At 40.0% G+C, this 72,089-nt stretch overlaps 2 protein-coding genes across 2 annotated transcripts; both read right to left on the bottom strand.

The window, feature by feature from the left end:
* Positions 1 to 27,654: 27,654 nt before the first annotated feature.
* LOC139447402 (uncharacterized oxidoreductase MexAM1_META1p0182-like) lies at positions 27,655 to 67,295 on the bottom strand. The gene is made up of 9 exons (XM_071228731.1): positions 67,080 to 67,295; positions 37,457 to 37,587; positions 37,066 to 37,161; positions 33,123 to 33,261; positions 32,747 to 32,787; positions 32,100 to 32,169; positions 31,431 to 31,467; positions 29,851 to 29,902; positions 27,655 to 28,884 (listed from the first exon to the last, which is right to left on the bottom strand). Exons 1-9 carry the CDS (start codon positions 67,111 to 67,113, stop codon positions 28,717 to 28,719), a joined length of 768 nt encoding a protein of 255 aa, XP_071084832.1. The 5' UTR covers positions 67,114 to 67,295; the 3' UTR covers positions 27,655 to 28,716.
* On the bottom strand, positions 57,514 to 58,914 carry LOC139448388 (uncharacterized). Its single transcript, XM_071229931.1, has 2 exons — positions 58,707 to 58,914; positions 57,514 to 57,917 (listed from the first exon to the last, which is right to left on the bottom strand). The coding sequence occupies exons 1-2, from the start codon at positions 58,912 to 58,914 to the stop codon at positions 57,547 to 57,549; spliced, it is 579 nt and encodes a 192-aa protein (XP_071086032.1). The 3' UTR covers positions 57,514 to 57,546.
* Positions 67,296 to 72,089: the final 4,794 nt, after the last annotated feature.

The raw sequence follows: 72,089 nt of genomic DNA, 5'->3' as shown, positions 1-72,089 counted from the left end.
CTGCAGTAAAACGATTTACCAGAAAGACACAGGATGGTAAGATTATCAACACACAAACTTATCTTTTCACTTTTGCAATGTCAACTCTTCCTAAATCAATTAAAGCTGGTTACTCTAACATCGGAGTGGAGGTTTATGTCCCAAATCCACTCCGATGTTATAAGTGTCAAAAGTTCGGCCACGGAGCTAAATTTTGCACTGCTAAGACAAGATGCTTCCGTTGTAGTGGAACTCATGAGAGTTCAGACTGCACAAGTGACATCAAATGTGCAAACTGCGACGGAAAGCACTTGTCCTCGTCTAAATCCTGTCCTATATTTGAACATGAAGCCAAAATATTAAAAATCACAAACAACCTTTCTTACACTGAGGCCAAAAAGTTACTTCCATTGCAAACCCCGTCAACCAAGACGTATTCAGCTGCTGTGTCCTCTCCAACTCAAGTAGTGAAAGTATCGACAATCTCTACACAAACCGATATCTCTTCGGTTCAGGATGAACAGATTACCATCGATGAAACCAAGACATCTCCCATAGTTCCGTCAAAAGTAACATCTGCTTCCCAAACAGAGACCTTGCTTGCAACACCTAAAAATACTGAACTGATGGAACCAGAAACATCCACTAAAATGCAAACAGTTTCAGGTGAAGCCCACTTGTCAAAGCAGACTAAAAAGCAATTGAAGAAGAAAGGCAGGGCACTCCAGCACTTGGAGGCGCCTTCTCCTATAACTACACCTATAGAGGTTCATAATCCTTTTGAGCCGCTGGAGATGGAGGTTAGTCCCTCAGTCCCAGTCCATAGGAATGGACCTCCCTCCCGCTCAAGATCTCCAGTTGAGCCACCATGAGTAGCTCTTCTCACATTGTACAATGGAATTGCAGAGGACGTAGGCACAATCTTAACGAACTGCAATTATTAACAACGGATATTTGTCCATCAGCAATTTCTTTACAAGAGTGAGTGAGTGAGTGAGTTAAAGCTTAACGTCACATCGGCAATATTTCAGCCATATCGTGACGAAACAAAATTGACATTAACAATATATATTAAGTAGTACAAAATTCTGCCGACGAAGGGCATTATAAAAACTAGCATATCACAGACTGTCTTAAAACTAGTTTTAATATGTTAAAAGAAATAACTAACAGAATCATTTGACAATACATTATAAAAACGGGCTATAGATCGCCACCAACTGAAGGTTGATCACCGCGCTGGGGACCATGGGGACTTACAGTACTTTTGCTACCTGCATGGACCCCAGTCGGATTTACATCATCCCTCCAGTTGTTAGCGACGACTGACAAAATTTAGCCAAACATTAAAAGAACATATATGCTACGATTAAAAAGTGGAAGATATAAATATACTTTGAAAGACGTGGTCTTACATACCCTCTCCAGGGGACAATAATTTTACACTACGTTAACCCCCTTTGAGGATATAGCCACTAACAATCTCAGATATTGATTTAATCAACCGATCATAAAAGGTATATTTATTTACACAACAAAGCATTCAAAATTTATGAATTAACTCAATTTCTTTTAAAAAAGCAAGAATTAAATGAGAACTTATCTGATAAAAAAGATCCTTGAGTGATGGAACTTTGAAATATTCATCCCTTGCGATGGAAAAATCAATGCAGTCAAGCAGGACATGCTTGACTGTGATTCTTTCATCACAAGGGATGCAAAACGGAGGATCCTCACCATTTAAAAGATACTCATGTGTATATCTTGAATGGCCAATACGACATCGTCGCATAATGACCTCTTCAAATCTGGACTGACAGCCCAAGTAGGTGTAACCGATATTTGGTTTAATTTCATGTAATTTATTGATACCTACTTGGGCGTCCCACTTCTGTTGCATAAGATCTCGGATGTAAGATCGAATCATGGGTTTAAAATCAGTGTATGGGATCAGAAGTGGTGTCACAGATTTGTTGAGTGCTGCTTTTGCAGCAGCATCAGCCATTGTGTTACCAATGATACCAACATGGCTTGGTAACCAACAGAAGACGATGTCATATTGGCCAGTAGCAAGATCATTAAATAATTCGAGAATTTCGATTAAAAGTGGATGTTTAGGTGACATATTTTTAATCGCCTGAAGGCATGAAAGAGAATCTGAAAACAGTATGAATTGTTTATGTTTAGCTTGATTACTGATATATTTAAGTGCTGTAAAAATGGCGTTTGCTTTTGAATATTAGAAGCTGATATTGCAGATTTTATTCTGATTCCGAGTGGTGGAGTAAGTGTTGATTTCTTATTGTAAAGATCTTCGTAGAGAGGATTAAAGACGCAATTAAAAGCTGGATTGGACTGATTAGAATATAATTTAGTGATGTATTGTAAAGATAATTTTAAACGGCGTTGTTTAAGAGAAGGCTCATCTGCTTCTATATAGAGACTGTGAATGGGAGACGTTCTAAAAGCTCCAAGGCAAAGCCTCAGGCCTTGATGATGGATGGTATCGAGTTTTTGTAAATTACTTTTGCAGGCTCCACCATAGATGATGGAGCCATAATCAAGTTTGGAACGAATTAGTGACCTGTATAAGTGTAAGAGGGTTGTTTGATCCCCTCCCCACTTGGAATTAGAAACTACTTTCAATAAGTCGAGTGCCTTCAGGCATTTAGCTTTTAGGTATTTAATATGTGGAAGGAAAGTTAAGTGGTTATCAAAAATTAGTCCCAAGAACTTGGCCTCCTTAACAACTTTGATAGGAGTGCCATTCAGAAATAGTTCAGGGTCCTTATGTGGCTTATATTTTCTGCAGAAATGTATACAATTAGTTTTTGATTTGGAAAATTTAAACCCGTTTTCTAAACACCACTTGTTAATTTTATTAAGACATAATTGTAATTGCCTTTCTATTGTGTGCATATTTTTACCCCGACAAGATAGATTAAAATCATCCACAAAAAGTGATCCATCAACTGAATCATTTAAAACTTTTGAGAGACTATTTATTTTAATACTAAACAAAGTGACAGACAAAATACTGCCTTGTGGGACACCCTGATCCTGATTATAATGGTCAGACAGGGTTGTACCCACTCGGACTTGAAATTGCCTGTCCGTTAAAAACTGTGATATAAAATGAGGCAAACGGCCTCTTAATCCAAAATCATGAAGATCTTTTAAAATACCATGTTTCCATGTTGTATCGTAAGCTTTTTCTAAATCGAAAAAGATCGATACAGCATGTTGTCTATTTACAATGGAATTTTTAACGAATGATTCTAAACGCACTAAGTGATCGATAGTACTTCTGTTCTTCCGGAAACCACATTGTATATTGGTAAGAAGATTATTCGTTTCCAAGTACCACACTAATCGATTATTTACCATGCGTTCCATAGTTTTACAAACGCAGCTAGTGAGAGATATAGGTCGGTAATTTGATGGATCAGAATGATCCCGCCCAGGTTTGGGAATGGGGATAACAATGGCATTATGCCATGAAGCTGGAAACATCCCAGATGTCCAAATATCATCAAATATATTTAACATAGTTTCAAGGCATGATTCGGGCAAGTGTTTCAGCAGCTGATAATGAATATTATCAGCGCCTGCTGCTGTATCATGAGCTTGCCCTAAAGCAGTATATAGCTCATGTAGTGAAAATACCTCATTGTAATCTTCACCATTATCAGATGTAAAATTAACTTTTTTCTTTTCCTGTTGGAGCTGATATTTTTGAAATTCAGGAGCGTAATTAGATGAAGAAGAATGATGAGATAAAGTTTCACCAATGCTATTGGCAATAGCAGATTTATCAGTTAACAAAGTATCGCCATCCTTCAGATGGTTAACTGTAGAATTTGATCCCTTGCCTTTGATCTTTTTGATCATGTTCCATACCTTGGACATAGGGGTACGAGAGTTAATTTTTGAGACATAAGTCTGCCAGGATTGACGTTTATTTTGCCTAAATAGACGTCTTGCCTTGGCATTAGAAATTTTAACAGTATTTAAATTATGGACAGTGGGATGTTTACGGAAGTACTTCTCCGCCTTCTTACGACATTTCCTAGCTTGTTTGCAATTAGCATCAAACCATGGTTTACGAACACGTGGGTTGACAGAGGACTTAGGTATTGATTCATTAGCAATTTCATTCAGTTGATCTGAAAACAACTGAATCGGGTCAGTAACATTCTGAAAAGACGTAGGTTTTAATTTATCTTCGCATAAAGATTGAAATAAAGGCCAATCAGCCTTCAAAAAATTCCATCGAGGTGAAGGTGGATCATCAGCGAGATTAATGGGCTTAAGCACCGTGGGGAAATGGTCACTCCCACATAGGTCATCATGGACGCACCATGAGAATTCATTTAACAAAACTGAATCCGTCAAGGACAGATCTAAAGATGAATAGGTACCAGTAGCAGGGTGTAAGTAAGTGTCGGAGTCGTCATTAAAAATGCAAAGATCGTTGTCGGAAACAAAATCCTCGATCACTTTTCCCTTTTGATTAATGGTTGAACTTCCCCATAGAGGATTATGCCCGTTTAGATCACCCATGATGACACAGGGCTTTGGGAGCTGGTCGTATAGTTTTTGTTGATCATTACGCTGAAGATTTGAAGAAGGAGGAATGTATAAGGAGCAAAGTGTGAAGGCAATATGCAGTGTAAGTCTAACTGCAACTGCTTGCTGAGTCGAGTCAAGCGGAACAGGACTGTGAACAACGCCCCGCCGCACTAGAATAGAAGCACCTCCAGTAGCTTTATCTCCTGGAGGAGAGAAGGAATGATATGAACTATATTGCTTTAAATCAAACTTATCTGTATTTTTAAGGTACGTCTCTTGTAAACAAATTGCTGATGTATTTAAATCACTTGTTAATAACTGCAGTTCATGAAAATTATGCCTCAGTCCTCTGCAATTCCATTGCATTATATTAGACAATTGAGTCATGGTGGCTCAATTGGAGATCGCTCGCGTGAATGTGAGGAGGAACTATTCCCCCGCCTGTCCTGTGAGGACAGAGTAACCTCCATGTCCAGAGGCCCAAAGGAGTTCTGTAAAGGAACCTCTGAAGGTGAAGGGACGATTGGCAGTTGTTTTTTCTTCAATTTCTTTTTTTCTTTATTCGACAAATGAACAACGACTGGTTGTTTGACTGACGTATGTGATGGTTTCTGACACTGAATCTCAGTCTGAGAACCTGAACTGGAAAGACTGATGGTAGGTATATCCTGAATGATTGGAACAGTATCAACTGGTTGATCTGACGTGACCCATGTCAAGTCAGTCTGACACGAAATAGTAGATGTTGTAACAAGAAATAGTTGAGGGGGTAGTGGTCTGAATTTTGAATAGTTTTTTGGCATCCAGGTAGGATATGTTTTTTTCAGATTTTATTTTCATTATTTTGGATTCCATTTGCCACACAGGGCAAGATTTGGATGAAGCAACATGTGGGCCTGAACAATTTGCACACTTCAGATCATGATCACAGTCAATGCTCTCATGGTTGTCACCACAACAATGACATACCACAGAGTTATGACAGGATTTTGAGCCATGACCGAAATGTTGGCACTTGTAGCATCGGAGCGGATTAGGGACATACACATCCACTCCGATGTTCATATAACCTGCTTTTATGGACTGTGGAAGGGAAGTTTGGGCAAACGTCATGAGATAAGTATTGGTGTTCGTGATGACACCGTCTTTCTTGATCGTGAAACGTTTAACAGCGGTTACAGCCTGGTCTTCCAATTCAGTAGCAATTTCATCCTCAGACATGTCGGACAGACATTGAGCCCTGTCACGAACAATGCCTCGACAAGAGTTTAAAGTTCTGTGCACAGACACAGCAACCTCAATATTGGCAAATGTAGATATAGACAACAGATTGAGAGATTGCTGTCTCCGTGCACACTCCACCAGAAGCAAACCACTACGGAGACGGGTGACGTTCTTGACCTCACCACAAATCCCGGACACAGCCTTAGAAATGGCAAAAGGATTTAATTTGATAGGCAGCTTATCAGCAGCCTCAATAACCAGGAATCTAGCCCAGGTATCAATATTTTGAGAAATACTTCCAGACGAAATTTCAATGTCTTCTAATCGTCTCTTTTTTTTCATTGCGAGATGAACCAGATTGCTGTTGAGCCATGATGAAAGAATATGATTCAGCACCCCTGTTCCCCACCCGCCATCGAGTGTCAACAAGGACAGTGTTATATCGCACCGGACATCCAGGATGCAAACACCAGGGATACAGGGATGCTATACTCCAGCAAATATGACTTGAATAGCTATATTTATCTACCAGATTTAGTGCCAGGAAGGTTCAGTCCATGACAAGAAACTGGAGACATACAGAATACAGAGGTCAACATCACCAGATTGGCCCATGAGCCACCGCCTTCTGGCGTAAGACTCTAGGCAATTTATTCCATCAAAAATTGGTAATTCATACCAAGTATGCATGGCCAAGTCCAAAATACACATTATAATACAACACAGGAGTGCATATACAATATTACGCACAGGGCCTGGCATGACCAGCCGATTGATAAGACTGGGCCCATCTTACCACCCGTCTAGGCGAAGTAAGGGTCGAAATAGTGTGTTAGGCAAAGGAACACAGTTCCAGGAACCAGTGCCCTCAACTACCAGAATCCCGTCCTCCGCCGACACAGGAACGCAACCCACGGCAAACAGGTTGCCCATTTTAGTCGCCTCATACGACCAGCAATGGGGGGCTGTGGAAATATTCTGCCCCGGTTCCACACGGGGGAAGAGCTATTAGCGTTACCCAGCACTCACCACGAGGAGGTTGCTCTTCACGAGTGCCTTCTTTACAAGAGACGTACCTTAAAAATACCGATAAATTTGATTTACGGCAGTATAGTTCGTATCATTCCTTCCCTCCCCCGGGAGATAAAGCTACTGGAGGAGCTTCTATTTTGATGCGGCGGGACGTTGTTCACAGTCCTGTTCCGCTTGACACGATCTACATTACCCTTCGGAACTACACGATGTTCATCCCTCCCTACCCGTCGGGGTAGAAAGGAGAAAAACCTTCTGGATCCAAACTTTTCTTGACGTTAAAGGACACAACAAACTATGTCATCCACTATGAAACAGTTTTAACTACATTTAGGTCTCAAACCCACAAAAATTCATAAAGTTATGAAATTTTCACATGAAATATGGATGGCATCTTATATCGATTTTAACACTCAAAAACATAGAGAGGCCACGAACGATTTTTCGACAGATTTATTTAAACTTCTCTCATATGCAGTCTATGAACACAATTACAAAATGTTAGAAATTATCAAGAAGTTGAACTGATCACGGACGAAAAGAGACAGATACAGTTCAAAAACAAATTTCAAAAACGTTAAAATATTTTCAGAACATTTAGTGTCAGTGATTATGGATAAAGTATCCGTGACATTTGATCAGCCAGTGTCTGTTGGCCTTGTCATTTTAGAACACGCCTAACAAATTCTCTTGTCATTTCACTATGATGTTATGGTGAAACAATATGGCGATCAACTAAAGTTACTGATGACGGACACGGACAGCATATTTTACCAGCAGACATCTCCAGTAGGGACATTTCTCCGAGACACCTTCGAGTTCATGCAAGCTCACCTGGAGCTCTTTGACACGTCCAATTATCCCATAGACCACCCCCTTCATTCTACCATCCGACATAAGGCCATAGGTGTCACGAAGGATGAGGCAGGTGGAAAGTGATTAGGGAGTTTGTGGGACTTCGTGTCAAGAATTATTCATTCATCTTTGACAAATCACCAGGTGTCGCTGAAAAGCATACAGCAAAGTGTATTCAGAACAACTTTATTCAAAAAGATATGCGTCATCAAATGTTCAAAGACTGTTTATTTAACCATTCTCAAATGATGGCTACCTTCAGTCAAATAAGAAGTTTTAACAATGAATTATTCACCATCAAAACTACCAAAATGGCTCTCATCCCACTAGATGATCAGCGATATTTGTTTAATGACAGCATCAGTTCGGTACAATACGGTTACAACCCAGGTCTATAATTTTGAGAGAGAGAGAGAAAGTTTTTTTCGCCGTTGTATGCTGTTCCCCTCCCTCTGTCCCCATGTATTGAAAAAAAATGATAAGCTATGTTCCATTGTTTCTGTATTTAGCATTTATTTATCTGTGATATTAAAAAACAAAAAAAACAAAAACAAAGATACCACACAAGTCAAGTCACCAATCAAGATACTTACGCCAGAAAAAGTTACATACTCCAATGATGATAATGATGATGATACTTACACCTGCAACCTTGTGCAAGTCAACCAGGAACAAACTTGAGGGTTATATCTGCGTAAGAATCATACCCATGCTCGTGGGATTCACCAAAGTGACAAACGTCTAAGATTTGCATCACTTTGGGGTTTTCTCCCACATTAAGTTGACATGCCGTGATATATTTACCTTGATGACACAAAGAAAAAGACCAAATGCCGTCTCTGTGGCATATGTATCAGCTACGCGGGTAGTTCGACGAGTTACATGAAAAAGCATCTAAGTTTTAAACACAAGAGCATTTCTCTTACCGGCGGTGACAGAAAGAAAGCCAAGAAACAATAAAATTTAACGCAAGGGGCGTTGGGGATTGTAAAATCTTAAGCCGATGAATCGAAATTCTTATGATTTCTCACTAAAAAGGAAACACTAATGTGTGTGAACGACTTGCTGCTACTAAACCTCGTAAAAGGCAGAAATGTTTGTCATATCATGAACCCAAATTATGTTTTTCCTCACCCTAATACGTTACACAAATACCTGATGAAAGAATATGATGACTGCAAATCTCTGTTGATTGAATATTTAAAGAAATGTTCAGCAGTCGCATTTACCACGGACATGTGGACGAGTTGCGCCACACATGGCTTTATTACAGAAACTGGTCATTTTCTTACCGATGACTGGAACTTGCACTCTTGCATCCTGGCAACACGTCTAGTAGAGGAGCGTCACACAGGGGAGATCATAGCCGGCGTTCTGGTACAAATTCAACATGAATTCGCGATCCAGAAAGTTTGTGGATTGACCACAGATAATGCCAGCAACATGTCAGTTGCAACCAGGGTGACAGGGTACTCTCACATCAAATGTTTTGCCCACACGCTGCAACTAGCGGTCAACGATGGTCTCAAACTGGAAGCTATCGACATTTTGATCATCCATGCCAGGAAACTAGTGATCTTTTTCACAAAATCATTGGTGGCCACTCAAGAGCTGGAAGATGTTCAAAAGAAGCTGGGCAAAGACATCAGACATCTCATTACTGATGTGCCAACTAGATGGAATTCGATCTATTACATGTTTGAACGTCTCATCTTTCTGCTTACTAACGTAGTAACCGTTCTTCATGATGAGAAGTTTAAAAAGCACAGATGTCTTAACTTGAAAGACAGGCACTGGGCACTTATGGAACATCTTGTGCCAGCTCTGAAGCCACTTGTGTCTTAGACAGAAGTGCTCTGTGGAGAAGATTTCCCGACGTCTGCAGGAGTTTATACGTTGGTCTTTGCCCTCATCCGCAAGCACCTTGTACCTGGAGAACTGGACACCAAGATAGTGTCTGACTTGAAACTAAGGATCAAACAGGGCCTTCAGTCACGACTTCAAGGCACAGATTTTCACTTGACAGCTGCAATGCTAGCTACTGCTGTTGATCCGTGTTTTAAGCACTTGCGGTTCCTGGATGAAGATCAAAGTTTAGCTGTCAGAAAACACCAAGTTGATCAGATGAAGGAGCGAACCAGCTCTGCACATGAGCCTGAGCCTGAGCCTGAGGAGGTCACTGAGCAGTTGGAACATGCCGTGGATTCAGCAGACACTGCAGCAAACGTTGTAGTTGTGAAAAAGGAAGGAGACCTGCCACCTCCCAGAAAAAAGCCGACGTTCGGTGAGAACCAAAGAGCCATGAATTTTCTCTTGGGTGATATCATTGACATTGATGATGATACTGATACATGTAAGAGCGAAGAGCAAGAATATAATAGTTTCCTTGCCGCGTCAAGCAAGCTTTAGAAGCCACAAACAGGAAAGTCCTTTTCTCTCAGCTGGTGTAGAGAAAACGATCATGCATTCCCCAGGATCGCAAAGCTAGCCAAGTGGTATCTGTCAATACCTGGCACAAGTGTTCCGACAAAGAGAGCCTTTTCTACGGCTGGTCTATTACACATAATCGTGCTAAACTTCTCCCCTAAACTGCAGATGTAATTACTTTCCTGAACAAAAACCTGAGGAAAGTTTTGAAAAAGCCAACCATTTCTAATGCCTCTCCCTCTACGTCGGCTTCAGCTGCGGACGTCAGCGTTTGTAATGATGCTCCATCAATTAAGACTGAACCCGGAACAGAGTCAACAGACACATAACATACAGACACTCCTATGTTGCCGGCCCTCCCATTGCTGGGCAGTCCAGGCAGTGATGATGAGATTTAGTTATAACACGTCCCATTTTAATTCTGGAAACCCAAAAGTCCAGAAACTCTACGCTCTTTGCCCAGTCTCGGTTAAAGGTATTTACAAAATTAAACATGCCGTTTTCATGGGAACATACCATGGAAGAAAAAATGAAAAAAAAATTGTTTAAAAACTCAATATTTAGACTATGTCGCCCATGGGCCTGCCCATGGGCGAAGTTTGGCCCATGGGCCTGCCCATGGGCGAAGTCTGACCCATGGGAAGGCCGAGAAAAAGGTTTGGCCCATGGGCGAGAATATGTTCCTTTACTTAAAACTCATGTTTTTGTTTCGCAAATACATTTAATGTATTCATTCAAGTACCATGACACAAAATTTAACTCATTTTAACTTAATTCAACGATTTTATAGCGATATTGAAATATTTCGCCCATGGGCGAGAAAAAGGTTTGGCCCATGGGCAAGAATATGTTCCTTTACTTAAAACTCATGTTTTTGTTTCGCAAATACATTAAATGTATTTATTCAAGTATCATGACACAAAATTTAACTAATTTTTACTTAATTCAACTATTTTACGGCGTTATTAAAATATTTCGCCCATGTTTTCGTCAGTCCCTTTCAAGCATCAACTAACTGTTTGCAAAGTATATTGTATCATGTGAAATATACTTTATATTATATCATTACATTATTATTTAAAAAGGGCATTTGGTTGGATGTTTCCTTTAGTTCTACAAATTTCACCTGTTTTACATATTGTAGCGATCTTTAATGAACCCGGCCTTACCTCTCAAAACGTTTTGACAGTTTATCATACGAATTCATGTGCGTGTACTCCAATTCATTGGAGTTATTTTACACAACATTAAATTTTAGTTAGTTTCTATTTTCCCATTTTATGTCCCGTTGATACATCACACTGGGCAATTACGTGACACTAGGTATGCAATATACAGGTACGCGTGCGCGTATTTTAATGAAAAAAACTATTCGTCTTTTATTGCATAACGTTTGGCTGAATATCTTACATTCTAACGAAATCTCGAAATAATTATTTAATTACATGCGGTTTCGAACTGACCAGTGGGAATTATGTTTCAATGCGATTGAGGAAAACGTGAGTGAATATTGTGACATTAAAGCAACTTTTAACTGCATTGTCACTTTTGGTATGAAAATGGTAACAGTTCAGAAAAAACAACAGCCTTCTTATGATAATTCTCATTAGTACGTTGTATCTAATTACAGTGTCGGCCTTATTTACAGGTGATTCTACAATACCTGCTCTCGGTCAATTACGATCTACCACACCACGCGTGAATAAACAGTTATGCAGGTGTTGCTGTGGGCAAATACCTAGCCTGAAAATGTTTATTTTTTTTAGGATACATGTTTTACAAATGTTCGTTGATATGTTGATATATTAAGCACAAAGACAAAAAAATGTTTATGAAAGATGAATTAGTGCCTTGATATATTCATCGAGATGTGTATCATCGTTTAATGGGGTCATTCAATAAACGTATGTTTGAAGGAGATATCAAAGGAGCCGCCCAATATACACAGTGTCGTCCGGTGAACTACCACCCCACCCTGTCCATTAGAGTTATGTAATCGGTACACAAATATATTTGATGCGGTGTCAGTGCGGAAGGAGTTTGAATTACGTCCGCCACTTGCCACAGAAATCCTCAAAGTATAGAAACAATAAACAAGGTCAATCCGTACTAATTACCTAGTGACGCACGTAACAACGACTGTCAATAGGGAAAATGGTGAAAACAAATTGAAATAGATTTTAATAAAACATTATTGTACTAAATAACTCGCAAAAGCGGTGCCTAAAATTGTTTGACCGTGTTATGTGTGTTGTAAACTGACGAGTAGCAAGTAATTGTCATGCTGTACGCATGGTTCCATATACAAATTCAGTTATACAACCGGTATGCAACTGAGAACTGAGATACCAAGTACAACCTGCATTCACACACGGAAGCAATATACTTGTGTGTATGCCCTCTCCTCTAAAAAATGTATCACTAAAGTATTTGCATTGTAATAAATATAGTAATGATAAAACTTGGTAATTTGGTAGGTCTCCGACAGATATGATTTTCAGTTTTTTTACACCTTTGATTGATACGGATTACGTACCTGTAGTCTAGTCACTGTCTCTAATGTATCTGCTTGTAAGAAATTTCAAATGTCTTGTTATAGCACTGTTCCTAAAATACGACGTTTCTGCTGGTCGTAAGTTCATTGTTTGACTGAGCACACTCGTGTCGGGGTTGCGATATTTTCTTCTCTTTGTTGGCAGCCTGCCACCGGTCTGAATTTTGAGAAAGGTCTCAGCATGGGACTGTTAATTACTTCTTAATGATGTCTACAAGCTTACAAACTTGTAGATGTTGGGTGCGGTTAGGACCAAACCTTTTCAGCTCAGAGTGTTAGTGGTCCTGGAACCCATAGTGTCAAACAGGTTCTGCACAAAACGTCCATCAGATTCTACTGTTCAGCAACATTGTCACTGAATTTCAGAACTCTGGCATGATATAATAATCAAGGATTTCGAAGGTGAACGAGGGGAAAGGCAGACGCACGTGGATTTACCCTCAGGTTATTATTGTCTGGAGTTCACATTTTGGGGCATTTCATATACTAATTGAAAAGAGTTCACCTGCACATGTCCACTTTAGTGATACAGACTGTAACCAAAAATGCAATGAGCCGTAGCTCTTAATCCCTTATAACAACGGTAACAACAACCAGGGTGAGGACACAGTAAGGTTAAACCGTGTCCAACAGACAATCTGAGGTGGCTATCTCCCATCAAGTCAGCTCTGTTTTTAAGCGCATAGTTATGTTTTTACATATTGAAATAAAAGGAATTTAAAAAATTATATTTAACAAACCTACACATTACCAAATACAAAACTTTATAACCCTTTCTAGACTTCGTTCCAATTAACCTGGATCATTCAACTCGCTCGCGAAGGTCGTATGCGACTTTAAAGTGAATACGTCTACAGTGTACAAGTAACTTTTAACTGTATCATATATACTCATGATAAGCAATTATTTTCGTTCCTAATTCGAATGAGCACATTCTGAGGCTAAATCTGCAAAAGGACAGATAAAATATTTCTTTGTAGAATGCAAACGATACAAACGTAGCGGCTGATAATAGAGACAATGATCAAGTGTTCTCGTTCAATCTGTAGTACATATTGAAGTGATTGTAAAGTTTCAAGGGGTACTAAAATGTTGTGGTATTATGAATGTATTTAGAATATGAATAGCGAAAAACAGTCACCATATCGGATGTACATGTATAACTTGTCTTCCAACACCACGCTTGTGCCGAGGCCCATGGTCATAAAACTAATCGGTCCCATAAAAGGAGCAAATAGTTTCGCAGATACTTCTTGCTATGGTTCACTCCCAATTGTCAGACGACCTAATCATCAGTCAGACCAGTCAAGTGTGACCAGCGTACCTGCCTGGTTTTGGCTCCTAATTACTGAACTGCCCAATACTGTCATACTGTGGGCAGAGTAAGCGGCCTCGTTGAGTGATACAGACTAACCAGATTATGATTGTGTTTGTAAGTTGCGTTTAATCTGTGTCGGGTTGCAGTTGTTTTATTAGTCAAGACTAGGGGTAGTTTTTTCAATGAAACCTTTTAGCCGTTGAGTTTGTTTTGCATTCATTTCATTAAATACATTGTTAGGTAGAATAATAACACGTTATATGGATTAAACATCTCCCTAATCTGAGTATAATCTCACATGTACTCTAAGTTCCGCACTATAGTACTTTGCGGAGACACTGAGTATAATTTTTTAGCTGGCATTGTATGCTGTCTGATGACTTTACACAAATCCCTGCATTCAATAGACCCGTGAAGATCTTCAACAAACCATTCTTGGCGTAAAAGGGCGACAGCGCTTGTCGTAAGAAGCGACTACCGGGGTCGGGTGGTCAGGCTCGCTGACTTGGTTGATGCATGTCATCGTATCCAAATTGCGTGGATCGATGCACATGATGTCAATCACTGGATTGTCTGGTCCAGACTCGATTATTTACAGACCGCCGTCATACAGCTGAAATATTGCTAAGTGTGGCGTTATACAACTAACAAACAAACAAAACACAAAAAGAGAAAGTGTATGAGTACTAAAACTTGCAATAGATATGCGTACCCTACGTACACACATGAGTCCCATTCGACAGTCTACAACACACGAATAACTGTCAAACAAGTTTGGGTACCCCTTCTGTTCAGGCAAGTTATTTAGTTCGATAATTTTGTATTAAAATCCTTTTCAATTCGTTTTCATCCTTTTTCCCTATTCCATGCATGTTTATGTTGCTACATCTTATTGCTCATGTTTCCAAGTATTGTAAAACACTTTAATGTTTCTCCTTCTTAATCTAACGTTATAACATTTCCGGTCATTGCCATCATCTAATACACAAGAGATGATACCAAGACATATTTTATTCGGTTTTATGGTCTATGCGGTCTTACAATTGATTTTATTAGTCTTAGTAATTATTTTCACAAACAGGGCTGTTAACTGATATAAGGAATGTGACATCCAGTTGAGGACTGAATACGACGTACGTTAGTCTGGTAACGACATTTCTACAATAATTTTTTGAATAAACCGTTAATACGCCAGTTGTGACAGGGATGATGGTATGGTAGATTTAGCAGACATATTGACAGCCGTTGTTACGCGAGTCACTAGGTTATTAGTACGGCATTGGCCTTGTTGATTGGTACTATACTTTCTCTGGCCACTGGCGGACGTAATTCAAACTCCTTCCACACTGACATCGCACCAAATATATTTGTGTACCGATTACATAACTCTTACTGACAGGGTGGTTTGGTAGTTCACGCGAAACGGACGACACTGTGTATATTGAGCGGCTCCTTTGATATCGCCTCACAACATACTTTTAATTAATGACCAATTAAACGATGATACACATCAGGATCGCGGAGAAAATACAATCTTCGTTCGTGTTGAATATATTTATATCAAGGCACAAATTCATCTTTCATAAACTTTTTGTGTCTTTGTGCTTAATATATCAACATATCAACGAAAATATGTAATACATGTATCCACAAAAATATACATATACAGGCTAGGTATTTGCCCACAGCAACACCTGCATAACTGTTTATTCACGCGTGGTGTGGCAGATTGTAATTGACCGACAACAAGTATTGTAGAATCACCTGTAAATAAGGCCGACGCTGTAATTAGACACAACGTACTAATGAGAATATGAAAATTATTATAAGAAGGCTGTTACGTTTTTCTTAACTATTACCATTTTCATACCAAAAGTGACAATGCAGTTAAAAGTTGCTTTAGTGTCACAATATTCACTCACGTTTTCCTCAATCGCATTGAAACATAATTCCTACTGGTCAGTTCGACACTGCTTGTAATTAAATAATTATTTCGAGATTTCGTTAGAATGTAAGATATTCAGCCAAACGTTATACAACAAAAGACGAATAGTTTCTTTCCATTAAAATACGCGCACGCGTACCTGTCACGTAATTGCACAGTGGGATGTATCAACTAAAATTTAATGTTGTACACGCACATGAATTCGTATGATAAACTGCCAAAACGTTTTGAGAGATAAGGCCGGGTTCATTAAAGATGTTGGGTGCGGTTAGGACCAAACTTTTTCAGCTCAGAGTGTTAGTGGTCCTGGAACCCATAGTGTCAAACAGGTTCTGCACAATACGTCCATCAGATTCTACTGTTCAGCAACATTGTCACTGTATTTCAGAACTCTGGCATGATATAATAATCAAGGATTTCGAAGGCAAAACCTTTTCTCGCCCATGGGCGAAATATTTCAATAAATCTGTAAAATAGCTGAATTGAGTAAAATTGAGTTACATTATGTGCCATGAAAATAGTAAGAACACCTGCATGTATTTGCGAAACAAAAACATAAGTTTTAAGTAAAGGAAAATATGCTCGCCCATGGGCCAAACCCTTTTCTCGCCCATGGGCGAAATATTTCAATATCGCTATAAAATCGTTGAATTAAGTTAAAATGAGTTAAATTTTGTGTCATGATACTTAAATAAATACATTTAATGTATTTGCGAAACAAAAACATGAGTTTTGAGTAAAGGAACATATTCTCGCCCATGGGCCTACCCATGGGCCAGGCGACATAGTCTAAATATTGAGTTTTTGAACATTTTTTTTTTATTTTTTCATTAAATTTTGTGTCATGATACTTCAATGAATACATTTAATGTATTTGCGAAACAAAATCATGAGTTTTAAGTACAGGAACATATTCTCGCCCATGGGCCAAACCTTTTTCTCGCCCATGGGCGAAATATTTCAATATCGCTATAAAATCGTTGAATTAAGTTAAAATGAGTTAAATTTTGTGTCATGATACTTGAATAAATACATTTAATGTATTTGCGAAACAAAAACATGAGTTTTGAGTAAAGGAACATATTCTCGCCCATGGGCCTACCCATGGGCCAGGCGACATAGTCTAAATATTGAGTTTTTGAACATTTTTTTTTTATTTTTTCATTAAATTTTGTGTCATGATACTTCAATGAATACATTTAATGTATTTGCGAAACAAAATCATGAGTTTTAAGTACAGGAACATATTCTCGCCCATGGGCCAAACCTTTTTCTCGCCCATGGGCGAAATATTTCAATATCGCTATAAAATCGTTGAATTAAGTTAAAATGAGTTAAATTTTGTGTCATGATACTTGAATAAATACATTAAATGTATTTGCGAAACAAAAACATGAGTTTTAAGTAAAGGAACATATTCTCGCCCATGGGCCTGCCCATGGGCCTTCCCATGGGCCAGACTTCGCCCATGGGCAGGCCCATGGGCCAAACTTCGCCCATGGGCAGGCCCATGGGCGACATAGTCTAAATATTGAGTTTTTAAACAATTTTTTTTTCATTTTTTCTTCCTTGGTATATTCCCATGAAAACGGCATGTTTAATTTTGTAAATACCTTTAACCGAGACTGAGCAAAGAGCGTAGAGTTTCTGGACTTTTGGGTTTCCAGAATTAAAATGGGACGTGTTTTATGCAATCATCATTAATTAAGTCCGTTCTCACTGGTCTAGATCTTATACTTACCAGATCTGATTTATTTTGAGACAGACGTACAATGAGAAAGTCCATGTTGTGGTGATAAGAAATCACAAATGACATTCCACAAGTGTTATTTAAAATTCGTTTGATAACTTTTCATGATCACTGATTTTTTAAATTTTTGTTCGGTTAAAAAACAAATTAGGTTGTTCAAAGTTGCAAGTTTGTCTTTATGCTTCAGCACGATAAAAAACAGAAAAGTTGTTCTGTTGGACTATTTTAACATAAAACTAAACAGTTTTCAATAATTTGGTGATCTGTTCAATAAAAATGTGAAATCTAATGTTACTTGTGTTTGTCATTATTGTCAAAATTATTTTACGAAATACTGAAATAGTGCAATGTTACAAATTACAATACAAGCCTAGATCACTCAGACACATATCGATTTATTACCCGTGTCACGTGTCAGGCAGTCATGTGATCTTGCCGTTTCCCGCTCTCGCCTGTTTTGGTGACAGTGCTCAATGACTGTCGCCAGATTACTTTGATATTCTGCGTCACTTGTGGTTTTAGGTAAGCCACGCAGGCATTTAATAAAAAAATAATACCTTAGAACAGATCAATCAATGTTTGATGACCTTTTAGTCGCAAAAGCATTACAAACAAGTGGGCCAACATTGAACTACGGGTACTCGAGTTCGGTTCGGGTATTGTCTGCCGGGTACTCGAGTTCAGTTTTCATACCCGGTCGCAACCCTACGTTAAAACTCACTCCCTCGCTCACTTACTTTAGATTTTTATTATCATTTCTATTCTTGTATCAGTGTTTTATTAAAGTTCGTGAAGTATATTGTCAACATGCATATAAAACAAAAACAAAAAATTTGTTTTGTTTTGGCACTAAACGACATCACAGCAATGAAGAGGGGAGCACGATACTGATGAACCACCTTTGTATAACACCGATGACAACCCTTAAATGACTGCAGCGGCAACCACTACTTCTTATAATGTGAACCCGTGTGGATAGCAATGTGAAGCCACGTGGATAGTAACGTGAACTCTGTGATAAACAAAAACAATACAAATAATGCATATCGTTTGTAAAAGAAAAACATGTAGTGACTATAGTTACGTGTTCTAATGTTCTAACACACTCTCATGTAGACGCTGCTGTGTGCAAAAATACTCAAACCTGTGATCTGTTGCAAGAAGGACTGCATCATCAAATGCAGCATAACAACATCAACAACGAGAGAACGTGTGAATGTGAACTGTAGTTTTATTCCCATCTCTATTAACATTTACGATTAAAATAATGGACAATCGTTCACGATGAAAACTTTCCCAGTGATTTCATTTTCTTCAATGTTTTATGTAGAGGCACACCGTGTGTAACCTTATGTTTTACATACATATCTATATTATTTCTTGTTTGTGTTCCTTTTCGCGATTTTCCTTCTATATGTTGGAACGTGATACTGTTTCATTAACTGCAGAAAACCACAGGTTGAGTAAGGGTGGGTATCGTTGATGGTGACGATATTGTATAGCGAAGGAATTTGCTAGACTCGTCCTTGGTATCACGCGTCCCCCTCTCGTAGTGATGTTATCCATCTCATTCCATTTAACGTCATTTTGTTTTCAAACGTTCCACAAAGCTAGCATGCGTCTACCAAAATGAGCATCGGTTACATCCTGTACAATATCTCTTATGATGTTTAATTCGATGTCTCTCGGACACGCTGATCAGTCATCAAAAGTTGATGTATTAATATTATTGCGAGTTACTTGTTTATAGTGTGTAAGGCTCGGCTGTGTTAAAGGTGGGGTTGGCTTCTCCAATTCGTTGTCACCCTTCCCATTCAAAAATCGATCTCGAAAACAGAAAATAATACGGTCCGTCCCAACAGTCTGGTAGGTCAACCCCACGTTTGACAACACGATTCAACGATTCGATACACTCCGATTTCGTCTTATACCACTGTGGACTCTGCGACAAAATCGTCTCTGATTCACCGGGTGGGAAGGATACACTGCACCACGAATAGACTTTGCCCATGCCAGTGATGTAGTAAAATGACAATCTCTCAGAATCATCTGGACTTTTTATAGTACTTCAGTCTTTTGGTAAATCGAGGTACATATTTCATTGGGAAAAATGCCCGTACGCAGTCGCTCGTACTGAGGGTCGTTGTTTGGTCTAGCGTCTATCACGAGGTAGCCGTAATAGTGCAATTTATTTTTGTCCATCTTATTTAATTATTTGGGGATTTGGTCTTGTTTACTATGATTGCTATGGTCTTTGTGCTCTGTTTGTTTTGTTGTGGGAGTGGTTTGTGTTCTGTTATGGTTAGTTTTGTTTGGTATTCTTTTGTGTCATTTTACGGCACGTCTCCAAAGATGGAATTATTTCAAAGAACGAGGTTTGGAAAGAGGTAGAAATGGCCTTGGGTGCACCTAGGAGTGTGCATTTGGAGGTAGGAGGTTTAAAAAAGACGTTTTTTCACCCCAGTTTGGCTCGTATGGGGTCATCTTGACCTAAACTGGTCTTAGCTAGGGTTAGGGTCGAAATTCGAGCTAACGGGTATGGTTAGGGCTAACCCTACGATGTTAGGGGGTTGGCTAGCGTTTGGTCGTTTTTGCATTTTTTTATGTTTCGGGGGATTTTAGGAGGTCTCGCGGCAAAGTCGGGACGTTGCAGAGCGTTTGTGGTGTTTTTGATGTCTGCAGTTCCCCATTGTCGTGTCAGTTTTGTGGCGTTTTTTGAGCATTTTGTTTGCGCCGCAAATAGGGTTACATAGTGCAAATTATTTTTGTCCATCGTCATTTTGACCTACACTAGTCTTAGCTAGGTTAAGAGTCGAAATTCAAGCTAACGGGTATGGTTAGGGCTAACCTCAGGGGGTTAGGGGGTTAGCTAGGGTTTTGTCGATTTTGCATTTTGCGATGTTTCCGTGGAATTTTGGAGCTCTCGCGGCGAATTCGGGACGTTGCGGAGCGTTGGTGGTGTTTTTGATGTCTGCAGTTCCCAATTGTCGAGCGCGCGCATGCGTTTTGTGGCGTTTTTTGAGCGTTTTGTTTGCGCCGCAACTAGGGTTAGATAATGCAATTTATTTTTGTAAATCTTATTTAATTATTTGGGGATTTGTTATTGTTTACTGTGATTGCTATGGTATTTGTGCGCTATTTGTTTTGTTGTGGGAGTGGTTTGTGTTCTGTTGTGGTTGGCTTTGTTTGGTACTCTTTTGTGTCATTTTAGGGCACGTCTCCAAAGAAGAAATTATTTCGTAAGAAAGAGGTGTGGAAAGAGGTAGAAATATCCTTGGGTGACCCTAGGAGTGTGCGTTTGGAGGTTGGAGGTTGAACAAAGACGTTTTTTCACCCTAGCTAGTACCTTTGCTACCTGCATTGACCCCAGTAGGGTTTACACCATCCCTTCAGTTACTGGTGATTATGGAGAAATTTAGCCAAAATTAAAACAAACAATTATTCTACGATTAAAAACCTGGTATAAATCAAATACTTTGAATGAAGTGGGCTACGCACCCTCTCAGGGGGACAATAATTTTACGCTACTTCAAACCCCCATTAAGGGTACAACCACTAACAATCTCTGTTCATAATTATGTACTACAAATTTATAAAAACTTTCTACATCAAAATTTATTACCCAATTCAATTTCTCTTAATTTTTTTTAATTAAATGAGTTTATGTTAAAAAGGTCCTTGAGTGAAACTTTGAAATATTGATCCCTTGTGATGGCAAAATCAATACAGTCAAGCAAGACATGCTTGACCATTATTCTCTCTTATTAGGGATAAAAACGGAGGATCCTCACCTTTCAGTAAATACTCATCGGTGTATCGGGAATGGCCAATACGACATCATCTTAGAATGACCTCTTCAAATCTGGAGTGACAGCCAAGGTAGGTGTAACCAATAGTTGGTTTAATTTCATGTAACTTATTGATACCTACTTGGGTGTCCCACTTTATTTGCATAAGGTCTCTGATGTAATATCTAATAGCAGGCTTATTATCACTATATGGGATTAGAAGTGGTGTCACAGATTTGTTGAGTGCTGCCTTTGCAGCAGTATCGGTCATTGTGTTACCAATAATACCAACATGGCTTGGTAATCAACAAAAGACGATCTCATATTGGCCAGTAGCAAGATCATTATGTAATTCTATTATTTCAAGTAAAAGTGTATGATAACAGAACATATTCTTTATGGCTTGAAGACAGGAAAGGGAATCAGAAAATATGATGAACTGTTCATGTTTAGATTGTGAATGTATATATTGGAGAGCTGTTAAAATTGCCTTAGATTCTGCAGTTAAAATTTAACTGACGTCTGCTATTCTTGATGATATAGTGTTGGATCCAATGACAGTGCACTAGCAACTGCACCACCGTCATTGGATCCATCTGTGGAAATAGATTTGTAAGTGTTATAGGTGCCTCTTAGGTCATTATAATTTGGTTGATAAAGTAACTGAATTATATCGGATTTCTTTAGGTTGGTTAACATCAGATCGACCCCGTGGCTTTATAAACTGCCAAGCAAAATTTGAGTCGGAAATAAAACTGTAAGGTTAATGTTAGCATCAAAAATGGCAGGTTTTATTCTTATTCTAAGTGGAGGAATAAGCAATGGTTTTTCCCCTATAAATCCCCATAAGATGGGTGAAAAACACATTCAAATGCAGGATTAGTTGGATTTGAATAAAGTTTTGTAACATATTGCAACGCTAATTTTAAGCGACGGTGTTTCAGGGATGGCTCGTCAGCCACGTACAGACTAGTAATGGGAGAAGTTCTGAAGGCACCAAGGCAAAGCCTCACACCTTGATGATGAATGGTATCAAGCAATTTCAAATTACTTTTACAGGCTCCACCACAGACGATGGAGCCATAATCTAATTTAGAGCGAATCAGCGATCGGTACAGGTGGAGTAGGGTTTTCTGATTCCCGGCCCACTTTGAATTGGAAACAACTTTCAGCAACTCTAGGGCCTTCAGGCATCTATTTTTTAAATGTTTGATGTGAGGTAAAAATGTCAAATGTCTGTCAAAAATTATACCCAAGAACTTTGCTTCGTTAACAACCTTAATAGGATTGACATCCAAAACTAATTCTGGGTCTCTATGAGGCGTGTACTTCCTGCAAAAGTGAAAGTGAATGCAGATTTACATTTCGAAAATTTCTATAGTATGCATATTTTTACCTCGACAAGAGGTACGTTAAAATCATCAAAAGTCGAAGGTTTCTTTTAAACAAAATGCAGATGGTTAGAAGTCTTGAATTAAGAGCTGAAGATCATAAAAATTGGTCCGAAGTCCTCTACAATTCCATTGTTTCAAAGTGGGAGAACAACTCATGGGGGTTCAATTGGAGATCACGAGCGGGGGGAAGGTCCTCTCTGCTGTAACGGCAGCGGCAGTTTATAGCCGGTATCCACTTTGAGTGGAGAAGAGGAGACTGCAGCAGAATAGGTCAGTGTAGAAGAGGAAGGATTAGATTCTTGATCAACCAATTTTTTGGCATCAGCAAAGGAGATGTCATTAGTGTACTTTAGTTTTAGAACTTTTGTTTGTTTTATAAAAGCGGGACATGATTTGAAGGAGGACACGTGGTCGCCGCCGCAGTTGGCACACCTGATGTTATGAGTGCAATCAGTACCATCATGATGTTTACTGCAGCGTGAACAAATTTCGGTGGCATGACAGGATTTTGCACCATGTCAAAAATGTTGACAGTTAAAACACCGGAGTGGGCTTGGAATATAAACATCCACACCAATGTTAAAGTACCCAGCTTTGACAGATGAAGGGATATTTGGAAGAGCAATCGTAAACAGATACGTGTTGGTCTTGATGATGGTATTGCCTTCATTCCTAGTAAATCGTTTGACAGACGACACACCTTGTTGCTGCATTTCTGTTGCAATCTCCTCTTCAGACATATCTGAGAGGCACTTTGCACGATCTTGTACAATGCCTCAACACGAATTTAATGTTTGGTGCACTGAGACAACAATCTCAGTATTTGCAAAATAATGTGCATTGAGGAGATTTTGAGATTGTTGTCTCCTGGCACACTCCACAAGCAGTGATCCGGACCGCAGACGACTAACATTTTTAACTGTTCCACATATGCCATCAATTGACTTTGAAACAACGAAGGGGTTGATTTTAGAGACTTTCCATCAACTCCTCCGACAGAAGGAAATCGCCGCCACGAATCAATATTGTGCACAGACTCATCATCAAAAGATTTGGCTGTATCTGTATCAACATGCCTACAGTTAGTTTGTGATCTAGAACCAGTGAATTTTTGGGTACCCATAATGAAACAAATGAAATTCTACACCCCTGCTCCCCATCCGCCATGGAGTGTCAACAGAAACGATGTTGAAGTGGAAACCAACTGCAAACACCAGGGCTACAGGGGTGCTATACTCCAGCAAAAAGGACAGAGGTAGCTAAATTTGTCAAACAGGGTTAAAAGTCAGGCTGGTTCCACCCTAGACAGTTCCCTGATAACAAATAGAACCCGGAGGTCATTGATGCCAGATTGGCCCATAAGCCACCGCCTTCCGGCATAGGACTCTAGTCAGATTTATAACCTATTCAATATCTAATGCTTTCCAAAATATCTATGTGGATTATAAGGATATATTCTAAATCGAAACATACCATGTACAGGGCATGGCGTGACCAACCGATTGATAAAACCAGGCCCATTCTACCCCCCCCCCCCCCCCCCCCCGTCTAGGTGAAGTAAGGGTCAAAGTGGTGTGTTGGGCAAAAGGAATACTGTTCCTGGCCCCCAGTGCCATCAACCACCAGATCTAGAATCCCTTCCTCCACCGACACAGGGATACAACCCATGGCAAACAATGAGGTGCTGTGGAATTATTCTGCGCCCCGGTTCGACATGGGGGAAGAGCTATTTGTGTTACCCAGCACTCACCACAGGGAGGTTGCTCTTCAGGAGTGCAAACATTTAAAATGATTGGTTCTGTTTTATTAAGGTGAAGGGAGATAGGCTACCCTATGCAGGGAAGGGTGTTAACACATGTCCACATTCTTTAAGGATCGATAGGGTGACATTCCATTTGATAACGATCATTCTAGTATGTATCTGAAGGTATCTACCCTGATTACATTCCAAAAGCTGGCATTCCAAAAGAATTCCAAATTTCTTCACAAAGGGATGGCATTCCATTTGATGACGATCATTCTAGTATACATCTGAAGGATTCTACGCTGACTACATTCCACATAGCTGGCATTCCTAAAGAATTCTAAAGAGCTGGAATTCCGAAAGAATTCATCAACTATCACATTTTAACAAAGGCCCCATTCTTCACATTAACATTCATGCATAATGATGCCGTTCTCATTGTGACGTCATGCATGTCTATTAGTATAACACTATGCTCATAAATATTCATAGGGCACCTTCCACGGAAGGTGCTGGAGGTATTAATTTACTCCTACTGGCTTCACACATTGTACCCATGTCAGGAATCGAATGCGGGTCCTCGGCGTGACGAGCGAACAAGCTGATCAGCCTCAAACAAGCTGACCAGTCCAAGAAACAAGCTGATCAGCCCCACAAACAAGCTGATCAGGCCCACAAACAACAGCAGCAACAGAAACAACACCAGGAATAGAAACAGAAACAACATCAGGAACAGAACTGAAACAACATCAGGAACAGAACTGAAACAACATCAGGAACAGAACTGAAACAACATCAGGAACAGAACTAGAAACAACAACAGAACCAGAAACAACACCAGGAACAGAACTAGAAACAACAACAGAACCAGAAACAACACCAGGAACAGAACCAGAAACAACACCAGGAACAGAACCTGAAACAACATCAGCAACAGAACTGAAACAACATCAGGAACAGAACTAGAAACAACAACAGAACCAGAAACAACACCAGGAACAGAACTAGAAACAACAACAGAACCAGAAACAACACCAGGAACAGAACTAGAAACAACAACAGAACCAGAAACAACACCAGGAACAGAACCTGAAACAACATCAGCAACAGAACTGAAACAACATCAGGAACAGAACTAGAAACAACAACAGAACCAGAAACAACACCAGGAACAGAACTAGAAACAACAACAGAACCAGAAACAACACCAGGAACAGAACTAGAAACAACAACAGAACCAGAAACAACACCAGGAACAGAACTGAAACAACATCAGGAACAGAACTAGAAACAACAACAGAACCAGAAACAACATCAGGAACAGAACTAGAAACAACAACAGAACCAGAAACAACACCAGGAACAGAACTAGAAACAACAACAGAACCTGAAACAACATCAGCAACAGAACTGAAACAACATCAGGAACAGAACTAGAAACAACAACAGAACCAGAAACAACACCAGGAACAGAACTAGAAACAACAACAGAACCAGAAACAACACCAGGAACAGAACTAGAAACAACAACAGAACCAGAAACAACACCAGGAACAGAACTGAAACAACATCAGGAACAGAACTAGAAACAACAACAGAACCAGAAACAACATCAGGAACAGAACTAGAAACAACAACAGAACCAGAAACAACATCAGGAACAGAACTAGAAACAACAACAGAACTGAAACAACATCAGGAACAGAACTAGAAACAACAACAGAACCAGAAACAACATCAGGAACAGAACTAGAAACATCAGGAACAGAACCGGAACAACACCAGGAGCGCCACAAACACCAGCAGCCCCTCAAACAACATGAAACTCCTAACAAACTCCAGAAATAACACAAGCAATGCTGTGGGGCGTCAGGCAACAAGCACTTACTCTCATAAAGATCTAGGTTTAATGCATGTTTGATATTTTGTTGTGACCAAGTGCAGTGTGCTGGTAAGTATCTAATCAGATGTCATTGTTCTTGATGGAAGTGTAGACTACTGTATGATCTGTGTATTCATACGTACGTTTTGTGTAAATAAACGTGTTAATTGAGAGGTATTTACTTAAAATAAGACACCTGATTTCAACATTATTGTGACCATTCAGAATCAAGCATGTTACAGTATCATAGTAGATGCTTCAGTATCATGGCAGAATGTAATTTACAAAACATGAATATATATTCAACAAAAGCACAACAGTATTCACTCACTTACTGAATATATGGGATATATAATATTTGAAATGACTGAGTGAGTGAGTGGGTTTAACGCCGCTTTTAACAGTATTACAGTTATATCATGGCGTGTCAGCTTAATGTGGGGGGAAAGCCCGAAGTGATGCAGGTCTCAGACGTTTACCACTTCGATGAAACCCACGAGCACGGGTATGGTGCTGACAAACCTAGAAACATAATTGGGGCGAACCTGGATTCGTACCCACAATCAAAACTTTCTGGCGTGCCCAAGGGACGCAAATGTGCACAGCGAATCACTGCGCCTCAGACGACTGGACCACCCGTGTCCCCTATTTGGAATGAACATAAGATATGAAGAAGGGAACAGCTGGAGTAAAATAACAACAGCAACATCACAACACCAACAGCAGGCCCACAAGCAACCTCAACTGACACCAAAACAACAACGCAAAGATAAGCAAAACAACATCAACAGTTTCAAAATCAACATCATCAAACATCACCACAAAAATCGGCATCATAAACATCAGCAGCCGCACGAACAAAATTGTCAGCACAACTGACACCATCAGTATTTTAACAAACATCTGTCCGTGAAGATCCGGAGTAGAATAGGTCTTCTGCAACCGATGCTTGCCGTAAACAGCGACTGCTTGTCGAAACACTAACAGGATCTGGTGGTCTGGCTCGCTGACTTCGTTGCATGTCATCGTATCCCAAATGCGTGGATCGATGCGCATGGTGTTAATCACTGGATTGCCTGGTCCAGACTCGATTATTGACTGTCGCCATATAGCTGGACTATTGCTGAGGGCGGTGTTAAGCAACAAACAAACAAAACAAAGAAATGGGATGACTTCAAATTTCCCTTTATGTCAATCGGTATTCCAATGATTTTACTGTTTAACAAAGCATTCACTAACAGACCAGCTATATCACGATGGCCTATACGTAATCCAGTATATGCCCACACCAGCAACACACACAAATGGGCCGATCACTGGATTGTCTGGACAAGACTCGATTGTTCACAAACTGTCGTCATGTGGCAGGCGTATTGCTTTTGGGCGTCAGGCAACACACGCTTACTCTCACAGAGATCTGGGTTTAATTCCCCACGTGTGTACAATGAGTGAACCCAACTGCCGGTGTTTAGTTCTATAATGTTGCGGAACCGCGAAGATACGGTATAGAAGAGGCCTTCAGCAACCCATTCTTCCCGTAAAAGGCGACAATGCTTGTCGTGAGGGGCAACTTACGGGATCGCGTGGTTAGGCTCGCTGACTTGGTGGATGCATGTCATTGATCTCAATTGCGTGGATCCATTATTTACAGACCGCTGTCATATAGCTGGAATATTGCTGAGTGCGGCGTTAAACAACAAACCAACCAACCAACTCAATTGCGTGGATTGATAGCAATGCTATCAATCACTGGATTGCCTGGACCAGACTTAATTATTTACAGGCCGTCGTCACATAGCTGGAATATTGCTGTGTGCGGCGTGCTGAGGTCGTCATCTGCGTGACTTTAAATAAAAAAAAAACAGCTTTAAAGATTCAGCTCATACGTTTCGAGGTGGACAAACTCTTTGCAAAATATATCTTTTTATTTCTGTATATCTCAGAATAAATCATGTCTCAATATGTTCTCAGAACTACAAGGCAAAGAAGCTGTGCTTCTCAGAGTAATGTTCTAGTAATGTAAACTTTAGAATTGGTAAGATTTTCTTCATTATATATGGCTTGTATAAACCTCTTCAGATTTGAACTCTGTTCTACTTGGCTAGCTGGTGACTGCTTTTTCCCACGTCATTACATACTAGTAAGCGGTATACATAACTCATTTTTGTCAATTTGATCAGTGGCCTCGCGTATTTGGTAGTACACAAACTGTAGACGGTGGAGGCAAATATAAGTCCTTTGAATCCGAATTCTTATGTTGAGATGTCTGGTGTGGTCATTGAAATCCCACCATCGGCCAAGATACATTCCCCTGTTATAAAGGCTGCTTTTTCCGATGCCAAGAAGGCAACAATCTGTCCCATTTCCTCCGGCGTGCCCCTGCGACCAATTGGCGTCGCTTTTATCATGAGTTTGTCCACCTGAAACAGAGTGAGTGAGTGAGTTAAAAAGAGTGAAGCGATTATGTCGTGATCAGAGAAAACACTAGGCGCTGGTTCTATACAGATGGCTCTGTCTAAGGGCGTACGTTTCGGCCCTCGGATGGTAGCTCAGGGTGATTACGGACGACAAAACTCAGGGGTGAAGTTTAAGATAACAGCAGCCTTGTTTACTGATGATGGGTGGAACAGGTCGAAAAGGTACATGTTGATAATAACGTGACAGAACGCTCACCGGGACCGAGTGGCCAATGTTCCCCGGGTGGGGAGACCCGCTCTGTCACTTACACAAATCGATCAGTGCCGCATCTCTTTTATAGACAGGGGTATAACATAACGTGTTGCAAGGCCATTGTCCCACGGGTATGTTTATACGTAAGATCTGGCGACGTAAGGAGGTGTTAACTGACATTTATAGATAGAGCTGGAGCTTAAGGGCCCTGCCTGGAGGTGGCTTATGTTACGAGGGGATACGCGCAATGTTGTCTGAGTATATTATACAAAGGTCATAGAAATTTGGTGCACTTGGAAAAATCAAGAACCAATTAGGTATTTAAGATAAATGAAGGCTTAAATAATAGTATTGAAATGGTTTGCACTGTAACAGTTCTAACACAAATATATCATCAGTGGGTTACGCTTGTAAGAGGCGTGGAATCCAGAAGTCAGACTCGTTCTCTTTGTTGATAGGGTGTCGTACATGAACTGCTTGGGACGTTGCCCGTGCTATCAATTACTGGTTTCCATTGCTTGGTTGGTTTGTTGTCTGACGCCGCAATAATATTCCAGCTATATGACGGTGGTCTGTAAAAAAAATCGAGTTTGGACCAGACAGTCCAGTGATTGACATCATGAGCATCGATCCAGGCAATTGGGATTGATGACTTGGATCAACCAAGCCAGCGAGTCTGACCACTGGTTTCCATAACAGATGTGGTAGGTAATTACCATGGCACTATCCATCTGCCCAGACATTAGTCGAGAGGGTACGTAGCCTGGTCTGAAACAATGAAAGCAACAGAGTGCATAACACAATAATAGTGAATACAACAGTCACAATAAACACAACACTGACAGTGAATACAACAATCACGGTGAATACAGCAAACACATTGAATATAACTGTTGCAGTGATATAGGGAATCTCACCCGAGTGTCTTTTGATATCAAATATATCAACGAGTGTTGATATATTTGATGTCAAAAGACACGAGGGTGAGATTTTATTTATCATCCAACATCATTCTTCAAACTTTTTCAGGTTGTAGACAGAAAAAAGCAGTGTAAAAAGTACTGCTTCAGTTGCAGAACCATTTGTGATGTCATTTGATTGTGGCGTCATGGTAACCAATGACACCACAATGGTCTGCAAAGCACCCAAGCGGTAACTCCTGTGGGAGCCTGTTTTGAATGATAAACACCAAGCACACTAAACCAAGTGAACAGTTATCAGTATATGGAATAATCGCAGGAAACCAAGTATGACATACTCAGTATACTCAAAAACAACTGGAAACGGAAAGCATATATTGTTAATCAACATTGTATTTACATTTGTTTGTTTGTTGTGTAATGCAATATGACGGCGGTCTGTAAATAATCGAGTCTGGACCAGACAATCCAGTGATTGACAACATGAGCATCTATCTGCAATCGCAATTGGGATAGATGAAATGCATCAACAAAGTCAGTGAGCCTGACCACCCGATCCCGTTAGTCCCCTCTTACGACAAGTATAGTCGTCTTTTACGGCAAGCATGGGTTGCTTAAGACCTATTCTACCCCGGGTCTTCACGGGTCTTGTAATTACAAAAAGATGCAGACATCTAGGATGACGTCATGTCCTTTCATGACAACTGAGCCCTTTTTTTTGTTAGTTGTTTAACGGCGCCCTCAGCAACACACAAGCTATATGACGGCGGTCTGTAAAGAATCGAATCTGGGCCCCTTTTCAGCGCTAAGGTGATCGTAAGTCCCATACTTTAACACTGGCTTACGATAGTCGTAACGCAAAGATCGCTTTGTGGAACGGTGCCCCGGACCAGACAATCCAGTGATTGATAACACGATCTACACATCTAGACATCTGCAGGAACCTTATTTAACGACTGATGATAATTACATTCGTGTAACCAAAAGACAATAGTCGCCTGTTACGGCAAGCGTGGGTTGCTGAAGAGCTATTCTACCCCGATCTTCATTGGACTCCACCTTTACAATATCATCGTAATAACTTCAAAAAGAAATTGTGTTGGACATCACGTAGAAATTTGGAATTGGCATACAGGAAGTAGTTATATAGCACATGAGCAAAACCAGTTAATCAACTCAGCATACAAGTCATAGAAAACATGCTGCATATTCTCAGCGTATTATAAACTGAACTCAAATAAATCTAAGTAAATGTCAGTTCTATCGATATTAAATATCCGACCCTATCAAATACCATCCACACACCGAACATACACGGTCATACCCAAAGGCAATATTACTTTCTTCATAAGTATTGCCTTTCTTGGTATACTCACAGGACTGCATTCACGCGTACCCCCTGTGAAGCCATTTCTGTGGAAAGAAAAAAACGGTGTTTGTATTTTGTTTGCTTTTTGTTAACACCGCTCAGCAATATTTTATCTAGATACGACGGTGGTCCATTTAGTCGCCTTGAACGACAGGCAGAGGTCGTTAGGGACCAATTCCATCCAGTATTCCTCACAGGGTAAATTACCATGTATGGCGCCTCTTTTAATGCAACTGAATTTCATGTAAAAGGTAAGTCCAAAGTCAGATGGACTTTTTCCACAAATGAAATTGTATGTCCTTTACACGACTTTGGTGAAACCACGTGTGCGGTGCTGACAAACCTTGAAACAGAATCATGGTGAACGGGGATTCGAACCGACTATCATAGGTTGCTGGCGTGCCCAAGGGACGCAACTCTGCACGGCGAATTGCGGCGCCTCAAACAACTGGCCCATCCATGCCACCCTTGGAGTGCCATTTCACGGAGTGTATTTGTATATAGAGCGGGTTGTTTGATAGTAAAAAGGGCATAGACCCTCAATATTTTAGTTTTGAATGTCGGGTTCGAACCAACGATTATCGGATTCTCACACGTCGAAAGTCTGCACAGTGAACCGCAGTACTTAACATGAGTGGGCCACCCAAATCGGTTTCAGAAAGGTTGATATACTAACCTTGGGCAAGGTATCTTGTGAATGTTTCCAAGGCCGCCTTCGACATGACGTAGAAACCTCCATTCGGTGTCTGTACGGGAGGGAATATTGATAAGTTCATAGGTCTTTGCATGATACATGAAAGTAACACAAACAGCCCCATCACTTCAAATGATATAGATGACTAAAAGGGCGAAGAAGGTTCAGGGTACCTTTTTGGTAAAATATTTGTCGTCGTAATCAACATCTCTTCAAAATATCAGCTTCGGTCTTGGTCTTCCTTCTGTTCAAATATCTCTAAAATCACCCTTTCCAACATATTTTTATTTTGATCTCTACAATTAGTGTAAATGGTAACAAATGAGGTATACATGGAGACTAATGTCATCTGCCCAACAAGAGACCACAAAGGAGACACGCACCGTACAACTTTCTAATACAAACATTTCCACATTTTCTTTAAAATATCTCAACTGGAAAAGGAAGTAAACTAAAATTGCACCACTAATACCCCCTTTATTGTCTCAACACCCATTTTGGCAATACAACCTACAATGTGCTTCCCGTGTGATACATGTCAATGCTGCACTCCAAATACCACGGGTGGTTAAAAGGGGTCCATTTTACAGGATTGGAATTATCCCGGTGTTTGCCGACAAAACACTCACAATTGTTTTCGTGCCAGCCGTCGAAGTATTAACCACACACCCTGCAACAAACAGATTTGTTTAGCCCTAAAACTGTGGCAATATCTTTCATACACATTAAAACGTTTTAACCAAGGAAACATGAACTTACATGTGTTACCAGTTTATATCTTATTGTCAGTATTCAACCATACAGTTATTAAGACAAGTGTTATATGACGTTTATAAGGACTGAATATGTTTTGATCATATCAATGATTTCTCTGAAAGGAGAAGCTGGGCCGTTTGTAAATTTTGAGGCAATTTGCTTCCAGTTTTTCAGAATAAATCGTTTTTAAAAAATAATTACAGACATAAATCCATACTCATGCGTCCACATTCACTCACAAGAGAGTACCTTTAGTTTCAATCAAATACGGTAAAACCAACTGTGTCAGAAACACAGGTGCCTCCACGTTCACAGCCATTTGTTTTTCGTACTGTTCTTTGGGCGCTGCTCTCAGCGGACCCAGCATTGAGATCCCAGCATTGTTAACCTAAACATAGACATATGATACAACTTGTTTCTGTTCTTATAAGAACGCCACACTCTGCGACAAGACTGTAAGTAATCGAGTCCAGACAATCCATTGATTGATAATATGAGCAACAACCATCGCTGTATGGGTGTAATTCCATGGTTTCCATCAATTAACCAATGACCCTTTCATCACCTCTTCAGACCGTTGTGTAGCCTAGAGGTTAAAGCGTTTGCTCGTCAAACCGAAGTCATGGGTACAATGTGTGAAGCAAAAATACGGTGTAGCCCATTGTGATATTGCCATAATATTCACACAAGCCGGCCTGGTCTTCTAACCCAGAATCTCCATGTGATGGGTGAATGGATTCTACTCTCCAGCAGTTTATCAAATAGTTGCATTTTATTCATCGCAATGTATCGATATGTATTTTATACAAAATCATCCATGAAACCCTTTCTACAGAAGCACCCGATGGATGTTCTGGGTAAGAACTGGTTCCCAAGAACCCTATGCTTGTGTTCAGAGGTGACTTAATGGATCGACCAGTCAGGTTTGGTGATTTTGGTGCTTCCGTCTCATCATATGCCCACAGCATAGATCGTACGTTGTTCAAAATATCAATCACAGGATTTTCTGGTCCTGTAACTGTTGTTTACGAGTCACTGTCAAATTGATAGACCATTGCTGCGTGCGAAATAAACAAGAAACAAACAATATCAAGTTTCAAACAATACGTTCAGTTGAACGTGTCTTGTCCCAGCTCGATTATTTAGAGGCCACCCTCATATAACTAAAATATTGCTGAGTGCGGCGTTTTAGTCTGGTCATTTTGGACGAAATAAATGGCCAACCTCAAGAAAATTGCAACAGAATTAATTCATACTTTATGTTATTTGGTTGCATGTCAGCTTTCAGGAAAAACAAGTCTACCAAAATCAACTCGTGGGAATGACCTTTCTCAAGGTCACAAGATATAGGCCTATATAATTCGTATTTTCGTATTCTTTGATATTTGTTGAAAGGAAGAGATTCAAATTTATTATAGTTTTCTTTCTAATATAACTAAATTAAAAAACAATCTGGGTATACAACTTTTATTTACTTTATAAAAAATATCACAGGGAACAATTTAATTCATTATAATAGTTCAAGGTCAAATAGAGGACATATATGAAGAGTTGCCGAGAAAGTAAATGTTGCCATAGACTTTCAAATATTGGAATGAAGTCATACATATTATATTCAAATGTAAGATAATCACACTTCATATACCATTTTAAGAGCTTAATGTACTAATTGTGGAAGAAATCACCTAATTGTGTGTGTGTGTGGGGGGGGGGGGGGGGGGGGGGGGGGGGTTGGTGGGGTGGGTGGTGGTTTTGGGGGGAGTAGGTGCATTCATACATATAGCCATTAATAATTGTAGCCAGTGACAGTCTGAGGTAACAATGAGCAAGCCTCCAAGCCTCCGACTGAAATATTTGCTATTTTATGTTATTTGGATGCAAGTTTTGACGTTTATATAATTCCAAAGACAATGGATGATTTTGTTAAGTCAAGTGTCCTTCATTTTCGTACAAGTAATACTGTGCACGGAGAAAATATATTCTGGATTGAAATACAACACAGCAAGAACAAATTGATGCAGACGCTGTAGCAGCTGAATGATCGGACCATAAGAAAATGTCAACGGGACCTGAACAACATCTGTTACGATGACGTCGGTGATCAAAATGGAGTAGGGGGTCAAACGACAAAGTCACAAAGTCAATAACGGGTATGACCACCCTGTGCGTGAATCACAGCAGTGTATCGGCAACGCATGGAGTGCACCAAATGGGCATGGAAGGCCTGGGGAATGGCCTGCCATATCCTCCACAAATCCTGTGCCAAGTCACGGACGTTATCTGGAGGATGTGGAAGACGACGCAGACGGCGCTCCATTTCATCCCACACATGCTCTACTGGGGAGAGATCTGGAGAATGTGCAGGCCATGGCAGTAACATGACATTGTTATGGTGAAGGAAATCCATTGCGACCCTAGCCGTGTGAGGACGAGCGTTGTCCTGTTGAAATGTCAATCCCGGGCCATGACGTTTGCAGGAAAGGAATGACCACAGGCCTCAGAATCTGATCTCAGTAGCCAACACCGGTGAGATTGCCCTGAACAACCACCAAAGGGGTTCGGTGCCGTGCTGTTATCCCACCCCAAATCATCACAGAGCTATCTCCAGAACGATTCCTCTCCACAATACAGTTGCGTGCATAACGTTCTCCCAAACGCCGGTACACACGTTGGCGCCCGTCACTGTGGGAAATGTTGAACCTCGATTCATCTGTAAAGACAACATTTCTCCACCATATTCGAGGTTGCTGAACATGATTTCGACACCATCTTAGATGGTTGATTCGATGACGGTGTGTCAGGATGGGACGTATGGCAGGGCGTCGTGGTCGAATCCCGTACTGACGTAAACGATTCCTGACAGTGTTGGGACGGATACGGCGCAGTCCAGGAATTGTCTGGGACGTCGTTACTGCCGTTTGGAACCTGTGTCGGAGATGTATAACTCGAATCCATCTGTCCTGTCTTGGCGTCGTTACTCGGGGACGTTCTGAACGTGGGTGGTCGGCAACGTCATTTGTATTCTGATAACGCCTCACCAATGCCGATATCGTGTTACGATGGCATTGGAAATGTGTTGCCACCTGTTATTGCCTCATTCCCGCTCGGATCATTCCAATGGCTTCATGACGCTGTGCAGCTGTCTATCTTGGCCTGATTTGCTTGTGATATGCTTGTGTCTGCGCCTGAGAATTTTTGAATTTTTGAATGACCACAGATCATGCTTTCCAAAGTGACGGCGATTTTGAGTTGCACATGCTGTGTACAGCTGCACAGGATGCACGTGCAGTAACACATTGCACGTCCATAGGCCCCCATGACGTCATATCGCATGGCACGTGCATGAGCGTTTGAATGTCTCCAATAATTGCTGTGTTAAAACCTATATTTCATATGTGGACGGTGTGCCCTTATATCTATATTTTCTCCGTGCACAGTTTCTTTATGTGGCTAGTATATTTCGTCCGTAGAAACGGGTCGTGGCAGAATGTTCCTTTGATTGAGACTCGCGTACAAGGGGAAATGAATATCATATGTTCTAGTATACTTGTTTTAGATTTGAAAGAAAATTATTACCAAACTATTGTCGTATAAATCCCAACTTTTAAAAACTCCGATGCTCATTCACAACTACTGATAGTTGAACACTCATTCGTTAAGTAAGTATATTGGTTGCATATTTCAGAAATTAACTTTTTTGTTATTGTATAATGCCGCACTCAGCAATATATATTCTGTTGCAATTTTCTTGAGGTTAAATTACATAATGACCAGACTATTAAACAACACACAGGAGAACTGTATTGGTTTTTTATTCAGTTTTTCTTTGTAATGTACCGTGATGGTACAGAAGGTATACATGTGCATGTCCTTTCAACCCTTCTGGACCGCATCCGTGGTCTAGTGGTAGATCGTCCAGGCTAGAGCGTCCGCCTGGGGAGCGGAAGATTCGAGGTTCGATCCACGGCCGCGTCATACCAAAAGACGTTAAAAGGTGGTACTCGATATTTATGTTTAACTGTGGCATGGTATCTCAGTGGGCAAGCACTATAAATCGACATCAGTCCGGACAAGTACAAGCAGTCACACACGTGCATGCACGTCGCTATATAAGTGGAATAATCTTGGACGCGAAGATAAACCCCATTTCACCTCACCTTCAACCCTTCTGCGGTAGTTGAAGTATACCCACCAGTATGTCGATTTTCCCGAACTTCTTCTTGGTTGCCTCCACGAGAGTCTTTCTGAAAGCAGCATCCGTGATGTCACCCGCGGTTATGAGAACATCCTAAAATAGAAAGTTAATCACGTTGTTAAATAGTTGTTTTGTAATGATGCGGTTTAACCTGATTTGCCAGTGAGAAAATGTAGTTAACAATTGGCTGAGGCACTAATTTTGTGGCACAATTCGAAAGGTTACCTTGTTGTGTTTGTACTCTCGAAAGGGCAGCGAATGCTGGCATGCCTATAGGACATGACACGCGACGCCTGAGACAACTGTTTCTATATACAGAATCGCTCAGGATAAACACGGATGTGGATTTGTTCATCAGCTCTAGCTTTCTCTCGTGGTTTCTACTTACGGCAGAACATTTCGTCTTGCAGTTCTTAGCCACTTCCTCCAAATTCTTCTGGTTCCTGCCAGTCAAAGACAGTTTGGCTCCTTCTTTGGCAAACACTGCTGCAATTCCTGCCCCAATACCTGAACTGGAACCTGAAAGAGGAATGTGCTGATTGAAATCCAGCATACAAAGAATTCAATTTCTGTCACTTACGTGTTCTGGAAACTGACCAATGTACCCTGCTTTGTTAAGTGTGTGTGTATGTGTGCGTGCGTGCGTGCGCGTGCGTGCATGTGTGTGTGTGTTGAGGGTGAGTGTGGTTGCCGAATAACGTGACAGAATGTGTCCTTATTACTCCATGCTTGTAAGAGCCAACAAATGAGTGAGTGAATGAGTTGGATTTAACGTCACTTTTAACAGTATTCCAGTTATATCGCGGCTTGTCAGCTTAATGTGGGAGGAAAGCCCGAAGTGATGCAGGTCTCAGACGTTTACTACTTCGATGAAACCCACGAGCTTGGGTATGATGCTGACAAACCTAAAAAATAATCGGGGCGAACCGGGATTCGAACCCACAAACATAGGTTTCTGGCGTGAACAAGGGACGCAACTCTGCACAGCGAATCGCGGAGCCTTACTGGGCCACACGTGTTGCGACCAGAACTGGGATACGACCAGAACTGGAATAAACACCGCAGAGAATTATATCTCTGGCATGAAACTATGTGTTTGATTGACAAACATTTAATAAGAGCAAAATCATCTGCACTGCACTTCTTGTGTTTTGTATTTTTACTCCGTTCTGCAAAGTGCGCCAATGGCAATGGTACTGACTCAATGTCCGACATTTGCAGGTAAATATAGCAGCGTATAAAAGTGGTATTGCGGAACTAAAGCGGAATACAATTTCTTCTTTTTATGCAGATCGCTCATGAAAAAATGCAATTCCTATTAAAATGGCCGTGTTGCTTATTATCTGTACTTACTGCCCATTGCCATGTTTAAATTCTAACCATGATATAAATCCCAAATTTATTATTTAATTGTCTATCATATCATAACCTTTGTGAGGTGGTGACATGTTTAATAACAGAGTAAATTTTCTGTTAAATAGCTATCTTGGCCACTTCTGAACACAGTGTTTCCTACAAAATAGCAAAAGCCAAATGAAAATAAAATTATTCTCTAATTTATGTATTTTAAAGATGTTATGCCACTCATTGTTGGGGATACAAGTGTAATAATTCAAGTTCCTGGGATGTTTGTGTTCTGCTATTTTTCAAGAGTTATGAGAGTTGGACATATTTCTTCTCATACACAGTAACACAGCAGGTAAATGTCTAGGAATAAATACTCATGACATTGTACAATAGGCCATGATGTTCACAAAATATATGTGGGAGGGTATGTACATCAATATAATAATATTAATTATTTTGAATATAACTAAGTGTGTTTGTATTCTCAAGTCCCTAAGTCATTTTTTGTAAATATTACTATCGTTATCATGTTAGATTTGAGTGGTAACAATTATTCAAAATCACTCCATTTGATTATTGTGTACATGATGATAAAAGCAACTAATTTTTATATTAATGGTGGAGGCGCATGTAACTGCTTCCAGGCATAGCAGATGCAGGATGTGAGAGAGTTTGTGCCTCATCTTAGAAGTCTAACTTAAAAAATAAAAGAAACTAATTACATATAGAAATATTAGAGTAGAAATTGTTGAAAAAGATTTCTCTTGTTGAAAAAGATTTCTTTAATGTTCCTTTGATTCACCCACCACCCTATTCTTTTTCTCATTGTTTTAAAGGAAAAAATACCATATGTAATACCCGGTATGACAAAATCTCCTTCCTGGTCAGCATTAAAATAACTGGGAAACTCATTGAACCATTCCTGGTAGCTTATTGACATATTAACGTTGAAGCTTTCATAACCGTTTTGCAAGCAAAATGTCCTCATATTTCTGGGGAGACCATATGGAATCTAAATGATATTATTTAATATGATTGAAATATTTAGAAAGGTTTCAAAATTACCAACTTAAGACAGATAACATATATTTAATAAACCCATTACTAATGGAGAACTGAACTTGTTATCTCAAGCTCTGTCATCATTGACATTAATATTTGCAAGACAAAGCAACAGTAAGAGTTATCCTCCCTTTACAACTTGATCAAAATGGTCGTCTGGTCCTTGCTGTTGAAGGCCAAGTGGCTGAAGTTTCTAAGATAATATTTCTTTGAAAGACGAGAATGTGTAGGTAAGTCATTATACCTTTACTTTTTTTTCTGTGGTTTCTATCAAGGCAGGTACAGACCTAGGACAATGTCATACATTGTGCAGTCAGTCCCTCCATGATGATCAGTTAGCCTATTACAGCTGTGAAGGGGACGAAGCTTTTTTTAAAACTATGTAGTTTCATATGCAAAGCTTATTGTCAAAGTACATGTTTCTCAAAGGTTGTAAATGTGAATGACAATGTTCAGAAAACAATACTCTCAAGATTCCTTTCATTCTTGAAAGCATCACATTTATGACACATCTAGGTGAGGGGATGTGAGTAATAATATAGTCAACAATCTCTTAACATTAGCAATATTGACCCATAGCATTCAGATTCTGCTCTCAAGTTTGAAATGTTATTTACTATCATCAGTGAAAAAGAAATCTTAAGATTTCATTAATTGTAGATTTTAAAGGTGTTATCCCATTTCTGGTCAAGGTTATATGAATAATAATACAGTAAAAAAATCTCTTAAAATTAGAAATCTTGACTCAAAGTGTTCAGGCTTTGCTCACAGGTTTGAAATGTGATTTACTATCATCAGCCAAGAAGAAATCTTAAGATTTCATTAATTGTAGATTTTAAAGGTGTTATCCCATTTCTGGTCAAGGGTAGATGATTGATGATATAGTAAAAAATCTCTTAAAATTAGAGGGGGCATGGATGGCCATGTCGTCTAAGGCGCCGCGATTCACTGTGCAGAGTTACGTCCCTTGGATCCGCCAGCAACCTATAATTGTGCGTTCGAACCCCGGTTCACCCCAGTAATGCTCTAGGTTTTTCAGCACCATCACTTCGAGCTTTCTCCCCACGTTAAGCTGACACACCATGATATAACTGTAATAAAGTGAAAAGCGGTGTTAAACCCAACTCACTTAAAAACTAGAAATATTGACCCATTGCATTCAGATTCTGCTCACAATCTAGAAATGTGCTTTGCTATCAGCAGCCAAGAGGAAATCTTAAGATTCCATTATTTGTCAAGGTTATAGGTGTTATCCCATTTCTGGTCAAGGTTATATGAATAATCATATGGTAGAAAATCTCTTAAGATTAGAAATATTGACCCATTGCATTCAGATTCTGCTCACAAGTTTCAAATGTTATTTACTATCAGTAGTCATGAAGAAATCTTAAGATTCCATTAATTGTAGATTTTAAAGGTATTATCCATTTCTGGTCTAGGGGATATGAGTAATAAAATAGAAGAAAAATCTCTTAAAATTATAAATCTTGACTCGCAGCCTTCATGCTTTGCTCACAGGTTTGAAATGTTATTTACTATCATCAACCAAGAAGAAATCTTAAGATTCCATTAATTGTAGATTTTAAAGGTATTATCCCATTTCTGGTCTAGGGGATATGAGTAATAAAATAGAAGAAAACTCTCTTAAAATTATAAATCTTGACTCGTAGCCTTCATGCTTTGCTCACAGGTTTGAAATGTGATTTACTATCATCAGCCAAGAAGAAATCTTAAGATTCCATTAATTGTAGAATTTATAGGTGTTATCCCATTTCTGGTCAAGGTGAGATGAGTCATAATATAGTCAAAAATCTCTTAAAATTAGAAATATTGACCCATTACATTAAGATTTTGTCTACAAGTGCGAAATGTTATTTACTATCATCAACCAACAAGAAATCTTAAGATTCCATTAAATGTAGATTTTAAAGGCATTATCCCACTTCTGGTCAAGCTGATAGGAGTCATAATATAGTCAAAAATCTCTTAAAATTAGAAATCTTGACTCAAAGTATTCAGGCTTTGCTCTCAGGCTAGAAATGTTATTTACTATCATCAACCAAGAAGAAATCTTAAGATTCCATTATTTGTCGAGTTTATAGACTTTATCCCATTTCTGGTTGAGGGGACATGAGTAATAATATAGTAGAAAATTTCTTAAAAATAAAAATATTGACCCCTAGCATTCAGATTCTGCTCACAAGTTTCAAATGTTATTTACTATCAGTAGTCAAGAAAAAATCTTAAGATTCCATTAATTGTAGACTTTAAAGGCGTTATCCTATTTCTGTTCGAGGGGATATGAGTAATAAAACAGTAAAACTCTTAAAATTAGATAAATTAACCCATAGCATTCAGAATCTGCTCACAAGCTAGACATGTGATTTACTATCCGCAGCCAAAAGAAAATCTTCAGATTTCATTAACTGTAGATTTTATAGGTGTTATCCCATTTCTGGTCTAGGGGATATGAGTAATAAAATAGCAAAAAAATCTCTTAAGATTAGAAATATTGACCCATAGCACTCAGGTTCTGCTCACAAGTTTGAAATGTGATTTGCTATCATCAGCCAAGAAGAAATCTTAACATTCCATTAAGTGTAGATTGTATGATGATATTGTGTATAAAATGTCATAGGTTGATTATGACCTGTGAACATCTGTATTGATTGATGTATTACCACCTTCCATGGAAGTGTGTATTTGTCTATTTCTAGACTTGCTAAAACCAAACTGGGGAAAGTGGAAATTGATAGTTTATACTGAAGGGTTCATTGGTCTGTTGAGGGCTCAAACAACTGAATACAGGCAAGCTACTGCTAGCACTGACTCTACACGCTAGCCATAAACATGTCACAAGATGATTCCCTAATGACTACTGACAAGTTGTCTGTTCAGATCCCTTGCTGCTCAGGAGATTGTTGATACTTGAATTCTAAGGAGGAACTGGCTCTATGAAGGGTGTGAGAACCTCAGTGTAAAATTAAGCAAGGTCATTAGCTCATATTGTTAATGTTGTGGCAGAAAAAAATAATTTTACTTTATTGGAATTATTTGAATTCCCTATGGGAATGAACACAAAACAAGATTTAATAATATTTTGTGAAATAATTTGTATATCTGTGAAATTTAGATATGATTGTATATGGGAAGGTTATGTTTTGACTTTTTTTAATATCCGCTTGTCTGGAGCGTATGTCCAAAGTTACAGATGACCTATGAGTATCACTAACACTGACCTTTCTCATCGATAATGTTGTAGCAAGCCTATGATGCAGCTTACAAAACAGAAACAAATTCAAGTACGGTAGTTGCAAGAAGCAGTATTTGACAAAACACTGTTTTGTACTGTGTGCTCATTCACAACAATTGTGCAAAATTCTGTTTAGAGCCTGGCTGTAAAAAGAATATTCATATCATTATTTTCAAGAAGTTACATGCATACAGTCTTTACGTTAATATCTTCAAAACTTATATACTAAGCGACAATGAGAATAACTGCCTTTCAAAATAAGGCATGTTTTCTTTTTGTCCCACATTTTATTGCAGGATTCAAATTAGCTTACCATATTGCTGCCATACAGTCATGACTACTTGGTACAGACAGAACTAAATGACAACACAATAATAATAATAATAATATTATCTTAAAGAACCATACTGTTACTCCTTCATCGTTTACAAACTAACCATTTACATTTTCTCTATGCTGATACATATGATTATGATGCGAAGGTCACTGGCCAAGAAAAGAAGTTCAACAACAGATCATCAGATACAGACATATGGAAAGCTGTAGATATGGAGACCAAAACACAACACATTATAACCTCAGGACACCTTCTTTAAAGTAAGGGTATACTTTGACTAGTAGCTCAGATTCTGAAAAGTTTTTAGGAGTTCCAGAAGCACATATGGCCCAGTCTAGACAAACATCTTGTCTCTGAAATGAACATATTTTACAGATCAAAACAGTTGTTATGTTATAGTTATAAAAATATAATAAAAAGGAGAGACTCTTTTTGGATATAATTGTATCAGGTTCTGTATGGCAGACTAGACCCAGTCATCCAAGGCATGCAATTAGCTGTGAATCGTGTCCATTATACATGCCAGAATACTATGATTGCGGGTTCAAGTCATAGAATTGTCCAGGTTATGTTTCTTGGTTTGGCAGCAGAATACCTGTCGTCTTGATTTTCATCAGAGTGGTAAACGTCTTCGACTTGTATCATGTTCGGCATTCATCTCCCATTAATCTGACATGCCATGATATGCCTGAAATACTGTTCCAAGTAATGTGTCACTAAACAAAGCAGATTATTTGTTTCTTGTTTGACACTGCACTTGTCAATATTCCAGCTGCATGATTGTGGCCTGTGAATAATCGAGTCTTAACCAAACAATCCAGGGATTCATACATGTGACATATGGATATAATACAGCTAAGTAAGATATATGAAAACAACAAGTGTAACATATGTTTTACCACCTTTTTTTAAAATACCATCCCATCCATAAAGCTTTAATATGATCAAATATATCATTCTGTCGAGAACATCAGTGGTGGATTGTAAACTTGTACAACTAACTAGGGTTGGGACAGGGAACTTGGGTACTGAGTAGGACCGGATACCCACAGGACAACCCAGACCCTTGGTTAGTCACTTGATATATTGTTTAATGACAAAAATATCTAGAACTTCCACGGTTACACTATAAGTGACTAATGTTCACATTTCTTTCTGACTATGCACACATTTCTTCTGACTTTAAAGGTTTGAATAGAGGTAAAACTTCAGTCAACTTCAGTGTATGTATGACCAGATTATTTTCTGTGAGTATCTACATACATTTTGCCAGGGCTACAGTCAAACTATTCCCGTTCCACATTTGTACTTATCTCTTGGGACCAACAGCGGGTACCCGAGTAGGGTCGGGTAATAGTGGGGTGGGTACCCAGGTAGTTAATTTGGACTCGTCCAAGGCCTATAAGTAACACTTCTTGGTCAATGTCTACCGTTTCATTATATTTGATATATATTTTTTTTAAATACTCATAATGAAACTATTATACAGCTGCTGTCTGCCTCTCACACTCTCTTTAAAAGTCACTCTCAGTTGCACATTTGCCATCTTGGTTGTATTATTTTGGATGAAAAGACTTCTTAAGCATGCATTTTTACTCAGTGTCATATTGATGATATTATGATTCGACATATGAAAGGTTTTCAATATTTTATGTGTTCTGAAACAAGCGCATTTGGCTATCTATAGAGCTATGTATTCATATGTGCGAATAAACTTGTTAATTCTGAGGTTTGTAATGAAATTAGACACCTTATTTCAATGTTATTTTTTACAATCAGAATCAAACATCATTCAGTATCGTGATATATAATTGTATGTACTAAACATCAAATATCAATTCAACACCTTCACCAATAGATAATGCAACAATATTCACTCAGTTATTCACTCGCTAGGGAAGGTAATATATGATACTTTATTTATTGGAATGAAACATGAGACTAATTGGATTGGATAGCCAGGTTCGCTGACTTGGTTGATTGCATGTCATCGTATAACAACTCTAACTCATGCTCATGATGTTAATCACTGTATTTTCATGTCCGGTCACTGTAATTTGCAAGTCATCTTTATATACATGGACTATTGCTGATTAACAAGAAATAAGTCATCAAGCCTGACCTTCCTTAAGTCGCCTATTACGACAGACATTTGTTGCTTGTGATCTGTGTTCTTCCCCACGAGTGTCTGACATGCCAGTGGTCGGGGATTCAAACCCATGAAAAGCGGATCAGTACACGATTTAAGTAAGAGGCTCATAGGGCCTGTATCGCTCACCTGGATATTTATGCAATCATAACAAAATAAACATTTGCCTTGTACATTTTGACTCATTTAAAATTTGTCAGCATTTAAAAGGGGTGGGTGGCAAATCTGACAGCATTAACGTGTACTTCTCTAGATACAAATGTAGCATAACGATCTGAACCATTTCCATGTTATGATCCAGGATCTAAGTTTCCAGAGGCAATGCTGGACCCCATGGCGAACCCTGTTGTCTTAAATGTATTATTCTCTTCATAACAAAAACAATGTTTCTATCATTATAGGATGGGGATGCTATCGGTTTGCATGTTATGATCAAGGTTCTAACTCCTTTGGGAGTGACGGACAGATGAACAGAAGGGCCAGTCCTGATAGCATATGTTATTTGTCTTGTTGTACTAAGCAATTACATGTATGCATGTATATGGTAAAAGAGTGGGAATCTCATCGGTTTTCAGGTTGGTACCCAAGAACTTAATCCCTAGGGATGTGGAAAGACCCAAGACTCAATTCTAAGATCATAATTGTGTTTGTCTCTTCATGTCCAACAATTGTATACTGAACAACAAAAGTTCCTGTGACATTGAACAAGATTTAATGCAAAGTTGGTGAGAGATAAGGGGAGCGAGCCGGCCAGGGGATGACATTCACCTTGTTTTGTTGAAGAGTATCCTGAACAAGTCGAGCAATATGAGGCCGGGCGTTGTCATGTTGAAAGGTAATGCCTGGGCGATGACGACGCAAAAACGGTAAAACAACAGGGCCGATGATCTCGTCGCGGTAGCGCTGTCCATTGAGATTTCCCTCTACCGCTATCAAACGGGTCCTCTGTCTTGCTGTAATCCCACCCTATGCCATAACGCTGCCGCCTGCGAACCAATCTTCTTCCATGAAACAATGCTTGACTTAACGTTCTCCTCGACGTCGGTACACTCGAATCCGTCAATCGCTGTGCCTGAGGTGAAAACGACACTCGTCAGGGTATAGAACTTGTCCCCACTGCATGGCCGTCCAGTGTAGACGCTGTCTGCACCACTGTAGACGTGCTTGACGGTGGTTTCCTGTCAAAATGAGACGTCTGTCGGATCTTCAGGCGACAATCCCTGCACATCTGAGGCGGCGACGTACGGTTTGTGAAGATATTCGTCGAAGGCCAGGGATGCTTCTTGCAGTCACTGTTGCTGGCTGGAATCTATTTCGTAGGTGTGTTATTCGAATCCAGTTGTCTTTTCGATTATTGGTTACGCGTGGCCTGCCACTGCGAGGACGGTCTCTGACAGTATTCGTCTGTTGCCAACGTTGCAATAATTATAAACACCAAATGGTATTAGCAATACTCAGCAATTGTACATATGGTTATACGGTTGGGGATCTTAATTGTGTCCAAGTTATAAACTCTTCTTGGCCCCTTGGGAAGGGGGGTGGGGTGGGGTAGGTCAGCCCCTCCATTTGTACAATTGTAAACTAACATCACCTGAGAATACTTCCCATCATATGATTGATTTCTATCTCTTAGTTTCAGAGAGGAAGTAGTTTAGAGCAATAACGCCAAATTACCCTCATTTCGCCCCGCCCCTCGGCCCCTTGGTTGGTCAGCCCAACATTTGTACAATTTTGAATCCCCACCCCCGGCGATTGCTTCCAACCAAATATGGTCGATACACTACTGCCTAAAAGTTCATTCCCCTGACACGCGTTGAGAACGCGCGTAACATGCATGTGACACAGGTGCTCAACGGGTTGCACACGGGTTGAGCACCCGTTGAACACGCGTGTGCAACGGGTGTGCAGCGCGTGTGAAACCCGTTGAGCACACGTGGATCATTCGCTGCACACGCGTGTGCCATGCATGTGACACGGGACCAGGTTTCAGTTGAAGTTGGCCAATATATCAAATGAATAGTGAGATAAATCAAACAGTGAGATGTAAATCTTGGTTAATGAGCGGCCATTGACCTGTGTTCACCAGACCATAAACACAACGTTGGTCCGTCTTAATTAGTGCTGGTTGCTGGACTTTCATAAGTGATAAAGCCACTAGCTGTGCTTCAATTTCGGTGAGGCAGGGCATTATCCTCAGCCCGGTTCCTCTTAACAGCAATCTTCAGGCTGTTGCTGTCCGTCTTACCTTACACATAACCTTCACTCTTTGTTCATTATATATTTCTCCATTATCAAATCTTCAGCAGTCTGATCTTCAGGATTTATTTGACCAGCTCCCTAAGCCCTGTATCATCATGGTTGATCTTAATGGACATAACCCTCTATGGGGAAGTACCAATACAAACAACAAAGGTAAAATCCTTGAAGATTTTATTTCTAATAATAATCTATGCTTATTCAACGACGGATCGAACACATATTTGCATCCTGCAACGGGTACGTATTCTGCATTAGATCTGTCAGTCACTGATTCTAACATATATAATGAATTTGAATGGTCAGTCAATGATGACCTTTGTGGAAGTGATCATTTTCCGACAGTTACTAGTATTACAGCTGTAAATCCCACTGATGCTCCACCTTCAAAACGATGGAATTTTTCCAAGGCAAATTGGCCATTATATCAAACCATATGTGCTGACAAATTGAAACCAAACCTTTTTATAGATGTTCATGACCTAATTCAATTGTTCTCTGACAAATTGAATAACATAGCTGATGATGCTATTCCTAGGTCCTCTGTGAACCCACATATTAGAAAACCATGGTTTAATGACGAATGCAAACAAGCTAGAAGTGTAGGAAGACGGCAGAGAAATAGTTTCCTACCGTTCATATTTTAAACAATGTGAAAAAAAAATCTGCCAAGGCTCAACGAACCTTTAAACACAATAAACGTCAGTCTTAGAAGAATTGTGTGTCTAAAATAGATTCATGCACGGCTATGTCAAAGGTATTGAACATGATACAAAGAATCAAAGGCAAAGGTTCTAAAACTAGTATTCATCATCTCAAAGATGACAATAACTTATTGACCGAAAAATCAGACATTGCAAACAAATTGGGGAAACTTTAGCTGAACATTCTTCTTCGTCAAATTATAATCCAAAGTTTCAGAAGTACAAACAACAACAAGAGAGGAAAAAAGTTCATTTTAATTCTGACAATGGCGAAGACTATAAGGAAGTTTTTTCACTACATGAACTACACACTGCTTTAGCACAAGCTCATGATACTGCAACTGGTGCTGATGATATGCATTGTCAGCTCTTAAAACACTTGCCTGAATCTTGCCTCACAACACTACTGAATATGTTTGATGATATTTGGACAACAGGACATTTTCCTCCTTCGTGGCGAAATGCCATAGTTATACCCACACCAAAACCTGGCAGGGATCATACAGATCCATCAAATTATAGACCTATTTCGTTAACTAGCTGTGTTTGTAAAACCATGGAGCGCATGGTAAATAATCGATTAGTTTGGTTTTTAGAAACCAATAATCTGATTAGTAATATCCAATGCGGTTTCCGTAAAAACCAAAGTACAATTGACCATTTGGTTCGTTCAGAATCATTTTTAAAAAATGCTTTTGTCAATAAACAACATGCTGTATCTATCTTTTTTTATCTTGAAAAACTTTATGATACCACTTGGAAGCATGGTATTTTAAAAGATTTACATGACTTTGGTTTAAGAGGCCGCTAATAGACAAACAATTTTAAGTTCGTGTTGGTTCAACTCTGTCTGATTATTATAATCAGGATCAGGGGGTTCCACAGGGCAGTATTTTGTCTGTCACATTGTTTAGTATAAAAATAAATAGTTTATCTAAAGTTTTAAATGACTCAATTGATGGGTCATCGTTTGTGGATGATTTTAATATTTCATGTCATGGTAAAAATATGCGTACCATTGAAAGACAGTTACAGTTGTGTCTTAATAAAATTCATTAAAGGTGTTTTGAAAATGGGTTTAAATTTTCACAGACTAATACCAATTCTATACATTTCTGTCGGAAATATAAACCCCATAAAGACCCAGAGCTCTTTTTAGATAACACTCCAATTAAGACTGTAAAAGAGGCGAAATTTTTTGGATTGATTTTCGACGATCATTTGACGTTTTTGCCACATATTAGATATTTAAAGACTAAATGCCTTAAGGCCCTAGATTTATTGAAAGTCGCCTCAGACTTTGTATATTTAGGTTCAAACCCCATTTTTCACAAAAGTTGCTAACGCAATTTAAATGTTCTTGGGAGTTTGCCTGCAGAGTTAGCGACATCATCAGCATAGAGAAGTGAACATATATTAGGACAATCTTCAGATATGAAAACGCCTCTACAGTTTGACGAAGTCATCTCAGTAACCAATTCGTTGATGTAAAATGAAAATAACAGCGGGCTGACCATACATCCTAGGCGAGTACCAACCCAGCACTGAAAAAGTCTGTGAGGCCTTGATCTGTCCTACACAAGTCTGTAGTTTTGAATACATATTTCTTAAGACAGTTAAAATATTTCCATGTATTCCATAGATAATAAGTCGATGCCATAGTAAAGTGTGATTTACGCAATTAAAGGCTTTTGAGAAGTCTATGAAGAAAACATATAATCTGCCACCTGTTGATTTGATCACCACATAAAGAGAAAACCTGTTGTCCACCGTCGAATAACCTTTCCTGAATTCAGCTTGATTTTCATAAAGAACATTATTTTCATGAGACAACTTTTCTCTGGTTTACTATTTTGGTGAAAACCTTTCCAATCACTGGTAATAGAGAGACTCCTCTGTAGTTGTTTGGATCAGATAAAGTTCCTTTTTTTGAAGAGGGCATATGATTGCCATGCACCAATCAATCGGGAAATTCCCAGATTTCATTCTTTCATGAAACAAATTCATAAGTATCGGAGATATTTGAAATGAAGAATTTTTAAGTAATTCCGATGGAATTTCATCGCAACCTGCAGCTTTATGACATTTAAGATAACGGATTGTCTTTGTAACTTCATGAAGGCTTATGTCTCTATTAAGTTGATCAGGTAGTCCTTCATTGCAATTGTTACAATGTGAATCATGCTCGAATAAATGTTGCTTAACTTTATCTCTAGTAATCGAGGTGGTTTGACCTGTATTCAGTAACTGTTTAAAGTAATTATGCCATTCAGTGCCACTGACTTTGCTGCCTGTAGAAGACAAGTTGGTCTTAATAAATGATTTAATAGATTTCCACAGTTCATCAGGGTTGTCACGAATACTGTAAAGTTTATGTCTGATTCCTTGCCGAAAAGACGATTTACAATCATGACACACTGATTTAAATATTCGCTACTTTTGTTTATGAATTTGCAAATCAAATGAAGCGTCAGTCAATCTAAACTTGTCTAAGGCCCGATACTCTTCACGCTTGACTGTCTCACACTGCATGTTCCACCACGCGGGCTGTCGGGCGGGTATAGAGTCACGTGACCCATGTCGTCTGCTCAATGAAGCTGCTACCCGCTCGAATAGATGGGGTATCTTATTGACGGCGTTATCAATATCGTTATAAATTTCAGCTTTAATATCCTTAATCAGTGATTTTGAAACATCATCAGTGATTATTTTATCAAAGACTTTTTGGCAGCTATCTCTCCAAACGTACTTTGTATAGGGTGTCAGTAACATGTCACCGGCTATGTCCATAAGCTTACTTTCATATTCAATTCACAAATAATAGGAAGGTGATCAGATTCGTCCACCCTGAAGTTTATGACTTGCTCAAACAGAGCTGAGATAGCAAGCATATAACACTGTGCTACGTCCATTGTTTGCAGTACATGTGTAATTACCAACATCTCTTCCTTTGGAAAAGCCGTATATCGTAAACTTCATTTTAAAAAATTATTTACTGTTATAACCAAATAAAACACGACCAACTATCCAATAGAGGTAACTGTGCATAGCGGGGGGATATGCTATCTCAATAAACTTGGTAACATGGTTTGGTTTGACTTCTTGGCGCGTGTCTGAATTCCATTAACATGTTATATATCCTAAAATGGAACTATCTATCGTATCTCATCAGCAAATCTCGCTGCAGTGCTTGCGACAGATACTAGAGCATGGCATGCCACAAATAAGAAACATCATGCTTCCAAAAAATCAGCCATTTCCAATTTCCTCCACTAGTTCGAAATGTTCAGGAAATGTTCCTTTCTGCCTTAATCCAATCTGTCATGCAATCAAAACATATACTCAGTAAGATCTTTATTTAATTCATACAATAGACTAATGTGCATTCATTAAGATATTGATGGGTGTAGGGAACAGTCCCTTTGAAAGTTCTGATTTAACACACACATTTATGTACAGATTGACAGATCATAATAATATGAATATCAAAATTCATCACCACTTGCCAAGTTCACTAAAATGTCACCAGTGGGAAGTTGTCACAGATAAACACGGGTGTTAACCAAATCTGATCCTTTACCATGGAATGCATGAACTGGTTGAGTGACTTCTTTCCATCAGATAGACACACAGAGAAAGAAAGGGCTAAAAATCCTGTATACATGGTATTAAGTATTCACTACCAATTTCCCCTAAAAATAAAATGTTACCTTTGACATCACTAAGCACCAATACGCAGCAGGACCATTTGGGCAATCGTAAAAACACAATCCCTCATGTGAAACCCCAGTGATTGCTAGGATTACAAATCCTATCTGCAGTCAGACAACATGACAGTCTATACTATATTCATTTCCAATATCTTCCACTAAATAGTGGGTAATGTCAGAATAACACCCCCTGAAAAGATACCTCCAGTCCCCCACTAAACCTCCTCTTATCAACTTTTACCAAAAACCAACAAAAAGTGGGGTGTGGGGAAATGTCCAGCATTGAATATCAAGAGAACTATTTTTTGGTAACGAGTTACAGTACTTCACAAAATACCCTTATGGACCTTCTATTATAAGAAATACATCTTTTTGTAGTCCTTTTAATTTCAACGGTTATATGCTACCAGCGTTTAAATGTATCTAATATTACCGTTAAAAAGGGTGTTGAAATATGTTAATGAGTCAAACGTACGTAATCTTCACACGTTGCATCAACATTCTTATATACTCACACGCAAAAGAAACGCAAGTGGTTTTAAGCAAATAGGTAACAAACACGGAACCATAACCTTTTAGCATGTAGTGAAGCCTGATGATGTTATCAATATTTTTAGTTGCATTTTGGAAGCCCCGAGTAAAAACGCAACATAAAAAACGAATCGCCAAAACGCACCATTTCAAAGAATATGTGGGTATCATGCACCACACCTCGACAAGATCGGCAGATTACCCGCCAACACCAGCGACATCCGTTCCTTACTGCAAGTGAAAGTGCTCGACAGACCATAGGAACACATAGTCGACACATTAGCCGTTCTCCGTTCCAACAACTTCAGATGTCGCCGACCAGCACGTCGTCCTGTTCTCCATCCAAGGCATCGACAAGCACGACTTCTGTGGGCACAGGGTCATCACAATAGGCATCATCGTGAGTGGAGGCGTATCGTCTTCTCTAATGAAAGTCGCTTTTGTGTCTCCCATGCAGACGGAAGAGTCAGAATTTGGCGGCGTCGAGGTGATCGTTTCGCTGACAGAAACGTTGTGGAAAGGGATCCATGGGGTGGACCTAGCGTCACTTCTCAGCGGTATATCGACCAAGTGATCAGACCCCACGTTGTTCCATTTTTTGCACAACATCAACAACACATTTTCCAGCAGGACAACACTCGTCCCCATGTTGCCAGAGCTACCATGGCCTTTCTGCAACAACACAATATCCGTGTTTTACCGTGGCCAGCCCTCAGCCCTGATCTGAACCCCATCGAACACTTGTGGGATGAGGTTCAAAGGCGTCTGCACAATTTGCGCCCAGTCCCTACAACTGCCGATGAACCATGCACAGCTGCTCTGGATGTGTGCAGGAGGATCCCTAGGGCCTTCACAAATCGTCTGATCCACTCAAGGTACAGGAGATGTTTAACGTAATACATTACATTACATTACATTACATTACATTACGTTATTGAGTATAGTAAAGATTTATAGGTATGTAAACTGACGTCCAAAAGAAACTTTACCAACTGAAAATATAAATTTCAGACCAAGTATAAATTTGTTTTCGATGAAGTCTATCTGAAACACATAAGCTAAATACAACAATAGTGAATGCAGAAAATGTTAATCGTCTGTTACATGTTTGCGAGATAACACGCGCAAAGCACGTGCACCACGGACAACTGCAAATGCACGTGCGGGTAAGGGTATAAAACGATTGCAACGGCAAGTCAGACATCCACAGTGATAAAAAACACAAAAGAAATGCCACGACTCACAGTCGAACAATGTGAACGAGCCTTGGGTATGGTACAGATAGGAGCCACCCACGCCCATATTCACGAACCTTCGGTTGCTCCCGTGTTGCCCTTACCAACTTGATGCAACGTTACAGACAGACAGAGCGGACCGCTGACACGCTGACTCAGGGCTCGTGGAATCAGTCCTTTTAGACCATACAGAGGACAGCTATTGACAGCGCAAAATCGTCGTCTGCAATTGAGATGGGTCCGGACTGTACGACGTTGGCAACGACCTGACTGACAGAGGGTTGTCTTCAACGAAGGTTGATTCTGTATGTTTAGGGCTGATGGAAGACAACGTGTTTACCGCCGAAGGAGTGAACGAACGGCGTCGTGTTGCGTGCAGGAGGTCGTACCATATGGTTGAGGGAGTGTCATGGTGTGGGGAGCGATCTGTGGACAGAAGAGGACACCGCTGGTCATCGTTGACAGCTCAGCGGTACATGGATAACATTCTTCGTCCAGTTGTCCTACCATTTCTCCAACAGCAGCCACATGGTGTCATTTATCAGCATGACAATGCTAGTTCCCATACAGCCAGAATTGTCACTAACTTCCTCGCAGCCAACAACGTCAACGTCCTGTCGTGGCCTGCACGCTCACCCGACATGTCCCCCATAGAACACCTCTGGGACTTGATGGATCGTCGTGTTCGACAACGACCACACTCTCCAGCCAACCGGATGTAAATCCAGCTGGGGTCCATGCAAGTAGCAAAAGTACTGTAAGTCCCAATGGTCCCCAGTATGGTGATCTACCTTCAGTTGTTGGAGATCATAGCCTATTTTTATAATGTATTGTTATGTGTCGTAATGTCAATTTTATGATTCCATACTAGTTTTAAATATGTCTCTGTGATAAGTCTAGTTATTTTACTGCTCATCTTTGGCAGGTTTTTTATACGCTTTCAAAGTATTTATAATATTTAACCTTTGATAGTCACGATATGGCTGAAATATTGCCGATGTGACTTAAAACTTAACTCACTCACTCACTCACTCCAGCCAACCGGCAAGAACTGATCTTGGCCCTCCAAGACGAATGGCGTCAAATCCCATGTGACCTCATCAGACGACTGACTTTTCTGTGCGTCGAAGAGTTTTGGCGTGTATTGAGGCATTTGGTGGTCACACACGCTACTAATGACTTGTTATTGAACGTGAGCGATTGTTTATGTACTCTGCCTATTGTCCATGATTCTGGAAGCTCGAGCTTTGAACCACACCCAACTTTGGGGTCTCTGACGTCATTCTCGGTCGCGGTATGATTGTCATTTTCAGTGTTGATTATGTTGATATATTGATCTTCTCAATACACTTTACTTCATGCATGTATGTTTTGTTGTTTTTGAGCAAGAGTGGTAAAGTTTCTTTTGGACGTCAGTTTATGTTGACTATAAATTATGAATGATGTATATCTGTAAATACGGATATATTGCATATGATACTAGAACATATGAATTGTGTTACAGAGGGAGAAGGTTTTAAATAAAGAAAAGATTAAGGCCTAATATAATAGTACTGTATGGCTTTGTTAGATGTAAAGCACAGCAGGATATAGTAATATAAACAATTAGACTGTTTTTTTCAGTATGATTGGCCTGCTAAATCAAGGAAAACTAAAGTGAAGTCTAGCTTCAACATTCATATATTTTGATTCCCATGTTTTATAACGCTTGTACAAGAAACATATTCTCCAGCAAAAGTAATCAAACGTTATCAAGAACGCCTCTGTTTAGGCGTTCTTATCCGTAATCTGTAGGTTTGTTCACAGGGACAGGACGTCTATCTTTCTGAAGCATTGTTTTCACACAACAGCCGATAATCCCTAAGCTTACTCGGCTCAACTCGCCTTATTTTAAAAAAAAATCTGCGAGAGAAGTTTCAGCTCTAGTGACTAACTGCGAGAGTAGGCTTCTTTGCCGGGAATACCTCTGACTTCTGGCTTCAAACGACCGAAGCATTTATTTTGTAATCTAGGCTTACATATATTTACACCCACGCACGGACACACATAATTTCCATACATTTAATCATACATACAGCCATACATACCATGCATACACACAGTCATGTAATTATACGTACAAACTGAATAGGAAGCGTGTGTCTTAATCACTGACCCATCAAGAGTGTCAGTCGGCATGTATCAAATCTTTATAACCGGTGAGATTTTGAAAACTGACTTTTTGGTCTGAATGACACGTCTGAGAACAAGGTGTGAACCGTTACACAGTAATTCGGGGTAACGATTTTCTGAGCTATAGAATCAAAGTACCGTTGTGCTGCATGTATATGGAGAACATATATCTTACGATGATGTTATTCCTAATCAGTACATGTATGGCATAAGTATATATACTTAAAACTAGACACATGTTACCGATAATAATGACAGAGAGATACATAAACGCAGGTCGGGTAAGTAAGTAAGTAAGGTTTATAATAAGTTGCTATTTTTTAAACAGTTTTTCATAAGATGAAAGAAATGATGGTGCAGAAAAAAGACTAGCAATTAACACTATAACCGTAGTGGAATAGCGTTACTTAAAACAATCCACAAAGAACAATATATAGGGCGCCTTTTTACTATTTATACCTTATTTGATATCAATAATTCATTTATGGATATCAAAGAATGAATTTATATCACAAATTCGATTTTTTATCATGAAATGTTTATTAATATAGCGAATCGGTATTTAAATATGAATAACTGAATATATTATCAAATAATGAACTTTAACATCTAAAAATCGAATATCGTATTGTATCTCTAGCCTTCGTCTCCGTGAACTATATGCCGATGTTTTAATAATGCGTGAAGATAGGTACAGTATCGTAACATTTATATATAGCCAAATTCAGATGATGTCTCTACATATAAGTAAGGGCAAGCCTCTTCCCTTTGTTTAATCAGTTTTCCTCCTGGCTATGAATGTGGAAAACTGGCTTTAGGGTTATCTTGTTATCATTGTATTCTAATGCGATTGGAATATTATTATATACTGTCGTACTTACTTAATGTTTTAAATGAGACTTCATGTTTTAATGAGACATGTCACCAAAAATTGCAATTAGTGCTTGTAAGCTCAACACAATTGACAAATACTCTAAAAGATATGACAAGTAAACCATTACTGACCCAACCATCAGAAAGTGATTAGGGTCCAATTTAAACAATGCTCCACCAAACCTCATAAATATGATCACTGAAAGTCGTACTACAGACGTTTAATGTCAAATCACAAAAATGCATGTGAATAGCAATAACATTTAACAGGATCATGTATTCTCTTAACACCATCGCAAAACATCATGTAGAAGCCACAAGTGTACTCATATTTTTTAACAAAGTCACATCTAAAAATGAGACATCAGCAAGTACATATAATAAAATGTGTATTAACATTTTTCGTCAGGAAATAAAAAAAAACATCTCCTTGTTACCACCTCCAAGTTCATCTTAACATCTCCTTTGGTCAAAAGTTTGTTCCCCCTGTAATGAGAGTGTCACGCGTTGCACAAGGGGTGTCCTCCCAAAACTTCTACAGCTTAAAACAACAAAGTTCATGGTCCACTGCACCGCTTATCTCCTGGCTATTACCTGTTGGACATTGATTGGAACAGTCCAATTAATGAAGTGTACAACATACAACAAAACAAAACAATTTGAAGACAATGAAGACAATTTACTCATATAGCACTGGTATAAATAAATAGTACACACACTTTTTGCACTAGACTACTTACTAATTCAATGTAAGCGCTGGTATAAATAAATAGTACACACACTAATTTAATGTGACAACTGGCCTCACTCTGTCACATACAGCACTAAAATTACCATATTTCAAGTCTCTTAACCAAGTTTGAGAAGATGACTAACAGCATCAAGGAACTCGATAGGGGTTTTCTGTCCTTGAGTCAACATGTCCTTAAGACGTCTCAGGCGATTTTCAGTCTCTCTATAAACTCGCTTCCTGCTGGGTGGGGAGGCACCAAAGTCTAACTGTGCGATTTTTGTCCTGTCTGCACACTCAGTCTTCTTAATCACTTCTACAAATCGGTAGATATTCGGGTGGCGGTGGGGTAAGGATCTGTTAAGACGATCGTGAAATCCCTCAAGGTTGTTGTTGGTGCGAGGGCCGGCTGTCTGGTGGTGATTCCACAAAGGTATTGGAAACCGAGCATCATCGTCAACCCAGTTGATGACCAAATAGTCATTGAAGTCTTCAGCTCTCGGAACTGGTGGAGTTGCCTGCATAGCATCAAACCAGGTGTCCTGGACATCAAGCAAGGGCAGGAGGGCAAGTCCAGCAGCTCTTCTGATCCATTGTTGTACTGCAGGATCTTCCTTGTACTGTACTGCTAATCCAAGATCCTGTGTCTTCCGCCAGATCGCCTGACAATAATGAAAAAAACAACCTTTGACGTCGGCATTCGGGAACTCTGTGTTGACGGCACGAATGGCAGCCTTCTCAAAATCCGTCTGGACAGTGGCAGGAGCGAGGGGACGGTTGAATCTCTGTTGGACTTCTGTTTTGAGTCGGCTGAACAGTCTGGTGTAAGTTGTGGTCTGTCTGTCAGGCAGGAGGGCGAAGACAAGTGGGTACATACAGGAACCACTTCTTGCATGTATCATGTATACCTGGTTCCACAGATCTGGGCAAGATGTAAATGTTCCGTCCATGTATACAGTGTCTGCAGACTGCAAAGCTTGGAGTTGGTCATGGGTAGAAAATACAACAATCTTGTTTGCATCTCCATCAGTGAAAAGCAGGAATAGGCGGCTGTCTGTTGTTTCAGTCCAGTATCCTTCAAGTTGGACTTCAGCTCTTGTCTGTGGGAGTGCTGGGATGTTCTTCCGCCTGTGTCGGTACAGGGCACTGCTCATGGATGGGAACGATGGCAGCAGCTGTGGCTGGTCTTCTGTAGCTACCTCATCGTTGTACAGGGTACGCATCGACGTGGTTTCTTCTCTGGCCCTCTTCCTCATGGTACTGATGAATCTTACTCTACTGCTGTCTTCAGGTGGATGAGTGTGATCAGAGACATTTCTGATGAAGTCACCTACAGTGGTGCATCTGCCCTTACAAGTGGAGTCTACGCACTTCCAGTGAATGCATGTCTGTCTGACAACATTCTTGTCATAACGATAGCCATCTAGGAATACCTGCACAGTACCCTTCTGTGACATGACATACTCCACTTTCCTGATACCAGCCATAGTGATAAATTGTCATCGGCGGCGGCGGCGGGTTTAAAGGGTTTAACGTCCGCTTCGCATCTACTGCATTTCGCGGACGGGGAAGGTGGGGAAGAGATAATAAATAGTATAATGATAAGATAATCACCATTCCCAAAAAACTGTAAGAGGGGAGGGGGAAATAACCTCAGATGGGGGTGGGCGAGGAATTGATGGTAGACTAATGTTGTAGAGTATCCTAGTGTGTAAAGCATATGAGACGAGAACAGTAGTTAAGCTGCTATTTAGTAATACTAAGAGATAGAAAAAGAAAAGAAAAAAGGGGGAACCGTTACTGGGTGTAAAGAGTGTGTGTGCGTGTGGGGGGGGGGGGGGGGGGGGGGGGGGGGGTAAGGGCAGCTGGGGCTGGGGGTAAGACGCTTTGGCTATTCGTGTGTTGTAGCGTGGTAAGTGGGCTTGGAGTGTCGGCGGCCGTGGGCTGTGTGGCTAACGTTTTGGGTGGATGTTATGGTTGGCGAGCTGAGGGCGCAGACGTCGGAGAAGTGGACTACATAAGGAATTTGGATCTCGATCCGGTTTGCTATGATGGGAGTTGGGTATGTATTACTGGCCGATGAGTAGGTTAGCTTGGTTTAGGGCGCGGACGTCGGAGAAGTGAAGGGTTGGAGAATTTGGATCTCGATCCTGTTTAGCTGTGGTGGGGTTTGGAGAGTTATACCTGGGTGGGTTTACTGTGGGTAGTATTTAGAAGCGATCTGTTAGTTGACTGTTGAACCCTAAGAAACGGAAGCTGGACACTTCCAACACTACACCCGCATCACCCACCTTCCCAGCAGCCATAATCACCTTCGCTCTGTACTTTTGCGCCGCCGGCCCCATAAACACCCTAAATAAAGTTCTCACAGCTAATAAAGTAGGCATTTGGTTTAAAAAACAAAAAATCCATTTCGACAAAATCAAAGAAGTAAATAAAGGATTCCAAATAATCTTCCCCGACCTACAATCTCTAAACGCAGCCAAAAAGATAACGCAAATCTTCCAATTTACAGTCACACATCAAACTCCAAACTGGCAGCTCTACACCAGAGGCGTAATTAGGGTTAACCCTAGGGAAACAGAAGATGACTTAATAATGTAGGCAAACGAAGCTAACGATAACACAGACACCTTCCCTCAACCCAAAATCACTAGCACTAGGAGGATAACTTCAAATAGAAACGGAAAGACCTCAAACACCCCTATCGTTATTGTCAACTTTCAAAAAACGGCTAAATACCCTGAAGCCCCAAAATTCATCTCTTTCGGCGCATCAACAAAACTAGAAGTAAAACCCTATATTAAACAGGTTAAACAATGCTCTAACTGCCTTCAATACAACCATACAGCTAACGGATGTAAATTCAAAAAAAAAACAAATGCAGGACATGCGCCCAAACAGAATGCCCAGGGACTTGCGCTTCCTGGTGCATACACTGTAAAACAACCAACCACTCCTCACTCTCTAACAAATGCCCACAAAGGCACACTCTCACACAACAGGCCAACAGACACATTAATATAGATACGGCCAAACACCAAACAAGAAAACTATCACAGCATACGAAACAACCACTCCTACCCACACCGCAACCAAACACCCCCCGACATCTAAAATCCGCATGGGATAATATCCTCCAGGAAGTACACCCTACAATCACCACCCACACCCACTACCCACACCACCCCCAAACCTTCACCACACCCAACCCTCTCACAACATCCACACCTACACGCAAAACAAACCGCATACCTCCCGTCACCACCCAACCTTCCACCACTCAGCCTACAGCCACCAGGGCAACAACAACCACAACCGAGCAGGCAAAACCTGAAAATCCAATCAGCAGCCAAAACACAGACATGCCCAGCACGCTCTCGCATACACTACCAGACACGCCACCAACCCCCATGGAGAGTGAGGAACTAAACGAAGAAAACTCAGATGATTACGAAGTAGAAACAGAGGAAGACATAAACGAAATAACTCGCTCAGCCCCTAAAAGAACCAAAAAAGTAAAACGTAAACCCCAAATTCTCCCTAAAACTATGCTAAATAGCGTAACTCTCCTTCTAGCCTACATGCTAAAACAAATTAAACCAGAGGCAAGCACTAAAAACCTGCACAAAATAGCTTACAAACTCAAATTCACCACTCAAAACTATAGAGACTTCAATGCAGGATACCAACTAATTATCTCAGATTTATAAAATAACCCCATAAATCAACCAATCTCCAAACGCTAAAAACCCAAATAATGGCAGGACTAAATATTTTTCAGTGGAATGCTGACGGGCTTAACTCGCACAGCCACGAACTAAAGGCAAAATTTAAGTTAAACAAAGGACCGCATGTAGCATGCATCCAAGAAACTAAATTCTCAAATAAATCCAAATTTAACCTAGCCAACTATAACATAGTCAGAACAGATCGTCCTAAATGTAAAACCACTAGAGCATCAGGAGGATTAGCCATACTAATTAGAGAAGACATAAACTATGAAGAGATCAAAATAAACACCCCAAACCTAGAAACCAATGGTATTCAAATCACCCTAAACAACAACAAAATAAACATCATAAATATCTACCACTGGCAACAACAAAAAATCCAATCAGAGGATCTAAACATACTTCAACAAATAGGCAAAAAATCAACTATTTTCCTAGAAGATCTTAACGCCCACCACCCCTCCTGGGGCACGGGGGACAAAATAGATAACCGCGGTAAATTAATCTCTGAATGGATAGAAGCCAACGATTTAGTATTACTAAATAACAACCAACCTACTAGATATGACAAAACCAATAGGGACATGTCGGCTATCGACCTAACTATTTGTACATTAGACTTAGCCCAAAGCACTCAATGGGAAGTTCACGACGCCCCACTAGGAAGTGACCACTTCCCAATAAACATAACCATAGGAAACACTAACGTCCCCGACCAACCCCAGAACTCAGAACCTAAATTTAATTATAACCAGGCTAACTGGGATAAATTCCAAAATATCTGCAACCAAGCCAATCTAAACGAGATAGAACATAATGACCCAGAAACCTACTGTAAAAACCTAACAGAATACATAATCACCGCAGCTAAAAACTCAATACCCTTTAGAAGGGCAAATAAATCAGGCAAACCCTCAGTACCCTGGTGGAACGAGGAAATAGAACAAACCAGACGAAAACGTAAAACAGCCTTCAATAAAGCCAAACGCGACCATAACTACATACCTATTGCCCACAAACTAAACCATGAGGTCCAAAACCTAGTTAAAATAGCCAAAACCAGGGACTGGAAAAAAAATTGCGAGGGATTAAATAACCGCACAGATGCCAGGACGGTCTGGCGCAAAATTCATGCCATTAGAGGCCTAAAACGACACAAAAAATACCCTAATATAAACAACTCAACCAACCCCAGCGAAAAAGCAAATAACCTAGCAAATCACTTCTCGACCATCAGCAGCAACAAAAACTTCAGCGATAAATTCCAACTAAAACTCAAAACAGAATCCAAACCTACCAAAGAATTAAATAACGACAACCTAGAAATAAATCAACCCTTCACAATAGAAGAATTAAACTACGTACTCCAAAACAGAAAAAAAGGGAACAGCCCCAGGACTAGACCTAACATCCTACCAAATAATCAAAAAACTCCCTCCCAGATTACTCCAATCACTACTCAAACTCTATAATCTAATCTACCTAAACGGCCAGGTACCAACCCCTTGGAAACAGGCTCTAGTTATCCCTATCCCTAAACCCGACAAACCTACAAACCAAGCTAACTCTTATAGGCCAATATCTCTGACCTCAAACTTATGTAAAGTAATGGAATCTATGACCAAAAATAGACTTCAACACTACCTAACTCTAAACAACATCATAAATACAGACCAAAGCGGGTTCACTCCTGGCCGCTCAACTCTAGACAATCTCGCCCGGCTAGAACAGGAGATCAAAACAGGACAACTCAACAAACAATATACTACAGGCATTTTCTTGGACTTCTCAAAAGCATTCGACATGGTTTGGCACAACGGGCTAATTCAAAAACTCAAAAAATAGGACTAAAAGGACAAATTGTAAACTACATACAGGACTTCCTAAATAACCGGAAAATCACAGTGGGTATAGACCAGGTTCTATCGGACCAGTGTCCCCTAGAAAACGGCACTCCCCAGGGCAGCATTCTCAGCCCAACACTCTTTAATATAATGATCAATGACCTCTTCGAGGGCCTATCCCCTAAAATTAAAACATCCAAATTCGCCCTCTGGATCCGCTCAAAAAGTATGTCAACCTCCCAAAACCTACTCCAAAAATCCCTAAATAAAATACAGCAATGGGCAGACAAGTGGGGCTTCTCCCTAAACTCTGAGAAAACTACAGGAATAGTCTTCAAACACCAAAAAATGAAACACGCCACCCCAAATCTTAAACTAAACAATAAACCAATTATGTTCCAAAAACAAACTAAATTCCTAGGGCTAATCTTCGACGAACACCTAACATGGGAGGCCCACGTTAAAAACCTAACTACCAAATGCAGCAAAGATCTAAACGCACTAAGATGCCTCACTGGCTCCAACTGGGGGGCCTCCAAAGATACTCTACTCTCTCTCTACACCTCACTAATTAGGTCTAAATTAGACTACGGATGTGCGATCTATGATACGCTTAGCAATAACCTAACCAAAAAACTAGACACAATCCAATACCAAGCTCTCAAAATAGTCACTCGTTCCCAACATGGCACCTCTCTCACTTCACTTCAGGCCTTAACAGGAGAAATGCCACTAAACCTACGTAGGCAACACTTAACCCTCAACTTTTGGGCCGCGTCCCAATCAAACCCCCCTATCCAAAACCTCCTAAACGAAAATATCCGCCCTCAAAATCAGGCTCTAACTAGGAAGCACCCTTACTTACTCCAATATCTCAACGAATACTCAACTACCTAAACGAAAACAACATAGATAACCTCAAACAAAACTGCAAACCATCAAACACATTTACTCCAAAACTTAAAATCCCCAAAATAGACACATCTCTGGCAAATTCAATAAATAAACAAACCGATCCAAACATAGCTAAATCCACCACACTAGCTTACATTCACGAAAACTGGACAAATTGGTGCCACATCTACACAGACGGATCTTCCGATCCGATCACAAATCGCACAGGTTTCGGAGTCCACATAGCACAACCAAATTGGAACACACAATCGTTTCGACTCCCAAACAACCAATCCATCTTCACTGCAGAGTTAATGGGCATAGCATCCGCCCTCCATAACCAACAAGCTAAAAAACAAAAAAAAATCCTAATACTCACAGACTCACTAAGTGGACTACAGGCCCTCCAAAATAAAAACACCAAAAACCGCCCTAAACTCATAAACCAAATACTCAAAAGCGCAAATAATCTAACAGAGGCAGGCAAACAAATAGCATTTATCTGGATCCCAGCCCACGTAGGAATATATGGAAATGAAAACGCCGACCAAGCCGCCAAAAAATCCCTAAAAATCCCTGAAATAAGTCTAAAACTACCAATATCTAAAGCAGAAATCAAAAGTATTAACAAACGTAAAATCACCCAAAAATGGCACAACATATATAAAAAAAACAACACTCAGATAATCAAAATCCTCAAAAAAAACCTAACCAAACCTAAAATCCTCCACCCATCCAAAAAAATTGATAGAATAATCACCAAACTCCAAACAGGCCACACCAAACTAAACAGTCAACTCTTAAAAATTAAAAAACACGCAACCGGTAAATGCCCACACTGCCCACACCTGGAAACAATAGAACATGCACTCTTATACTGCACGCACTACCAAACCCACCGAGCAACACTCCAAACAAACCTAAAGCTAGATAAAACTCTTACCCTAGAAGCAATCCTAAATCCACATAACAATATAGAAAAATTTAAAGCACTAGGCCTATACTTAACTAAAACCAATCTAATGACTCGCATCTAACATCACTCAACCACACCACATAAACCAACAAACACACACCAACACACTCCCTTAGTACACTACCTCACCCCTTGGCATGTATTCCAAATTTCGAAATCTCCAAAATTTATATAAGCAACCACTAAATCCCCCCTCTGGTTGCAATACCTTTGTTTTCCCTTCTAACCCACGCTAAATGTCCCGGCCGGGCCCGTGTGCGAAATACACTCCAGTCGGAAAGCGCACGTAAAATCCCCAAACGTAAGTAAGTAAGTAAGTAAGTAAGTAAGTTGACTGTTTGTGATAAAGGTGGCACTGGCATCAAATATGGGTTGGGTGTTAAGGGGGGAGAAGAGTTTGTTTATGTTTGTGTGGAGGGACGGGGGGATGGAGTTATATAGTTGGGTGCGTTGGGATGCATATATGGGACATTTGTTTATTATATGATTTAGGTCCTCGGGTGCACGTGTGTTGCAGTGAGCGCAATTACCGTCCGGGTGTCTATTTTGTCTGAATAGATTGTGATTAAGGTTGTACGTGCCACTTATAATTCTGGTAATGATTTTGTCCATTTGTGGGTACGGGCTATAGTTGCGACTTTTTGTGTTGGGCTTTGAGTAAAGTGTTTTAATCCACGGGGAATTTGATAGTTGTAAAAGTTGGGTGTAGTTAGCAGAGCTGATGGGTTTTTTTAATAGGGTTTTGACTTCTGCTTTGGATGTGTGGAAGTTTATCTGGAGCGATGATTTTAAAGTGGTCTATGTGTATGCCTATGCCTGAGACATGATTATTGTTTTGTGAGGCGTCAGTGTAGATGTGTGTATGTGTAGGCCAGCCCGATTTGATATGTGTAAGTGCTAGTTTTGTTTTTTCAAGTTTTGTGAGTTCGGATTGGGAATGGAAGAGTGTGTGTAGCGGGTCAAGAGGGGGAGATAATTTCAAAATCAAGGCCGAAGTTGGGCGGGATGATGTTAAGGTTGTGAGATTTAGGTAGCCCGGGAAATTCTTTGGGGTCCGGGGTGGAGAATATGGAAGTTGAGAGTAGGGGGGAAGTGATTTCCATATTTGGGGAATAGGACGGGTCCATGATGGTAGGAGGGGGAGGATTGGATATACAATTGTAATGATGAGACAATAAACAACTATGTACAAATATTTACATTGCATGGAATGGTGGCAATAATACATGAAAAGGTGACACAAAAAAATGGGATTGATATCAATAGAAATAACGTATTTACAGGGGATAAGGGATAAGGTAGGGAGACTTATCTAGGCCAAATGGCATGTCCTGGGGGTAGCGCTCGGGGGGTGAAGGCTTGAGTAATGGCGGCCAGCCGACCGGCTTGGGTGTTCGAATGTCCGAATCCCTTTGTTGGTAGGTTGAATGCCAGGTAGATCAGTGAATCTAAAGCTGGTAGTAGACGTCGAGTTGAGTGTGTTGGTTTGAAGAGAGATTATTTCGCCTCAGGGGGTGTGTGAATCTTCTCCGGGAAGCCAATGCACATGTGAATACTCCAACATTCTATTTAGATATGACGACACGAACTCAATTGTCATCATGATGGACTCTAGTTATATACTATAGTGTTAATCCACAATAAATTGAGTAAACCCAATTTAAGGTTCAAACTTCTCTCAGCCCGACAACTTGTAAGTTGCTTTTCCTACATACACATGAAACATTTTGATCTTTAACAGTGTATAATTGTGATTTCCTTAACCAGTTAATTGCATTGTAAGTGACGGGTCTTTTTATTATAATCTTCTTTATCTCCAAATAAGTTGTTTTCATTAGGTATATCTGTAACTATTTAATCTTCCCAAAGTACCCTTCCTTGCCTTTCTAAAACAACATCGTAAAGAAGCTAATGAGTCTTCTTAATTACAGGAGAACTATACCATTATAACAACAGGTAAACTCAATCAGCCATGACAACTCTCTGTAGATGTTTTGGCATGTAGAAGTTTTGGCATGTAGAAGTTTTGGGAGTGAACCGTACACGGGCATCGCACGCGTGGCGGACGGGTTCCACAGAAGTGACCAACGAGTGCACATGCGTGTAAGGGGAATAAACTTCTAGGCAGTAATGTGTCTATCTCTTAGTTCCCGATAAGAAGTCGCTTAAAGCGGAACCGGTGAGCTAACAATGAAAAATCTCACCTGTAATGATAGCAACTTTTCCTCCCAGTGCCATTGTAACAGGAAGCCCACTGATGCAGCAAGTCTGTGTGTATGAATTACAATTTAGTTCCTGAATGTTATTCCTTCCACGGCGGCGAGTAAATTAGATATGTCTCTGCAGCTTGCACCGGCGAAGTTGTATGCAGCAGTGTAAACGCGTGTACACACTTGCCTGCACTGGTGACCAAGGGTAGTAGATAACACTCTGTTGCGTAACCTATGTAACGTGAATCATCATCGTGACTTGGCAAAATCTTGCCACTTTGTTATCCTTCATAAGTGAGCACCTGCAGATATCTCTGCGATGTTGCACTCGGCAATGATGCAGCTATATGACGGGGCCGCCTCGGCGACTTGGTTGATAGCATGTCTTTACACCTCGACGACGGGGATCCTGGAACGGTAACTGAGATGTAACTTCCCCAAAACCCAACAATACATGTCTTTAAAATTGTCGATCAGCACGTCCCCCGCGCGACAGACTAGAGGTTAAGTATCACACACAAGCTTTAATTGAGAATGGAAGTTTTGTGTGTTTGTTATGCTTGTTTGTGCAGGTGTGTTTGTGCATGTGATTGTTGTCCTTGAGTATTTGTGGTTTCTTTTTAATGTGGCTTTTTGTGTATTTATGTGTTCGTGTTTTTACTTGTGTGTAAGTGTATGTTTGCGTTTATTTGTGCTACTTAATAGAAAATATATGCATTAAATACGTTTTCGGAACCAAAGGAATTCATATGGACATAGATTAATATATTTTATACTGCAAGGACAGTTCGCTTTATCAGGGCATTATGACCCCAGATAGTACACCATGAACGCCCGAGTAATGACGAATAAAACAAACATTCGCACCAAGTACAGGATTTCACCCTTATCAAACCATGTGTTGTACGGGTCTGTTACGTGGAAAAAATGGCATGCTCCTGACACGATATCACCCTAGACCCCCGCCTGAGCTCCCTGGTACATTGCAGTTTCGGAGTCCATTTTACCTGGGCTGTATTTAGCCATGGAACCAGTATTCAAACAATTACCAACCAAAATTCATCATTGATATAGGATGTTGATTCGACGTCGACACTACAAAATCGTTTCAACTTTCGAATCCAAACGAGTAATTTGAAAGGTAAAGTGTAAGCAAAACATTAACAGTGTTTCAGGCTATTTAAAAAGTTTCAGTTTATTTAAAATGTTTCAGTCGTTTAAAATGTTGCAGCTTATTTAACATGGTGCAGCTTACTTCGAACATATTGTGCTGAATATCGCATACTCAATCCAGTGATTGACATCATGAGCATCGATCCATGCAATTTGGATCGATGACATGCTTCAACCAAGTCAAGCGAGTCTGACCACCAGATCCCGTTAGTCGCCTCTTACGACAAGTATAGTCGCCTTTAACAGCAAGCATGGGTTGCTGAAGAGCTATTCTACCCCGGATCTTCACGGGTCTTATAACGATTGATTTGACTTTATGATGTCAAACGAAATAATCTCCGATGGGGCATGCGTGCATTGCATGACTAACGTACATGTCAACGAGCACGCATAAACTAATGACAACAGTCTGCCCGAAAGCATGTTTACCAAGTGTCAACTATGTAACTGATACCCCGTGCACGTAGTTAGATGACTTGCACAAATCTGAAAATCAAAGTCGAGACAGTATTTGCACATGACGTTATTATGAAGCCTATTAAATGAAGAAATCGTGAGATGCTTCCTAAAATGAATTCCAATGAATTCTTGACACTCAACATTACAAATGGGTGAAGAAAAAACTCGGACAGGGAGCGAGCTAGCTGGTCGCGTTCCTGTCTATTTTACATTTGTTTCTTTGTGAGTTGTTTAACATCGCATTCAGCAATATTCCAGCCATGTTTGCGGCAGTCTGTAAAAAATAAATTCTGGCCCGGACAATCCATGACTGACATCATATGCAATGATCTACACAATTTGGATACGATGCCATGCATCAGCTTAGTCAGTTATCCTGGCCACCTGGTCCCGTTAGTCGCCTTTTGCGACCAGCATTGATTGCTGAAGATTGAATATATGGACAATCGATATGAAAATCACGTGTGTCACTGAAACTCTGTTTAATCACAGGAATTATTTACACTATGTTTGTTTGTTTGTTGTTTAACGCCGCACTCATCAATAGTCCATCTATATGACGGCGGTCCGTAAAAAATCGAGTCTGGACCTGACAATCCAGTGACTGAAATCATGGGCATAGATGCACGCAATTGGAATACGATGACACGCCCAACCAAGTCAGCGAGCCTGCCCACCCGATCCTGTTAGTCGCCTCTTACGACAAGCATAGTCGCCTATTACGGCAAGCATGGGTTGCTGAAGACCTATTCTAAGCTGGATCTTCACGGGTCTATTTAGACTATGATCAATACTGCACGTAAACACCACCACTTTGCTAATATATATATCTACGTGTGTGGTAGTATTTGTCATTGCACAATGTTTGTTTGTTTGTTTGTTTGTTTAACGTCGCCCTCAGCAATATTTCAGCCATTTAACGGCGGTCTGTAAATAATCAAGTCTGGACCAGACAATACAGTGATTGACATCATGAGCATCGACCCACGCAATTGGGATACGATTACATGCATCAACCAAGCCAGCGAGCCTGAACATCCGATCCCGTTAGTCGCCTCTTACACCAAGCATAGTCTCCTTTTACGGCATGCGTGGTTTGCTGAAGACCTACTGTAAGACTGCCAGTGATAATATCGGGTCCGACAATATCGAGTGAAGTGTGACAGTAGATGTTGTGATCTTGAAGGACGATAGAGGTAAGACAGGTATGTCTGTCCCACTCCTCCTGCAGTGCCTAGCCAAGTTCTGTCAACGTGCACGTGGTCAGCGGCCTATGACCAGACGCACACATCTCCATATCATGTCCCAGATGTGTTCAATGGGGGAACACCTATGTTCATTGCTGGCTATGGAAAGGGCCAATAAATTTAGACCTTGTTATTTTTCCAGACATGGCGAATACACATCCTCTTGTAGTTCCATTCAACTGCCTTTGATCACACAGACATGTTGTTGAAACGTTTATGTGCGTGAACGTATCAACACTGATAACAGATAGGTTCGTACCGCTTTCCAAGTTTTCTTCATGCAGTCAACACTATCCTACTTTCCTTCATATCCATGGCACGACACTTAACTGTGCTGAACAGTATTACATGCATAGCAAACCTGTTACATTTGAAGATTAGGACACAGTCAAGCAGATTTTAAAATGTCCAGAGCAAAATCGACAAAAGGAACACGTAAGACAGTTTAACCAATGGACGCGTGACAGCTTAACACGTTAGACAGTTTAACCAATTGACGTGTGACAGCTAAACACGTTAGACAGTTTAACCAATGGACGTGTGACAGCTAAACACGTTAGACAATTTAACCAATGAACGTATGACAGCTAAACACGTTAGACAGTTTGAATAATGGACGTGTGACAGCTTAACACGTTTGACAGTTTAACCAACGGACGTATGACAGCTAAACACGTTAGACAGTTTAACCAATGGACGTGTGACAGATTAACACGTCAGGCAGTTTAACCAATGAAAGTATGACAGCGAAACATGTCAGACAGTTTAAACAATGAAAGTATGACAGCGAAACACGTCAGACAGTTTAAACAATGAAAGTATGACAGCGAAATACGTCAGACAGTTTAACCAATGGACGTGGGACAGAGTAAGAGTGAGTGAGTATGGTTTTACGCCGCTTTTAGCAATATTCCAGCAATATCACGGCGGGGGACACCAGAAATGGGCTTCACACATTGTACCCATGTCGGGAATCGAACCCGGGTCTTTGGCGTGACGAGCGAACGCTTTAACCACTAGCATACCCGACCGCCCCGGGACAGAGTAAGATGTGACGCGGTGCGAAAAGAATATCGTGCTAACTGTCACCAATCTGCTTACTTGAAATACATTATGTTGAACTCCTACCCCAGAATCCACGTACAGGCTGGTGCTCATGATAAACGTTGGGGTGTTAGACTATCGCTATACAGCCCGAATATTGTATTTCTATCAAAACGGAGGGGAGAGAACGTATTTGGGAAAAGAACAATGAAAGTCAGAGACAATCTCAAAGCAAAACGCTATTGATTCTGTTTTAAAAGGGTGTCAGATAGGATGCCACTTCCTACATTGACATATGTTATGGGAGCAGCTGATCCACTCAATGAAAGAGTCGTTGTACAATTACACAACATTTACCGAAATAAACTGGTGGAATATCCTTTGTTTTGGCATTAGAAATAGCAGACTCATCGTGTGTATGTCACATTAAGAAGTGATTAACATCTCCAGGGTGTGGATATGTTGAAAATTCCTCAGTAGAGATATACATGTACATTAGCGAAGTCATGGTGAATACGTGCGGCATAATCTCAGCCTATATTGATTCTTCTGATTAAAAAGTCCGAGTGACACACGTGATATTCATATCGATTGTATATGTACATAGTGTCCTATAGACAGGACATGTGTAGCTCACTTTGTGTTCTGTCTGCATGATAAACGTCCCTATCCCCACAACTCCCTCTTAACCTTTACCTTCTCTGTCATGACATGCAGTCGCGTGAACTACAATATAGATAAGAACCATACGACGAGTTGTTATCGTACAATAAAACACTACAGGGAGAATAAACTACTCGTAGCACACGAATTATCAACGACAAGTGCAGTCTCATTAGGGATGTTTATACAATTTACAAGCTTAAAAATTAATTGTTCACATTTTGGTTGGTTGGTTTGTTGTTTGACGCCGCACTCAGCAATATTCCAGCTATATGACGGCGGTCTGTAAATAATCGAGTCGTGACAGTCATACATAGCCATTAATAATTGTAGCCAGTGAGGTAACAATGAGCAAGCCTCCAAGACTCCGACTGAAATATTTCCTATTTTATGTTATTTGGATGCAAGTTTTGACGTT

This window comes from Haliotis cracherodii, unplaced genomic scaffold (genome assembly GCF_022045235.1).
Source record: "Haliotis cracherodii isolate W230 unplaced genomic scaffold, xgHalCrac1.p SCAF_7, whole genome shotgun sequence".
In the NCBI taxonomy this organism is placed as follows: Eukaryota; Metazoa; Mollusca; class Gastropoda; order Lepetellida; family Haliotidae; genus Haliotis; species Haliotis cracherodii.
Note: the sequence above shows the minus strand (reverse complement) of the source record. Positions and strands in the feature narration are given on the sequence as shown.

What these genes read in the sequence shown, in the direction of transcription:
- LOC139448388 (XM_071229931.1), bottom strand. Translation starts at nt 58,914, where the DNA reads ATGGCTGGTATCAGGAAAGTGGAGTATGTCATGTCACAGAAGGGTACT. An exon ending in TCATCCACCTGAAGACAGCA is followed by an intron (nt 57,918 to 58,706) that starts GTAGAGTAAGAT and finishes CGAGAGCTGAAG; the next exon opens with ACTTCAATGACTATTTGGTC.
- LOC139447402 (XM_071228731.1), bottom strand. Translation starts at nt 67,113, where the DNA reads ATGGCACTGGGAGGAAAAGTTGCTATCATTACAG. An exon ending in CACAAGATACCTTGCCCAAG is followed by an intron (nt 31,468 to 32,099) that starts GTTAGTATATCA and finishes TTCTTTCCACAG; the next exon opens with AAATGGCTTCACAGGGGGTA. An exon ending in GTACGCGTGAATGCAGTCCT is followed by an intron (nt 29,903 to 31,430) that starts GTGAGTATACCA and finishes TCATTGTTTCAG; the next exon opens with ACCAGGCTACGTACCCTCTC.